This window comes from Gastrolobium bilobum, unplaced genomic scaffold (genome assembly GCF_033153095.1).
Source record: "Gastrolobium bilobum isolate Gb01-03AN ecotype WA unplaced genomic scaffold, APGP_CSIRO_Gbil_v1 utg2909, whole genome shotgun sequence".
Taxonomy (NCBI): Eukaryota; Viridiplantae; Streptophyta; class Magnoliopsida; order Fabales; family Fabaceae; genus Gastrolobium; species Gastrolobium bilobum.
In genome coordinates this window covers 263,665-326,047 of record NW_026897436.1, presented here as the reverse complement: position 1 = coordinate 326,047, position 62,383 = coordinate 263,665, and the positions used below count along the sequence as shown (strand labels likewise).

General features: G+C 36.4%; 4 protein-coding genes across 15 annotated transcripts in view; 1 reads left to right on the top strand and 3 right to left on the bottom strand.

Moving 5' to 3' along the window:
- The first annotated feature begins 9,054 nt into the window (after nt 1-9,054).
- LOC133306895 (alcohol dehydrogenase 1-like) lies at nt 9,055-14,261 on the top strand. The gene is made up of 11 exons (XM_061507277.1): nt 9,055-9,463; nt 9,676-9,726; nt 10,415-10,551; nt 11,334-11,380; nt 12,115-12,440; nt 12,537-12,619; nt 12,718-12,793; nt 12,911-12,972; nt 13,060-13,155; nt 13,589-13,750; nt 13,865-14,261. Exons 2-11 carry the CDS (start codon nt 9,690-9,692, stop codon nt 13,979-13,981), a joined length of 1,143 nt encoding a protein of 380 aa, XP_061363261.1. The 5' UTR covers nt 9,055-9,463; nt 9,676-9,689; the 3' UTR covers nt 13,982-14,261.
- Nucleotides 14,262-16,269: 2,008 nt separating this feature from the next.
- LOC133306908 (serine carboxypeptidase-like 17) lies at nt 16,270-28,762 on the bottom strand. 4 transcript variants are annotated; one of them, XM_061507301.1, is made up of 14 exons: nt 28,611-28,762; nt 27,215-27,363; nt 24,134-24,210; nt 23,779-23,898; nt 23,441-23,543; nt 22,150-22,187; nt 21,712-21,810; nt 19,060-19,140; nt 18,793-18,951; nt 18,636-18,707; nt 18,352-18,467; nt 18,096-18,209; nt 17,503-17,548; nt 16,270-16,512 (listed from the first exon to the last, which is right to left on the bottom strand). In XM_061507301.1, the coding sequence occupies exons 1-14, from the start codon at nt 28,760-28,762 to the stop codon at nt 16,429-16,431; spliced, it is 1,410 nt and encodes a 469-aa protein (XP_061363285.1). In that variant the 3' UTR covers nt 16,270-16,428. The 4 variants fall into 4 exon arrangements, 3 of the variants coding, with proteins under 3 accessions (XP_061363285.1, XP_061363286.1, XP_061363287.1); XR_009750977.1 differs by lacking the exons at nt 16,270-16,512; nt 17,503-17,548; nt 18,096-18,209; nt 18,352-18,467 and having other exon boundaries at nt 18,793-18,941; XM_061507302.1 differs by lacking the exons at nt 22,150-22,187; nt 23,441-23,543; nt 23,779-23,898; ... (1 more) ...; nt 27,215-27,363; nt 28,611-28,762 and having other exon boundaries at nt 18,793-18,941; nt 21,712-21,750.
- Nucleotides 28,763-28,795: 33 nt separating this feature from the next.
- On the bottom strand, nt 28,796-49,595 carry LOC133306906 (serine carboxypeptidase-like 11). Of its 9 annotated transcripts, none has more exons than XM_061507297.1 (16): nt 49,211-49,592; nt 49,045-49,118; nt 48,368-48,516; nt 47,917-47,993; nt 47,582-47,701; nt 47,246-47,348; nt 46,610-46,647; nt 46,155-46,253; nt 40,674-40,754; nt 40,409-40,567; nt 39,964-40,035; nt 39,679-39,794; nt 39,424-39,537; nt 38,851-38,896; nt 38,125-38,183; nt 28,796-28,909 (listed from the first exon to the last, which is right to left on the bottom strand). In XM_061507297.1, exons 3-16 carry the CDS (start codon nt 48,483-48,485, stop codon nt 28,807-28,809), a joined length of 1,305 nt encoding a protein of 434 aa, XP_061363281.1. In that variant the 5' UTR covers nt 48,486-48,516; nt 49,045-49,118; nt 49,211-49,592; the 3' UTR covers nt 28,796-28,806. The 9 variants fall into 9 exon arrangements, with proteins under 9 accessions (XP_061363281.1, XP_061363282.1, XP_061363280.1 ...); XM_061507298.1 differs by having other exon boundaries at nt 49,045-49,130; nt 49,388-49,592; XM_061507296.1 differs by having other exon boundaries at nt 49,388-49,592.
- A 7,826-nt stretch (nt 49,596-57,421) lies between these two features.
- The window catches only part of LOC133306899 (serine carboxypeptidase-like 11), an 11,364-nt gene continuing 6,402 nt past the window's right edge, over nt 57,422-62,383 (bottom strand). The window contains exons 8-14 of the mRNA XM_061507281.1: nt 59,871-59,957; nt 59,633-59,785; nt 59,475-59,546; nt 58,946-59,061; nt 58,539-58,652; nt 57,805-57,850; nt 57,422-57,673 (exon numbers count right to left, since the gene is read on the bottom strand). Of these exons, the coding sequence (XP_061363265.1) occupies nt 57,590-57,673; nt 57,805-57,850; nt 58,539-58,652; nt 58,946-59,061; nt 59,475-59,546; nt 59,633-59,785; nt 59,871-59,957 (672 nt within the window). The 3' untranslated portion in view covers nt 57,422-57,589. The remainder of the gene's footprint in view (nt 57,674-57,804; nt 57,851-58,538; nt 58,653-58,945; nt 59,062-59,474; nt 59,547-59,632; nt 59,786-59,870; nt 59,958-62,383) is intronic.

Sequence of the window (62,383 nt, the reverse complement as noted above, 5' to 3'; positions counted from 1 at the left end):
AATTTAAAATTAAAAAAAAAAGTGGGATATTTTGAAAAATAAATAAATTAAAAACAATAAAAAATAAAAATAAAAATAAAAAAAGATTAGCTTCTGTTTTTTGAGATTTTTAGTTCCTTCTATTCTTTTCTATACTAAACAATGACTATATATATCAATATATAAATGAATAAAAATACTAGTATAATAAAATATTTAATAAAAAAATAAAAAAATTACACTGTGTGGGTTGACACGCGAACCCGCGGGTTGACTCTTGACCCGACACGAAAAAAAACGGGTCACATTTACACAACCCTAACACGACTCGCCCTGACCCGCGGGTTGACACGACACGTGATTTGGCGGGTCGGGTCACGGGTCAACCCGCGGGTCAATACCTGTATTGCCACCCCTAGCCCTCAAGCAGGTCGCCGTGAGGTATCCTGGTGTCAATTTGACTGGCCTGGATCCGTCTTATGATGTAGAGGATGGCCAGATTGTAGAGCGCCTTGAAGATGGTGGGGTGAAGGTGATTGAAACGTCGCCAGAGACTGATGAAGATGAAGGAGCTCGCGGCGCGCTTCCAATGACTGATACAGACAGTGATCATACGCGAGATGACGCTGGGCGTGTAACGTCAGGCGATCCTGTTGGTATTGCTGGGCAGGATGAAACGGTTCAGGCGTCGGTGGCGATTGCCCCAGTAGTTGAAGGGGACCCGTACGTTCAGGATCGGGATGTTTAAGATGCTCTAGCGTCGGTGGTGTTTTTTTTTTTTTTTGGCGCCATTGGTATGTCAACAGCGGCCTTATGTTGTAGAGACTATTAATATCAACGAGTGGATTTCCTTTACCTTTGTCATTTTTCACGCTTTGTCTAAAGAGCCTCTTTATTTTTCTTGCCTCTTCTTCAGTGAATTAAGCTTGATTGTACGAGCGTTGGTTGGGGGCGAGGATCATCCCAGTCCAACTGCGGCGATGGTGGGAACCATCTTGCTTGCTAGGCGTTGGCTGGGGGTAAGGACCGTAATAGTCCAACTGCGGCGAGGGTGAGAACCATCTCGCTTGTTGGGCGTCGGCTAGGGTGAAGACCCTCGTAGACCAACTATGGCGGGGGTGAGAACCGTCCCGTAGTTGGGCGTTGAATGGGGGTAAGAACCATCCCAGACCAACTATGATGGGGGTGAGAACCGTCCCGTAGTTGGGCGTTGAATGAGGGTAAGAACCATCCCAGACCAACTATGATGGGGGTGAGAACCGTCCCATAGTTGGGCGTTGGAATGGGGTGAGACCATCCCGTAAGTTGGGCGTTGGCTGGGGGTGAGAACCATCCCAGACCAACTATGGCGGGGGTGAGAACCGTCCCGTAAGTTGGCGTTGGCTGGGGTGAGAACCATCCCAGACCAACTACGGCGGGGGTGAGAACCGTCCCGTAAGTTAGGCGTTGGCTGGGGGTGAGAACCATCCGAGACCAGCTATGGCAGGGCAGCTATGGCAGGGGTGAGAACCGTCCCGTAAGTTGGGCGTTGGCTGGGGGTGAGAACCATCCCAGACCAACTATGGCGGGGGTGAGAACCGTCCCGTAAGTTGGGCGTTGGCTGGGGGTGAGAACCATCCCAGACCAACTATGACGGGGGTGAGAAACGTCCCGTAGTCACATTTGATAGTGTTAAATTGAACTGGCGATCTTTATTGAAGCTCAAAACTCTGCCTCGTTAAAAACCTTTCCGAGCAAAACCCTATGGGACAAAAGCCTAGGAAAGGAAAAGAGTGCAGGAGTTGTTACATGATAACTTAACTATAATACATTTTGAGCTTATTGGCTTTCCAAGCCCTTGGCGGCGCCTTTCCTTCTAATGTTTCTAGGTAGTAGGCTCCATGACCTAATTTGTTGGTTACCCTGTAAGGTCCTTCCCATGTTGGGGCGAGCTTTCCTTCGCGGGCGTTTTTATTTCCAACGCCTGCTCTTCGAAGCACCAAATATTTTTCTTGGAAACTCCTGGGGATGACCTTCATATTGTAGTAAGTAGCTGATTTTCCTTTAGAATGGAGATCAGACTCGGCGGCAGACCTTCTGAGTTCGTCCAGCAAGTCTAATGCTTCTTTCAAATTCTGGGTGTTGTCGATCTCGGTTACGTGCTCTCGCCGCCAGGAGGGCTCACCGATTTCTACTGGGATCATGGCTTCAGCGCCGTAAGTCAGCCTAAACAGAGTTTCTTTTGTGGATGACTGGGCGGTTGTCCTGTACCCCCACAGGACGTTGTCAAGATTGTCAATCCATGCCCCTCTGTGTGCATCTAGCTTCTTTTTAATTCCTTTGCCCAACATTTTATTGGCTGATTCAACCAAACCGTTGGATTGTGGGTGTTCTACGGCAGCAAAGTGGTGTCGTATGTGCAGGCTGCTCATTAATTCGCGGAACTTGGCATCGGTAAATTGAGTGTCGTTATCCGTGATAACTTCTTCGGGGATGCCGAAACGGTACACGATGCTTCTCCAGAAGAACCGTCTTGCTTTTTGAGAGGTTATAGTCGCCAAGGGTTCTGCTTCTACCCACTTGGTAAAATAGTCGATAGCGACTATCAGCCACTGAATTCGCCCAGCTGCCATAGGGAAAGGACCCAGAATGTCGATGCCCCACTTGTAGAAAGGCCATGATGTGGTGATTGATGTTAACTCTTCTGGCGGCGCTCTATGTATGTCGGCGAACCTCTGACATTTTTCGCATTTTTTGACGTGTTCGTGAGCATCACGTTCCATAGTTGGCCAATAAAATCCAGCTCTCAACGCCTTCTTTGCTAGTGAGTGACCGCCCATGTGATGGCCGTTGATTCCTTCATGGATTTATTCTAACACGTATGGAACATCAGTGGGATTTAAACATTTCAAGAGTGGGGTTGAGAGTCCTCGCTTGTACAACCGCCCTTGTACTATGCAGAAGTGGGCGCTTCTACGAATTATCTTTCTAACATCTTTTTGGTTGGGAGGTACGGCTCCTTCAGCTAAATAATTGACAATGGGCGTGATCCAGGTTTCTTCAGTGGCTCCAGGGGCTTGCTCTGAGATACACATGACTACGCACGGGTTTGGCATACTCTGCTGAACTATAGAACGATTGTTGCCTGGGCTTTTAGTGCTTGCCAGTTTGGACAGAATGTCTGCCCGGGTATTTTCAGTACGCCGGATATGTTCCACCTCAACACTCTCAAAACTTCCGATTAGCTCTCAGAATTTTTCTATGTATTTGCACATCATTGGTCCTTTGGCCTGGTACTCGCCAGAGATTTGAAATGTCACCAGCTGGGAGTCACTAAAGATTTTGAGGCGGTTGGCCCCTATTTCCTTTGCTTGGATCAGACCAGCTATCATGGCCTCATATTCTGCTTGGTTATTTGTGGTGCTGAATTCAAACGATAAAGAATGTTCGATAGCCACGCCATCCGGATTTTCTATTATCATCCCAGCACCGGAGCCTTTGGCGTTTGATGAGCCATCTACGTATAGTTTCCACATTTCTGATAACGGTGTTCCCATGGCTTGGTTCTTGGGCGGGGAGAGCTGCGTCATTTCTGCAATGAAGTTAGTGAGTGCTTGAGCTTTGATGGCAGTTCTAGGCTCATAGGTGATCTGATACTCGGACAACTCGATCGCCCACGACATCATTCTTCCTGCCAAGTCTGGCTTGTGCAGGACTTGGCGGATTGGTTGGTTGGTCCTGACGGTGATTGGATGGCATTGGAAGTACGGTCTTAAACGCCGTGCGGCAAAGATAAGCGTCAAAGCTACCTTTTCCACCTGTTGGTATCGAAGCTCTGCTCCTTGTAGAACCTTGCTGATGAAATATACTGGCTTTTGTCCTTCCATTGATTCTTTGACAAGGGCTGCACTGATTGCCTCGGTACCTACGGCGAGATACAAATAAAGCATTTCTCCATCATCTGGTTTGGCGAGCACTGGTGGACAAGAGAGTGCCCTTTTGAATTCCTGGAAGTTTCTCACATTCTTCCGACCACCGAAAGGCGGTTCCTTTTTAGTAAGCCAAAAAGAGGGAGCGATTTGTGAGCCGAATTGGCCAGAAAAAGAGTGAGAGCTACTAACCTTCCTGTGAGTTGCTGAACTTCCTTGATTGTTTGCGGGCTTCACATTTCAATCACTGCCTTGCACTTATCAGGATTGACTTCAATGCCGCTCTCAGTGAGCATGAAGCCTAGGAATTTGCCCGCGGGAACTCTGAAGGGGCATTTGCTTGGATTCAAGCGCATGTTGAATTTTCTGAGTCTTTCAAAAACACCTTGTAGATCAACCAAATGTTGTTCCGACATTCTTGATTTGGCGATCATGTCATCGATGTATACTTCGATGCAATTGTCAATCAGGTCTCTGAATACTTCATTCATCATCCTTTGGTAAGTGGCCCCGGCATTTTTTAGACCGAAGGGCATCATTGTATAACAGTAATTGGCGTTCTGAGTGATGAACGCTGTTTTGTCTTGGTCTTCTTCAAGAAGTGGGATCTGATTATAACCAGAGTATGCGTCCATGAATGATAGCATTTTGAATCCGGACGCGTTGTCAACCAACTGATCGATGCTAGGAAAAGGGTAAGCATCCTTTGGACAGACTTTGTTTAGGTCAGTGTAGTCAACGCACATTCGCCATGCGCCGTTTGGCTTTTTAACCAATACTGGGTTGGATAACCAAGTTGTGTACTTGATTTCCCTGATGAACCCGGCGGCGTGGAGCCTTTTGACCTCTTCATCAATCACCCTCTGGCGGTCGGGACCGAATTTCCTCTTTTTCTGGGCGACTGGCTTGGCTTTGGGATCCACCGACAAACGGTGGCAGCAAACGTTTGGATTGATACCTGGCATGTCAGACGACTTCCATGCAAACAAATCTTTGTTTTCCTTGAGCAACTTGATTAACTTGCATTTCATCTCTGGTTCGATGGTGGCCCCGATGGTTGTTGTTTGATGATCCGCATCTCCTAAGACAACATGTTCCAATGCTCCATCCGGCGTGGGTCTGTCATGTTCCACACGCGGATCGTCTCTAGCATCAAATTCTACCAAAAAAAATTGGTCACGCTCTTTTGACTTCTCGCCGAGATTTCTTTCTGATGGCGACGTCGTCCCCTGCTTGAGCGCCCTTTCATCACTGAAGCTAGCTTTGGCCATTGGCCGTAAGGATATGTTGTAGCAGCTTCGGGCTATCGTCTGGTCTCCTCGCACTGTGGCGACTTTGTTGTCTCGGGCAACGAACTTCATTGCCAAGTGGGGGTGTGAAATGCTTGCCTCGAAGGCAGCAAACATCCTTTTACCAAGAATGGTGTTGTAAGCTGATGGGGTGTCGAGCACCAAAAAATGGATGTCTGCGGATCGTGAGGTGGGTGGCGTTCCAAGGGAAAGCCGCAAGGTAATCACTCCCAGTGGCTTTGTGGTGGTAGCGTTGAAACCTAAGAGTTCACCTGTAACAGGAGTTAGACTATCAACAGTGAACCCTAACGCTTTAAAGCATGGTAAAAACAAAATATCGGCTGAGCTGCCGTGGTCAATAAAAACGTGATTAACGCCGAAGTTGGCGATTATAGCTTGAATGACGAGCGGATCGTCATGTCCTGGGAGGACATCGCCTAAATCGCTGGCGTCCCAGACAATTTGAGGCCTTGTTGGACTAGGACTGTGTTTTTCTTTGCTGATCACTTTGCCAGTGACCGCCAGACACTGCTTCAAGTGTTTCTTTCTGGCGTTCGCAGTCTCTCCTCCTCCACTCAGCCCGCCTGAAATCATGTTGATCACTCCGTGCTTCACCGCGGCTGAATCTTCGTCTACTTCTTCGCGCCTTCCTCTACGGTTTGGACTTGCTTGCGCTCTGCGATTCCTGGGGGAATCTTCTCTCCTGTCACGATTGTAGGAGGGTCTGGATCCAGGTTGACGCGTTCTCCTTCTTTCAGGCGACTTGCTGCGCTCTCGATATCGCCTCCCTGCTCCCGAAGGGCGTGAGCCGTCTCCTCCTCGGCTCTGCATTCCGCTTTTGATGAGTTCATCGATTTCGTCTTTGAGGTGCCTGCACTGGTCAGTGTTATGACCGTTGCTGCGATGGAACTTGCAGTACATGATGTTTTCTTTAGGCGGGTTCTGAGACTGTTGGGTGTTCTTGGATTCTTCTTTATACTCCGTTTGTAGGACGGCGTGTGTCTGACGACCTGGTGTATCACGCCCGGAAGGGCGGTTTGAATATTTGGCTGGTTTATTTCCTTTTTTACTCTCTTCCATTTGGTTCTTTTGTTTACCAAGTGCCTTTTCTTGACCGTGGGCGTCATCGACTCGACTTCCTTTGTACTCTTCGATTCGCATGTACTCCTGGGCCAACCTCTTGACTTCTTCCAGGTCAGTGATCTCGTGGCGGGCGAGCTCGTACGCGAACGCACCTTGCCGTAAACCCGAAAGAAGTATATGTACCTGTACTTTTGGGTCCAGGCCTTGCACTTGTAGGGCCTCCTTATCAAAGCGATCTAAAAAGGACCTGAGGGACTCGCCTTGTTGTTGGCGTACTTTTTCTAGAGAGTGGACGGATTTCGGCACAGGGCGACTGGTTGCAAAGTGAGACTGAAACTTGCTCGCCAACTCATCCCACGAAGCGATACTACCAGTCGGTAGAGTAGTGTACCATGTTAAGGCTCGTCCCCCAAGTAGCGTGGGGAAGGTCCTGCACATGAGGAGATCGGTTTCACCATGGAGAGTCATGGCCGCCTCAAACTTCTGGATCCATTCAAAAGGATCGGCATCTCCGACATATGTGGTGATATTGGAGGGTCCTTTGAAACCAAGGGGTATGGGAGTTAATCGGAGGATATCAGTAAGTGGTTTGTTGCGCCCTGACGTATGAGCTGGCGTGACTCGTAGGTTGTTGTTTCGGGGGGGGGGGGCCGGTCCATTTGCGGTTGAGGAGCTTCAACGGAGTAGGAGAGGGCTGGGGCGTGATTGAAAAGTTGTTGGGCGGCATATGGTTGCTGACCCTGGTTTTGATAGGACACTTGGTGTAGTGGAACGGCCAGATTTTGGGGTTGGGCAGCGTAACCTTGGAAAGGAAAACCAGTTGGGTAAAGCTGAGGGAATGGGGCGTATGGTCCCATAGGGAACGGGGTGACCATCGGTGTTCGGTAATCGTTGTGCATGGCTACTGGTAGACTTTGGGCTGGTAGCGGACGATGGGCTCGTGGGACGGGAATGACTGGTGGGGCAAAAGTGTGAAGAGGCATACCAAAGCGAACTCCTGGTGGCGGGGGTTGGTCTTGTATCAAGTTTTCTCCTTGCATTTCACACATAGGTGCGTGATGGTTTAACTGTGCTATCCTGGGTTCGACTGCTTGCATCTGTGGACCGACGGATTGTAGTACTAGCTGGAGCATCTCGCCGGGGGGTCTCCCGGCTGGGGCTGAATGCATCGATGGCAGGGAGTTTGAATGTATTGTTTGTACATGACCGTCAGGTGTAACAGCCCTGGTTTGTTCTGCTCTTCTGGTTGTGACGACCATGTTTGTTACCAAAACGTAAAACACGTCTTATGGATCTTTGGTAGGAGAATGGGAATAGAAGTTTATAGTTCCCCACAGACGGCGCCAATGTACCGTTAGGTTCTGTGAACCCACTATGTACCCTATAGGGTAATGTTACTATATGGATTATACCACTAGGCGAGGTAATGACCAGACTAGTAGGTATAGTTCCAAGAGGCAAGCAAGCTAATAGTAATGGCAGATTAATAGCAAGAGAATGACTTGGAAGTAAATGGGCATAACAACAGTACATAAAAGATACCTCTAAGGTGTGCCCAGGAGGGCTATTTATAAGGGAAATGGAGCGGGCTGGTGAGGGAGAGGTCAACTCTCCTTGGGATTTACTCCCATGGTGCAGTGTTAGGTGTGCTGGCGCTGTCATTATGGCAGTGCTGCGCCCTCTGCACTCTGGCGGTGTCAGCACCGGGCAAAGGGGGAGTTTCCCTTTGTGGTTTCTGTCGTAGTCGCCTTCAACGACAGGCGTTCCAAGATGGGACATTTTGGTGTATGCCTTGGGTCTGCTGCTACGTTGGGGGTTGAGGGGGTCCATGTCAGCCCTAAGGGATGATGTGGGGCAAGGCTGTGGCTGGGCTTGAGTGATTGAGTCAGCTGAGGGTTGGGCCTGTGTAGTTGGGCCGCCCCAGTATTTGGGCCATCCAGAACAATATCTTTAAGTATGGGTGTCAAAACAGGTTATGACGCGTAAGCTGACTCGTGACACGATACAAAAATTCATATTCTGGTTGATAAGCAAAAAAAATTCGTGTTGTGTTCGTGTGGAAAAAAATAAATTTATAAAGTTTGTATTGTGTCGCGTGTTGTGTCAACACGAATTTGACCCATTTTTAATATTTTTTAATTTTGACCCAGTTTTTTAATTTGTTTTGATCAATTATTATTTTGACCCATAGTTTGCATGTTGTGTCGTGTTTGTGTTGAAGATTCTGATATGAATAAAAATCTGTATCATGTTCATGTTGTATGTATTCGTGTCAAATTTGTATCATGTCGTGTTGACCTATTTTGACACTTCTAGCTTGGACAGTTAAACCACAGTTAGTCCTACAGCACAGATTTTTTTAACATGCACCCGGTGCATGATTCATTGGGTGTTCCCTTTCCAAAAACAGAAAAATTCTCTTCCATTTATACCCTTGTTTTTTTAAAAATTCCTTTTAAGTCCTTTTTTTTTGCCATTTTTAGACAAGCCCCACAAAGGCCCGGGCCGCCAAAAATAAGCTCACCTACAGCACACGGAAGAAAATGTTGGAACCCATAATTGATAATTCCAACAATAAGGAGACTAAACAATGAATTTTTGTCTATAAACATATGTCTCTTCTCATTGTAAAAATTTATATATTGTTTCTCTTTATATAAAGTACGTTCTCCTCGCCAAAAAAGAGAGTACGTTCTAGTATTTCTAGGGAGAATTCTCTCCTCCCATCATTTTGAAAGAGATTATAATATCTTTCATTTAGTGAATTGTTGTGGTTTTTTAATTGAGAATTTTCCATGTTAAATGTTTCTATTTTTTTAACTCTGTTTTAATTGTTTGTTACTATTTCCATGACTCTGATAGTCAACATTATCCTTTATGTAAATGGAATAATTTTCATCCACACGTTATAAAAGCAGTGTAAAGTATGATAACTGTGTACTGTATCCATAGCCAAACCAAGTTGCTTATTGGCAGCACACAGAGGGGGACAAGCAATTATTCTTTGCGTGCTTCATTACCTAGTAACATATCAAACTATGGGCTATCATTGCAACTGGTTTTTTAATCATGGTTTGTTTGTATCTCTTGTCCTTGCAAGAGCTGGAAGTTGGTTACTTCAAATACCAACCTACGCAAAGATTCCTTGATCATCATCTCTTCCTTTCAGCTTGAATCTAGGAGCTACAACTTTTCCAAAAAGAGGTAGGCATTGAGAAAAGTTATATATATATATATATATATATATATATATATATATATATATAGATAGTACATAGTTATACCACTGCCATTACATATTTGTCAGATGTATCAATATCTTACTACACACAGTTTAAGGACTTGTCTTGCACAAAGATTTTTCTCTAACAAGTTGTACTCAAGAATAAATTGTACATCATTGCATTCATCTGCAGTTGTGACTAACAACATGTCAAGCACTGCTGGTCTCGTGATTCCATGCAAAGGTATGAAATCATAATCTCATTGCCCTTGTTCAAATTTGATAAAAGAAAGTTAGTTTCATATATCTCAACACGGCCCCTCAAGCAAGAGTCCTTTGGGCGAGAAGCGTGGAATTGACAGTTTTTTATTTTAATTCCACTTGAAAGTGAGAGGCGGTGAGGATCGAACTTGTGACCTTGTAGTCAATCAAGCTCTGATACCATGTGAAGAACCTTGGGATACACCACCCCAAAAGCTAGCTCAAAGAGTGGGAGTGCCCAAAGCCTTATAAAGGCCACATTAGTTGCCCACACAATCAATGTGAGACTATATATCTCAACAATTGCAGTCTCTCGGCCTCATTTGCTTGCAAATTTTAATAATTGCAAGTCTCAATATGCAACCGTGGGTTCAGAAAACCCACTTTCCAAACATCGATTGTAGCAGAAATTTTTGAGTTGTGGGTTTTATATGTTATTTTCTTAATTTTTTTTTTATTTAAGTCTTTTTTTATTCATGGGGTTTCTTTTCTGTGGTCCTTCCTTGGATTTTTCTTACGCAAAAGTTTTTTTTTTTTTTTTTTTTTGAAATATCATTCTGACTAAAATTGTGAGACTATATAAAAGAATGGATCCAATTATTATCTCCATTCGTTGTGGGCTTCTTTGATTTCTGAATTTTTTTTATTTTTTATAAATGGTATATTTGTAGCTGCTGTTGCATGGCAAGCAGGGAAACCTTTGGTGATAGAACGCGTGGAGGTGGCTCCCCCACAGGTCATGGAAGTGAGGATCAAGGTTAAATATACCTCACTCTGCCATACTGATCTCTACTTCTGGGAGGCCAAGGTCTGCTTTAGATATTATCAGCTTCATTATCAAGTTTTTATTTATTTTTTCTAATTCAATTTAATCCAGTTTGATGATCGTCGAGTCACTGAGTCAATAGCTTATTGATTCATTTAGTATATCAATAGTTCAACAAATTAAATTATATAATAAATATATTAAAGATCACTTTTAACAAAACAGCAGGTTAGTGCTAAGTGTTGTACTTTCTATCCAACTAACAGGGTTCGATTATGGCTGCAAAATGTAAAATATTTTACACAATTTCAAAAACCTGTTTAAGAGAAAAAATTGATGCCGTTAATATCAGTTGAACCGCGACGATGTTTGCCACCGGTTTACCAGTTTGATATTGGTTCAATTATGCAACTGGTCTGTTGCCTGGACTGGATCGGTTGATGGTTCAATTCCCGATTCAGCCCGCCGATCCGGTCTGATTTTAATAACAATGCCCTCAACACCATTTTTTCCATTCCGTTTTGGGTAACTTACCAATGTTTGTTGGTGCTTAATTATCAAGTTAGATTAGTTCACTGTTTTCATAATCCTTGATTCATTTGTTCCACATATGGAGCACCATGTTTCCATGCATATTGCCCTCCTAGATCCCATCACCAAATTCCAATTACTTATTGATACTTAGCCTTGGCCAATTTTAAATGATGCTATTTCTTCTCTTAGGGTGAAAAATCAGTAGTGGTAGATATCAACTATCCTTGAAGAATTTGAACTTGAGTTCTGACAATTTTTTTTCTTTTCTCTTTATGCTTTTGATCTTTCAGGGGCAAACTCCTCTGTTTCCCCGAATTTTCGGTCACGAGGCATCTGGGTATGTCGTTTCAATATTTATATATCAATATGGAGCTAATTTAAAAGCTTACACTTTTCTTTTTGTACTTGTTAATTAAAGAATAAGGTGCTTGAAAAGTAGTACAGGCATGTGAATTGCTTAATTTGATCAATACATTACAAATAAAAAAAAATGGTATCTATCTTGATTTAGATATTCTTTCCAAGCCTCAATTGCAATTTTGAATTGGAGGGTACATGTTAAAACTAGACAAATAGATCCCTCAAAGTAATCGTTAAGATGTCTGAAGATAATATCAGTTTGGACTTATAGAAACATTGTTACTGGCAGATTTTGTTAAGAATGATACAGGAGAGTGCAAAACCCATGGCAAAAATATCTCCACCAATGGACCAAATGACAAACTAAAATAAGTCCGTTGACACACATCTCAACCCAAAACCTTGAAGATGTAGATTTATTAGTCTTTTCACACTTATATGGTCCTCACTTGTTCATTTCTAACCGATTTGCGACTTCACTAATACTCACACTTAAATATTTCGAACAGATGTTTATTCAGCATAGTAATTCATTTTTACTAAATATTAGATGAGAAATTATAGCCATTTCCTCATAAATATATGAGTGTCACCTAAATTTAAATGTTTCAATAGAGCCATATGTGGAAGCAGAAAATCTACAAGATCTGTATCTACTTTGTGATTTTGCATAAGTCATTATTCATTGCTGAGTTTCCTTATTTCTAACAGAATTGTGGAGAGTGTTGGAGAAGGAGTCACAGACCTGCAGGTCGGGGATCATGTGCTTCCGGTATTCACTGGGGAATGTGGTGAGTGTCCACATTGCAAATCTGAGGAAAGCAACATGTGTGACCTGTTGAGGATCAATACAGACAGAGGAGTCATGCTTAGTGATGGTAAAAGCAGGTTCTCCATTAATGGTAACCCAATAAATCACTTTGTTGGCACATCCACTTTTAGTGAATACACTGTGATACATTCTGGCTGCTTAGCAAAGATCAATCCACAAGCACCTATGGATAAAGTCTGTGTCTTAAGTTGTGGCATCTCAACAGGTTTGATCCTACCCCTATATGTCAATTTAGGCATCTCTATTTGAGTTTTAGTTTCTCAGTGACAAATTTTATAGAACTATGAATTTCAAATCTCAGGATTAGGAGCAACTTTAAATGTTGCAAAACCAAAGAAGGGCTCTACTGTAGCAATCTTTGGTCTTGGAGCTGTTGGCCTTGCTGTATGTTTGAAATTTCAGCCATCTTCTTTTCTTTTCATGATCTAATTTCTTGTCTCTTCTTATGTATTTATTTTGTATATACTATTATACTCTATTAGGCTGCTGAGGGTGCAAGAATTGCTGGTGCATCTAGAATTATTGGAATTGATTTGAACCCAAAGAGGTTTGAGGAAGGTAGCATCTGGTTTTTACACTATTAAGTCATATTGATATTGCCAAGTTAATTTCAAGTAGATCATGACAAAATATAGATTCTGATTACTTTTGTTTGTTACTTTCTCTTGATGCTAGCCAAAAAATTTGGAGTAACTGAGTTTGTGAATCCCAAGGACTATGATAAGCCGGTTCAAAAGGTACATGATTCATTATCAACTCCAGTTGTTTAGTTATATGTTGTCTGCATGACCCTGACTTTCTAAAGTTAATGTTTTAAATGGCAGGTGATTGCAGATATGACTAATGGAGGAGTGGACAGAAGTATAGAGTGCACTGGAAACATCAATGCCATGATATCAGCTTTTGAATGTGTTCATGATGTAAGCAATTAGTGTTAGATGGGAGTAAATCCTCTGATGTGTTATTTAACATGATTATGTCATGTAAGAGGATCCGAACTATTCATGGGCAAATCAAATGTGATAATTTTGTCATTCCCAATCCCAAAATTTTTTCTCTCTCATCACCATTGATTTTTCCATGAATGGTTAAGATCTTCTCATATGACATCATCATATTTAATATCAAATTTGGTTGCTATAGTAGAAAGGCACATTAGGCTTTTGAATGCCCATTAGATCTTGTTTTGACAATACCAGAAAATGCTGTTATTTTGAGTTAATTGAATTAATAATCTAGATTTTTCGTCGATGCTCAAGATTTTCCTTCTTGTTTATGCATACATGAAATTTGTGACAAGTAACACTGGTGAAGATGTGATAATGTGCCTAATCATTTCTTTGTACTATGTAGGGGTGGGGTGTTGCTGTGCTTGTTGGAGTACCAACTAAGGACACAGTTTTCATGACCAAGCCTATTAATCTGCTCAACGAAAGAACACTTAGGGGGACTTTCTTTGGAAATTACAAGCCTAGGACTGACCTCCCATCTATTGTTGATATGTATATGAATAAGGTGATTATAATATCTTTATGCAATTATTTCCATAGCTCTTATATAACCTAATGAAAACATATTTGGTGAAGTTAAAGCTCCCTAACAGCCTTTCTTTTCCTTGATCGCTTGCAGAAATTGGAACTGGACAAGTTTATAACCCATAGAGTTTCTTTCTCTGATATCAACAAGGCATTTGAATTAATGTTGAAAGGAGAGGGACTAAGGTGTATCATTAACATGGAAGACTAGAAAAATGATAGGAGAACTTCACCGTTTTACTTACCCTCTTAAGACTCATTCCATATGAATGATGTTTTCACTCTGATGTAATAAATGTTTCTTTCTTACTACAAAAACTGAAAATGAGTAGACCATACCTCCAAAATCGTCTATTTTTGGAACAACTGCAACTGAAAAAAAATCTAGTAAAGTTCTCTTAACCCTTAACACATCTAAAGTCAAGACAATGTGCAAGCTTCAACGATGACTTATAGTGGTATTTTATTAGGGATTTCTTTTAAGTGTGACATGGATCGTTTTCTACCCATCAGTGTTTCAAAGCAGAAAGGAATATAACTCAAAACTTATATTTAATATCATGTTCTACTCATTAGTGTTGTCACAAAAGCAAGGGATATATCTCTTTTAACTTTTATTCAGGATCATAAGGACGTGAGTATGAGTTCAACTGACTTTTAAGGCTCTACTAAAGCTAAGGTTAAAAATGTGCACTTCATATAAACAGTGTTTAGTTCAATACAAATCAGAACAACAATAACCAAAGTATTTTCTAATTAAGTGGGGTCAGCTACATAAATTAAATGATGCTATTGTGTAATGTAATGACCTAAATAATACAATGAAGAGGGTTTCTCTTATGTTTTGAAGTTTGCCTTTACTAGATAGACATAAAACTCATCTCCAACTCGTCATCCCCCCGAAGCTACCAAAAACATAAACAAAACAAAAGCGCTGCTCAATAGTATGAAGCGCACAGTTCAATAGCGGTCCTGTTCTGTGTATGGGATTTTCAATCTTCTATGATGAAATATCATCATTAGAAAGTTTTAAGCTCTCTTAGAGTATCCTTTCCTTCAGGTTAAACCAGAAATTGTTATCAAAAAAAAAAAAAAAACCAGAAATTAGTTGCAGCTGTGTTCACAGAAATTTGAGTAAAACATTGAGAAATATATTTACTAGGATTATGACATTATCCAGATTCTAAGCCATGCAAAATGTAATTTGCAAAGTCTTCATTTATACAACAAAAGCTCACTAAACTAAGGCAAGAACACATCGCAGTATCAAGTCCAAAACAATCCGTATATAGTCCCAAATGCATAGGATGCATGCACACGCCATCCCTCAGATTACCTAGCAGCTCAGAACTGATCATCAACTCGTTTAGTCCCAATGACTATATGTCATAGACAAGCTTCCAGCTAAGCCTGTAGGTTATAAAGGCCACCTAAATGAGCCAATCAGAAAGCATATCAATTATGCTGTCACACAAAGGCGAACCATTTCAACTAAAAAACTTAATTTGTTAAGTGAAGGCTATATTAATTATTTTATATTATACTTTTTTAACACTCCTTCACATTCCATTAGGCTTAAACGGTGGATAAAACACAGGTCCATCTACCTGAACTAAAAACTTTCATAATATTTAATTATTTATTAATAGAATAGGATGGTGAGTATCGAACTTGTGATCTCTTAATAATATTGACTTTCATACCTATAAAGAATCATTTCAACTCAAAAGTTGAAGTTTTTAAACTTTGAATTAATGTTGAAAGGAGAGGGACTAAGGTGTATCATTATCACTGAACACTGAAAAAATGATAAGAGTAACTTTATCGTTTTAGTTCCCTTAAGACTCATTTTATATGCATGATATCTTAACTATGATGTAATAAATGTATCTTTATCATTCCAAAAACAGAAAATGAGTAGACCGCACCTCAAAAATCATCTATTCTTGGAACAACTACAAATGAAAAGAAAGAAATATCAAGCATGTCCTCTACACCTATTGTTATTCTTCCTGATCTCGATAAAGAGAAAGAAATAACTGTAAAGAACCAATTCAACCCAAAAGCTTAAGCTATTGGTTGAGGCTACATTAATGGTTTTATATATCTCAACATGCCCCCTCACACGAGAGCCCACTGGGCTTGAAGGGTGGACAATGCACAAGCCCACCTACCTGTGCGAACAAAAAAATTCTACTAGAAAGAAAGTGGGGGCGATGAGAATCGAACCCGGGATACGAGGCTCTGATACCATGTAAAGAACTAATTCAACCCAAAAGCTTAAGCTATTGGGTGAGACTACATTAATGGTTTTATATATCTCAACAATGACTTATGCATATTTTAGTATTTTTCTTCTCCATAGTTGGTAATGGTTTTGTCAAATCTTATGTTCTCATAAAGTAGGAATTGTTCTTCATGAGACGATTCTCTAGAAGAAGATGGAGGATATCAGATTAAGAGAAATGAAAGAAAAATAACATTTCAGAAATTGTATAGATGATTGTTTACCATTTTATTGCACATAAGTACACAGAATGTTCAAACATTGATAGTTCAAAATATATATATATATATATATATATATATATATATATATATACACACACAAGTGAGCATCTTATGGATAACCAGGTTTCTTCCATTTTAGCTGCTGAGTTACAAAGTCACATTAGATATCCACCGAGTGAACATGGCAAAACCTTCATCAGGCTTGTACTCAGAAGCTGTATGTCCCGAACCCTGCATTTAATTAAACCAAAATTGAATTTGTACAATCCCCCAAAAGAAACTTAAATCTTTCATCACACTTTCTATTTTTCTTTAAAAAATAAAAGAGTAAATTACATTCTCCTTTCTTGAGAAATGCTTAAGTACACTGCCTTCCTCTATTTTGAAAAATTATACTCCTCTCTCTTCAGAGATGAAATGTGCTGCACTTCAGTCTATTTTAATATAAATAACCCTCTTAATGACAGGGAAAAACTATAAACAAGCCTTCTAGGGACATCTTTCCTCTCTCTACAACCCTCAATATCACCAACAACTAATTTTAAACACTTTATTTGCCTTTGCTAGTTAAGATTTAATGGGAAGTGACTTTACTATTTACTTTGAAACTTAGAAGATGAAATGAAGTTTTAAATGTCCCTACTTGTCACCTAAACTCTTCATTTCATATTCTAAAGCCCCAAAGTGGATTGTAGGGATCTAACACTAGCCACAACCACCAGTCACGGAGAGAGAAAAAATGCTTCTAAAAGACTTTGTAAAGAATCAATTCAACCCAAAAGCTTAAGCAGATGGGTGAGGGCTTTTTTAATGGTTTAAACTATTCTCTAACACACCCCTCACATGAGAGCCCACTGGACTTGAAGGGTGGATAATGCACAGGCCCACCTACCTGTGCTAAGTAAATTCACAAGAGAAAATGAGGGGCGGTGAGGATCGAACTCGGGACACGAGGTTCTGATACCATGTAAAGAACCACTTCAACCCAAAACCTTAAGGTGTTAGATGAAGGCCTTTTTTAATGGTTTATATTTTTTCTCTAACAGACTTGTTCACATTAAAATGGACCAAGTGTAGCCCATATTAATATTTCAGGGGAGGGAATTGTAGTTTCCCAAAACAGAGGAGAGGAAAGTGTAATTTAAATATCTCAGGATGGGAACGCATTTTACTTGGGGGAAAAAAACGTAATTGTGATTTAAAAAAATTGAATGGTCTTACCTTTACAGTTGCAAATGTCATTTGATTCGAGTAAGTCCTTGTGTATCTGCTTGAAAGGCAAATTATTCATAAAGATTTGGTTACATGCTGTCTTAGAGAGTTCTTGGTAGGAAAGGAGAAATATGAAAAAGAAATAATGGTAAAATAGGATTGAAAGGTTCGGATTTCTTAATACTTCATAATGAGTGGAAAATAAGAATACGGTGTATCTCTCTCTCTAACATTATTTATTTTTTCCAGTAATATGTACATGTAAAGATCTGATGATTATAATTTCAAGGGTTACAAATAAACAGTTATGAATTTCTTCAATTTCTGCATTGATACATCGATTATCCAACTAATCCGAACCAAACTCGGTCGGACCCATATTGTGGATATGGCTCTCCCAAGATAATTTTCCCCATTTCTAAGGCTTGAATAGGAAAAAAAAAGTCTTGGGAAAGTCATACCCTTTACATGGATCCGACTTAGTTCGAATTAAATTAGTCAAATAATGATGAACCCTGAGAAATAAAAAATAAAAATAACTCTATACTTGTTAGTTATTACCCTTGAAATATAACATATCAAGGATTAAGTTCCATGCCTACCCTGCAACTTGGCCATTAACAAGCCATGGCCTCCAATCATCCACAATGGAGTAGTTCAGATCCCTTATCCACGCTTGGGTTGCCATGAAAGGAACAACTGCATCATGGTCCCCACTGTCCACAAAACATCATTTGCCACATGAAATCAGCTAGTCGTTAATGGCCCTAAGAAAGCTCGAAGAAAAACACTAAACATATGAAAACAAAACCAGTTTCCAGAGAAATAAAAAACAATTTAGAACGTGAAAATCTTGACCTGTATATTAAGGAACGGTACCCTTTTGCACTGAGATTTACATGAAACTCAAAGCTACTAGAAATTTCTTCCTTAAAATCAGTAGTGTAACAACGTTGCCATTTCCCTATAGTTCCCTGCAGTACATTGAGTTAAGTACCATTAATATGTATTATAAACATTAACTGCTAAGGCTTCTTTGGTCTATGTTTGACTCAAATTTAAAGTAGAATCACTTGTTAATGAACATAGACTTAACTACTTGTAATTGAACATAATGTTTGTATAGATTTGTTATATCAAACCTCTCGAATATGCAGTGACCTGCGAACACTTTCATCATTGGCCCATTGAGTGGCAAGGAAAAAACTATAAATCTACAATAATGAAAATGGGGAATATTAAAATTTTGGAACATTATGGACAAAAGTGTGTGAATGTATCTAATGTATGCGAAATTACTTGGCAGCTTAATTCTGGCACAGTGAGATGAGGACTAAGAGAGGCTTTCAACTTCTGAGTCAGAGATCTCCTGCACACAGCTTCTTCATGTTGCTTAAGTGCATCATCATCTATGCAATAGCTATCCAAAATGTTAAACATATTAATTCCTGAAAGACACTGAAGATAAGAAATATTATGTTACCAATATGGTGAACAAACTCAACTGAACTGAATAACAAGAGTAAAAATGATGATCATAATAAAAATGGGATGGTAAGTACTTGCCTCCTCATAAGAGCGGTAATCTATTAAACACAATTCGGAATCTATATCTTCATATTCTCCTTTACAATTTCTCTGTAGTGTCTGTCCACGGATGGTACATCATCAAGAATCATTGGCATTTCAATTTAACATTTTTTTGAAATGAAATGGAAATAAATCGTATTTATTTGCAAAGAAAAGCTGTTGCCATTTGTAAATATGCATGGGTAAGAATGTAAGACTTTGTACAAGAATTTTTCTAACCACCGCTCGATAAGTGTAATGGGGAGTGTAAAGAACCAATTCAACCCAAAAGCTTAAGCTGTTGGATGAGGCTACATTAATGATTTTATATATCTCAACACGCCCCCTCACACGAGAACCCACTGGGCTTGAAGGGTGGACATTGCACAGACCCACCTACCCGTGCGAAGAAAGAAATTCCACTAGAAATAAAGTGAGGGGCGGCGAGATTCGAATCCGGGACACGAAGCTCTGATACCATGTAAAGAACCAATTCAACCCAAAAGCTTAAGCTGTTGGGTGAGGCTACATTAATGATTTTATATATCTCAACAGGGAGTAATTACTTTATGCTTTTAATTTATGTTCATCGACAGGCGACCCAACTAGTTTGAGATAAAGATGTTATTAGTGTTGATGTTAAACTAGACATAAATTGTTGATATGACTATAAAGAAATTATTGGAACAGAATTCTATTCAAATGTAACTGATATGCTGGCATTCGAATCTGTAAATTCAACTGAGTATCTTCATAATAGGTTGTTAGGCGGCTTTTAACCAGCAGCTATGAGCTAGTGGGCTGTTAGGTGGCTGTTAGCTAGATTTTATTCCAGTAGATATATTTGCTATTTTTTGTCATTTTGTAGTTGATCTTATTGGATTGTAACAAAAACTTGTGTATAATTAGAGCAATTGATAAGGAAATAAACAACACACTGAACCATATTTCTTGTCATGGTATCAGAGCATTGATCCACTAAAATTCCACAAACAGTTTTTGAGATGGCAAAGAGCAGCAATAGCTCAAGCATGAAGGTGATAGACACAAGGTCACCTTTTTACCTTGCAACCTCTGAAAGTCTAGGCGTGATGTTGACTAACTTCTTGTTGAAGGGAGAAACGAAATATGAAACATACATGAAGTGTGCTCTTAAAGCCTAAAACAAGTTGGGGTTAGTGAATGGAGATGTTTAAAAGCCTGATGATGACTCTTTAGATGAGGGGCAGGCTTGGATTACTTGTAACTCCATGATTAAGAGTTGAATACACAGCTCGATTGATCCATAGTTGCAACATTATGTTCAGTTCTTCGATGCAGCCAAAGACCTTTGGGAGGATTTGAAGGAAAGGTACTCGGTGCCTAACATACTGAGGATTTATCAGCTCAAGGCCAGCATGATGCAAATCTAGTCCAGGGCAAGGTGTTTTTCCAAAATCTAAATGTGATCTTCAACTCTGGATTTTTTGATGCTGATTACGGTAGTTGTCCTCTTATTCGCAAATCCTTGACCGGTTACTTTATCCTTCTTGCCTCTTCCCCAATTTCCTGGAAAACCAAGAAGCAAGCCATTGTCTCAAGTTCCTCGGCCCATGGCCAGCATTACTTCAGAACTTATCTGGTTAAAATCATTTTTGGCGTCCTTGGGAGTGGAACACAGTGATCCTATGAGACTATTTTGTGACAACCAGGCCACCTTGCATATAGCTGACTATCCCGCATTTCATGAAAATACGAGCACATCGAGCTGAATTGTCATTTTATTCGTGATCATATCATTAACAAGAAAATCTCTACCTCCTTCGTCTGATCACCGATCAGCTTGTTGATGTATTTACTAAGGCCCTGGGTCACACTACGTTTCACATTGCTCTTGGCAAGTTGGGCATTAGTACCTTACATGCTGTGACTTAAGGGAGAGTATTGGAACAACATAATGCTATTCAAATGTGACTGATATGGTGGCATTCGAATCTGTAAATGCAACTGAGTATCTTATTTATAGGTTGTTAGGCGGCTATTAGCCAACAGCATTATAGGCGGCTATTAGCTAGTGGGGTATTAGGTCGCGTTAGGTGGCTGTTACCTAGATATAAAGAACTAATTCAACCAAAAAGTTTAAGCTGTTGTGTGAAGCTGCATTGATGGTTTTATACTTCTCTAACACCCCTTTACACGAAAGCCCACTGGGCTTGAAGGATGGACAATACACAAGTCCACCTACTTGTACTAAGAAAATCCACAAAGATTTAATTAAATATTAACTAAATGGGGGCGGTCAGGATCGAACCCGTGACACCGAGACTCTGATACCATGTAAAGAACTAATTCAACCCAAAAACTTAAACTGTTAGGTGAGACTACATTAATGATTTTATACTTCTTTAACACTAGATTTCATTCCAGTAGATATATTTGCTGTCTTTTGTCTTTTTGTAATTGATCTTATTCGATTTTAACAAAAACTTGTATAGCAATTGCTAATGAAATAAACAGCACATTGAACCACATTTCTTGTCAGAAATATACAATATACACAAATATTTTAATGCAAAATTGTAGTACAAACACATCATCACCCTTTACCAACTTCATAAGAAAACACAATGAAAGTAGCTTTACTAAACTGGAAAAAAATAATACAATTACCTCATAGAGTTCATCAGAAATAAGTCCCATTCCATGAGCAAATGGGATTTGATAATTTTTCTCTCTTTTAGTTGTTACGGGGTTCCCTAGTAGATATCCCTGAAAATATTAAGACTTAGGCTTCACAGTCCTTATAAGAAGAGCTATCGTTGATACTACACTTTAAAAAGGATGAAAACTTGCCAACACATGTAAAGAACCAATTAACTTATTTTGTTTAATTTTATTAGAGAACCGGAAATAGGAAATTCTGATATCATGTAATACAACCGATTCAATCAAACAATTTAAGTTTGTAAGTGTTGTCCGCATTAATAATTTATATCATATTTTCGACAACACATTTGATGGCTTTGAATATCAGATTCGGGTATTGATACCCACTTTATAAATTTTTTGTCAGGACTAAAAGCATAGTCAGAGGTATTCATTGCAAACCTGGAGATTTATCCATGGTTGGAGACCTTTTTCATTTGCTGTTAATCAAGAACATTAAAGAATAGCAGTCAGCGTTATCATAATTATGAGTATATTAAACTGTTTATATGTTAGCTACATGTAGAATGATCTAGTTTGTATGCTTGTATAAAAGAAATCCTCTAAAAACTATGTATAAATTTGTAATTTGCATTTAATTCTTTTTTTATTATATATTTAGAGGATGACAAACGAAATCAAATTTTTGCATAAAATTGTTGATCGAGTTCAACAATTAATTTAACACAACATATAGTTTAGTATGAAAAAAAATAAAAAATAAAAAATAAGAAACTCAAATTTTTAGATTGAAATATATATATATATATATATATATAGGGGTTTACATTTCTGCAGCTTTTGTACGTGTATCAATCAAATATTTGTCATATATATACACTTGAAAGCATTAAATGCGGTGAATCACAATCATACAAAGGATGAAAGCATTAAATGTGGGGAATCATAACCATACACCTGTCATTGTTGTACGTAAAGTGGCTGCAGAAATGATTTTATCATATATATATATATATATATATGGTTATGATCATTTTACACCAGTGTAAGTTACACTCTTAATCTTGTCTGTTGATTCCACTTATATCTAAGGGCTCTAATTTTTTAGTAATGTGAGTCATTGGATACAAGTGGATCAATGGTCAAGATTGAGTGTAAGACTTCTAATTCTTATACCGGTGTAAGACTTGTTAGTCTTACACCACATATCATCCGTTGATGGACGAAAATCATCGGTTGTCATTTGTAGTGTAATTAATAATTAATTAATTCATATGACTTTCTAAATTATAACTGTTAGATGCACGGAAATCAATGACTCTGATTTGCAAGCATGTGACACAATTGATCTTTTTTTATCTAACGGCTCTGAGATGAGGTGTCAAAATTAAAATTTGACACCGGTGTCAAAGGATCCTACCTCGTGTATATATATATATATATATATATATATATATATATATATATATATATATATATAGTAATTAAGGAATTGATTTGGGTCAAATGAGAGAACAAAGTTGGATAAACACAGCTAATCTTGACTTGTGATTTTTGTTTTGCTAACTTCTACAGACCAAAGGAGAATGCCAATAGTTAGTTTATTCGTGTAGGACTAATTAAAATTATTAAGAAACACCTTTGGCCTCGTTTTCATTATAAATATAAAGTCATTAGCTATAACCTGAATAACATATTCATCTTATAAATTGAGCCATTTAAAATTTCATACCATTTGAAATTTCTTGAACAATAGCGGGGGCAGGAATGCCAGAGTATGAATCAGCTCCAACGTAGAATTTATTTGAAAGAAATTCCGAGTGATCAATCAGCCACTACAAAGATTAAGAGAAAAATAATAAAATGATCAAAATAACATAGCTTGTTTTGAGCTATAACTAGGAGATTGATTCTCCAAAGTAAACTATAAACAAAGAAAAAAAGAAAAATGTTGTACGAAATATGATGACAATGACATACCACAAAATATATGGATGTGGGGAAATTGCTGGCACAAAATTGATGTGAATGATGAAATTGATGGCACGAAAAAAAGCATAGTGACAATACCTTTCTAAGAAAATGATGGGCATGGTGAACTAATTTCCAGTCACTTCGTTGAGCAGTGAGATTTTTTGCATATGAGAAACCAGTTCCAAGTGGCAAATCTACAAATATAATGCTACATACCTGGCCAAGACAAAAAAAAAAAAAAAACAGTAACATTATAAGCACTAAATCACCTTCCAATAACAAAATAATAAAAGGAATGATAGCTAGTTACTCTATTTATACAGTTATCTCAACACAGATTATACACAAATTACAACCACATGCTTAATATAAATACTAATTTCTACTACAAATTTTGGATTAACTTCAATAAACGAAATCAATGCCAAATTCTGGAGGTTGCATTCTGTACCTTTGTCCAGGATTGTGGCCTCAAGACCAAATTAGGAAGGCTCCCATTGTACTCCTCAGTTTTAAAAGCAAGTGGACCTATTACACCCAATTGATGACAAAAGTCAATCTGTGAGAGTTGTCGAGTGGATAACTTTCAGTAGGATAAATTCTAGTGAAAACCTTAATCAAACACATAAAAATAGTTAAAGCACAACATTGATTTGTACACATTTTGCCGCAAAATTATTCTGCATGAAGCAAAATCTATGACAAATGGGCTATAACGTGATTGTGATTGTATTTTGATTTGATAAAACCACTCCCTATTAAATCCTGACTAGCGAAGGTGAGGTGAGGGCAATTCATGTACGTATCATTACCTTTACATATTTGCAAATATGCTATTTCCCAAATTTGAATCCGTGACCTTTCAGTAAAGGAGCAGCTTTACCACAGCTCTAGGCTCACCCTCTTTTCAAAACCACTCCCCATGAGGGTAGAAATGAGGACAATCATTGTACCCAACCTTACCACCCTTGCATATTTGCAAAAAGACTATTTCTTAATTTGATAAATATATAATAAATTTACTTTAGAATTTAAATGCGGCCGCATCTACAAATACAAAAAGAAAAAGAATTATGCAGCCACACCTACCACCTGTGTACATTAAAAACGGATTATAATCACCAAGTACGTGGATCAACTTGCACGGGGTTGTTTGAGCTTAGCTAATGATCTCAAGTTCAAGTTTTGGATAAGTAAAAACTTTTAAAAATTGGGGCATGAAGCTTCCGTAGGAGGCGTTGGAACAACAATTGATTCTGTGGTCAGGATGTTTCCTATTACATGTCCCAATGAGAACCGGTCTACCACTTTATAGAATATTGACAAGAGCTTGTTCGAGCACGTGTCAACCCACACAAACGCTTATGAGCTTAGTACGAAGCTTGAATCCTTTATTTAAAATAAGATGTCACACAACAAAACACACCTGATGCATCAATTTGTGAAGTTAGATTACAAGGATTGAAAAAGCATGATTGAGCAAAAGTATAAAAAGATTTTCTCTAACCTTTTTTTTTCATATTTGGCCAAAATTTTCAATATCGTTGCATATACTAAATGAATTTAATTTAAACTAATTTCACTTAGTTATGTTATGCATTAATCAATAAATAGTTTCAACCTCATAATTAAGTTCCTAAAGAGGACAAGCTTGGGAGTGTCGTACCCTAACAAACTTCCAATTTACATCATATTCCATGTTGTGTGTTGGAAAGAATATTTTTATTATTTGTAAAGATCTATTTCCTTATTTCATTAGGATTTAGGTTAGGTACGGGCTAAGCCCATTAGTGTTTCTTTATATATTGTACTCTCCTGAATCAATTCAATATATAGATTTATTTAAATGTTCCTCTTGTCTCTTGTTATTTTACATGGTATCTGCAGCCTAACGAGAGGAATCCTTGTTCTTCTTTCCTTACATATTTTTGTAATTTTAATATGGTAGTAAAGAGATATCACCCACCACGAGGGATTAACTTTCCCAACTTTTCCCTTTTTCTTTTTCTCTCCGCTTCACTTAGTTTATTCTTCTTGTTTTTGCCTTCATCGCTGCAAGTGTAGTGCTCCGTCACCGTTGACAACCCAACTGCCGTTAAGCCCTCTGTCCGCTTACGTCGCCATCAGCGTCGCTGTTGCCATCTGCGCCCACCGCGCCAGTGTTCGCACGTCGTCTCCCTCCTGGTTGCGCGCCGTTCCAGTCGGACCTCCATAGATCTGTTCGTGCTTCATCTCTGTTTTCCTAGATATATTCACCGGACCTCCATCTCCCCTGCGTTGAAAATTCTAAGAAAGCCATCTCTGTCCACCTTGTCTCTGACGCCATCGACTGTTGCCGCAGTCGGAGGAGCCGCCGCAGCCGAGTTGCGCACGGTGGGGGTCCACCATCGGATTCCCTCTGCTATCCACAATCTGACTCGCCTTCACCGATCTGTGTTCATCGTATTTGTTCTTGTTTTCTGGCGAAGCTCATGTCGTCTCTCTCTCTCTACATCAACCAAATCAAGTCATTGTTCTGGCTGCGTCTCTTTCCTCCGGCCGCATCATCTTTTCTTCTCCGGCTGAATCTTGTTTCTTCCGGCTATGTTTTCTTCTTCTTTGTTGATTTATTATTTTTACTTTGATTTTCTTTTGTAGCTTGTATTTGGCCAATTTTATTTTATTCCCACATATGTTTGTGGTGTTATTCAAGTCTGATTTGACTTGTATTTGATTTATGATCATTGTTTGGCTTTATTTTGGCCTCCGATTCAGGGGGAGCATTTATCTCCGTTGTTGCCTGGTCCGCGGATTTTTCCAATTAAAGTGGCTCTGTCGGCTTGTATCCCAGTTGCAACAATGTCTTTCCCAGCTCTTTTGGCTGATATCTTTCTTAGTGGTTGCCTGGTCTTGGATTTTTCCAATTAAAGTGGCTTCGTCAACTTGTATCCCAGTTGCAGCAATGTCTTTCCCAGCCCTTTAGGCTGATGTCTTTTCCAGCTCTTCAGACTGATGTTCATTCCAATTGATTTGCTGTCGATTTCTCTGACTTATATTCCATGAAGCTTCGTTTTAGTTTTCTTTCTTCCTAAGATGAAGTGTCCCTCCATCTTGAGGGGGAATATTCGAGATATAGATAATATTTTATTTTAATTTATTATGTTTGTTATTTTTCTTTAGGGTGAGTTGTAAAATTGTTTCAACCCCCACTCATTTATTTTGATGTTATGTTTCTTAATCTTTCTTGTTCAAGCTTGTTGCTTATAATCTATACGCTCCAACTTGAGGGGGAGTGTTGGAAAGAAAATCTTTATTATTTGTAAAGATCTATTTCCTTATTTCATTAGGATTTAGGTTAAGTATGGGTTAAGTCCATTAGTGTTTCTTTATATATTGTACTCTTCTGAATCAATTCAATATACAGATTTATTTCAATGTTCCTATCGTCTCTTGTTATTTTACATTGTGATACTCATATGAGTCATATCCAGATATCCATTAACAAACTTGCAAAAAAAGTTTCACGAATAAAAAGTTGAAACTTGAAAATTACCTATTTGAAAGGCAAGAGCCGAAAATGAAGAGCAGCCATGGCCACCAGTTAGCCAAAGCATAAGAGGGTCTTTCTCAGGGTTGTTCTCTGACTTAATAAAGTAGTAGAACACTTGCATGTCATCATCTCTTTCCCCTAATCCCACATACCTGTAAAATGCACACAAACGTGATAAAACTATATATTTGCTAGAGAACACGAAAAAAAAAAACGTAGCTTCAATTACATGGTACACACTACCATTGCTCTCTTCTTTTTTTGGTAGTTACCATTGATCTTTTTTATGTCCTGCTTGCACGGTTTCACTTAAGAAAACAAGAAATATGGTGGGTTTTGGACTTTTTTTTTTCTTTTTTCAGGAGCTCTTTAAAAAGAAATTGCATGTGCGTTGAATGCCAACTTAAAAAAATAAACTAAATGTATCTGGATTCAATTTAAAAAATAAAAATAAGAAGAAAAAAAACTAATGTAAATTTTTTAGATGATTTTTAACTTAAAAAAATCAAAATACTAATTTCTAGTTAATTTTTTTTAATATTGATTCAAACATAAAATAATTCTAATTTCTTTAAAAAATAAAAAACCTTTAAAAAAAAGTTATATTTAGAATCTTTTTTCGTTTATAACCTCTTACAATCAAATCTTAACCATTGATTTTCGTCAATTTGAAGATTATAATTTATTGAAAATTAATAATTAATTAATAAGTATGACTGGATAAATTATAAATGTTATATTGGCGAAAATCAACAGTTAAGATTTAGTTATAAAATGTTGTAAGCAAAAATAGATTGTAAATATAGTCTCTCTCTTAAAAAAAATAAGAGAAATTTTCTTACATATCCTTCGATTTTCGTGCTGACATAGGCCACACATAACTTTTTATAATATATGGGTTCCACATATGACTTTTTCTAACGTATGGGTCCCATATACTTTTTGTTTCTACGGCATAAAAAGACTCATCTCATATAATATAAAAAGTATAAAACCCTTAAACAAAACACACACACTGTCAGAGAATAATATAAATAATTAAAAAGCTCTCACGCAACACCTTAAGTTTTGAGTTAAAATGATTCTTTACATAGTAGGTTATGAGTTCGATCTTCGTCTCTTCCCACTTTCTTGTAGAATTAAATAAGTATAAAGTTGTTATCAAAAAAAAAAAAAAAAAAATATAAAGTAAAAAAAAATTGTGCTTATACAGTATCCACACTTTTAAGTCTAAAAAACTCTTGCGAGAAGAAATGAATATAAATCATTAAAAAATCGTCATCTAACACATCAAGGTTAAAATAATTCTTTACCCACACAATTAAGTTGACCAATTAAAAACTCAAAATCTTGAAACAAAAAAGCAGGCCAAGAAATGGAATAGAGTGGTATTACTGACCCAGTTTCGAGTTCAAAGGGAAGAGGTCCTTGAAAGCCAGGAAGCAGTTCCACCTTTGACCGAGAGGCTTCAAGCTGAGATGATATCTGTAAGAAAATTGCAAAAGCAAGTAGAATCTGACAATAGCGATAACAATTTGAAATTATATTCATCCTGCAATCTTCACTTTCTTGTGTTCTGTTTCTCTGAATTTATATCAACATATCATGTTGTTGTGGTTGTTGTTGACTTTGTTGGGAAGGTCGCTGGTTTTATCGCGCGCGAGAGCGGAACACGAATGCACGAGGATCGACTTGAACCTGTCACTTTGTCAGTGTCGACTACAATAATGGAATACTGGAATATATATATTATATGCATATAATAGCATATACTAAAATACGATAAGAGTCTGTATTAAAAAAAAAATACGATAAGAGTGATACGTGTACTTTACAATTTTATAATTCTACACGTGTTATTGTTGGGGAATATGCTATTTTTGTTGCAAGAGATAAATTTCACATGTAACATTCAAAAAAGTGGATGAAAATCACGAAAAAAGGAGAGAGAAAAAAAAGTGATTTTTTTTTTCTTTTAATGTATGAGACTTATCATGTTTCTCATTATTATTATTAATATTATTATTATTATTATTATGGCTTCATAGCTGGTGGCTATATTTAATAGACAATTGTTATGATTAGGAAAAGAAAGAATTCTTGAAATAATATTTCCAAAAAAAAAAAAGAATTCTTGAAATAAAATGGAATTATAAATAATCATTATCATTTATATTATTTAAGTTAAACTGAAATAAAATAAAGTTTCATAACATTTATTTTATTTTGTTGAACATTCTTATTTTTTCAAATAATAAAATAAAAACTTTTTATCGAAAAATTAAATAATTATAATTATATTATTTATCCCATCTCTTTATATTTTCTTAATTTTCCTCATCATTGAAATTTTTAAATATAAAATGTAAATTGCATCCACTAAAATAGTAATCAGGATTATAATTGGTGAATTATTTGTAAATTGTCAAAAAGCACTAATTGATCACGTCACTTTTATCTACAATTTTTTTTATCCAAAAAATATATTCGATGACGGAAAGTTATGATTGAAACTATCGGATAATAATCAATGTTTTAAAAATTAATTGAATTTCGAATTATGGTTTTAAAAGTTATTTACATCGACATATATCCATTTCAATTCCAAAATTGAAATATATAAATATAAAAATTGTTAAAAGGCTAGGGAAGCCAAAATAAGGGAAATTATCATTTAGATATATATATAAGCAATTATCATTCAGATATTAATTGGCTAAACAATAAGCCGATAATAAAAGAGTCTAACATCACATCTTAACTCACAATAAATGGGCTAAAAGCAACTCCACCTCCAGTGACAATTTTTTCAATATTCATAGGGTTATCAACCAAGAGTGGACAAGTCTTGGTTCCACAACTTGGTTTGGACAGAGCCAACAAACCCGAATATCAATCACTATTTTTAAATACTTTGCCAAGTTGATTACCTGGTAAACATATGACAATTAACCATTGACTTTAATATTTGGGCAAAGGTTAATCACAGCCTCTCTTGTAGCAAGGAAAGGTCTACCAAGAATTATAGGAACTTTCTGGTTAACTTCAAAGTTGAATATGATGAAATCAACTTGGAGTATGAACTTATCCACTTGGACAAGAATATCCTCTATCTTCCCTTCGGGTCGGGTAATAGAACGATCAGCAAGTTGTAAGGTCATTGTTGTTGTTCTCGCATCACCAATCTTAAGCTTCTTAAAAACAAATGCTGGCATCAAGTTCACACTTGAGCCTAGATCATAGAGTGCTCTCCTATGTTAATTCTTCCCAAAAGTGCAGGGAATTGTGTAGCTCCCTGAGTCCTTCAATTTTGATGGGATTTTAGTCAAGTATTTACAAGATTCTTCAGTCAATGCTACAGTTTCAAATTCTTCAATTCTCCTTTTCTTGGACAGAATGTCTTTCATGAATTTTACATGAGAGAGCATATGCTCCAAGGCTTCAACAAGAGGTATATTAATGTGGAGTTGCTTCAACAAGTCTAAGAACTTCCTAAACTGTTTGTCCTCATGTTTCTTCTTCAACCTTTGTGGAAAAATGTGGTTGAACAGGTTCATTCTTTCTTTTGCTTGGTGGAAATAGGATGGTGCAGAATCTGGTTAGTTGGTATCTTTGACTCCTGGTGTGGTGTCAAGAACTGAAGTAGGAGAAGTTGCTCCTGCTTCTGCTTCTTTTTAAGCTTCAAGATGGTCTTGTTGGGGAGCAACGTCTGGCTTCTCACATGTTTTCTTTTCATCACTCCTTATGAGTACATCAGGTATTTCTGGTGTTGCTTTCAGTTCTTGTAATTGCTCTCCAACAAATTCAATGTTAGAACTTCCATCAACAATCTCCTAAGATGGTTTTTCTGCTCTGCGCTTGTGAGGTCGAACCACTGGTTCAAGCTGTGGGACCACTCTGTCGCCAGGCAGATTTATAGCATTACATTGCTCATTCCTATCTCAAAAAGGTTTCTGAATGTCACTAGGTAAAGCTCCTTGAGGTCTTTGACTTGGAGCATTGGTTATCTATCCTACTTGTGTCTTAATATTCCTCATGGCCGCATTATTTTGATTCATGTATTCTTTCAACAGATTCTCCAAAGATTGAAATCTAACATCATTTCTATCTTGGTTCTAATTCTGTTTTGTGGGTAGTGAGGTCTATTCTGATAGTTTCCATAGCTGCTCCAATATTGTTTTGGCTCCTCCATCCGTGGTTGTTGTAACTCTAATTTTGGTTGTTGCTTCAATTGTTGTTGTAATTACTTGTATAGCAAACAAGAGCAAGGTCAGTGTTGCATTCACCAAACTCATGAGGTCCATTACAAACAGAACAAGATTACATAGATTGAGCATAATAAAGTGTAGTTGAGGGTTTAGATTCTTTATTTGGCTCCCATTTTTGATGTTGGCAAGTACTACTATATGTGCTGTTATGGCAGTGGATGCATCTAGGTCTAATACTCCAAATTTCTTAGGTGCACTTTGGTGCTCTAAAGGCCACTGAATGTACTTCTTGGCCAATTTCTCCAGCAAATGAACAATCTCATCATAAGTACAATTCAACAAATCTCCACTAGTAGCTGATCAACGGTTGCTTTGAGCAGTGGTATTAGTCCATGATAAAAGGTGTGAATGACTCCCTGATCAGATACTCAATGGTTGGGACATCTACTCAACAGATCCTTATAAAGCTCCCAAACTTCATACAAGTTTTTTCCATCATACCCCCGAAAGGATGCAATGTCTGATCTCACTTGGGCTTGCTTTGCACCAGGAAAGAAACGTGCTACAAATTGCTCTGTGAGTTGCTCCCAACTCGTGATTGAATTTGGAGGCAAAGTAATCAACCATTCTTTAGCTTTATCTGCTAAGGAAAAAAGGACATAATGTCTTTCGCATATTCGCTTCAATAATCTCTTGGACTCTAAAATTATCAATCATTTCAGTAAAATTTTCCAAATAGTTATGAGGGTCTTCCAAAGGTAGTCCATGAAATTGTCCAGTATTCATGATCATTTGAAACATCACAGGTTTAATTTCAAAATTGGGTATATTTATTGGTGGTGGAATGAATCCTCTATTAGGACCATTTCTAAAAGGTGCTGACATATTATTGGTCCTCTATTTCCATTATGTCCTCCATCATTTTCATTATTTTCAAAGTTGTTATTATTATTGTTCCTATTATTCCCGTTATCTCCATTGTTCAGAACTTCAACCATTCTGTTCCTTCTATGTCTTTGCACTTTTCTCCTATTCCTAAATGTTCTTTCTGGTTCTAGATCAAACAATATTAGTTCAAGAGCAGGTTCATCAATTTCAGTGTTCATAAACAATGGTCATAAATTAGGGGCAATAGAACAAAACAGTACACATAAACAAGAATAAAATAAAAATGTAAACTTTACAAAGAGGTTAAAGGAAAACACTTCTTGGAATACCCCTTTTGCCAATTTATCCCCGGCAACGGCGCCAATTACTTGTTGGTCCAAGATCTGCTCGGAGTTAATTATAAGAGAAAAAGTCTGAGGCGCAAGTATTATGTCAGAGGAGAAAGTAATCATACAAAGAGAAAATCTACCCAAACTGTGCAAACGTACACATCAAGTAATACAGGATTTGTTATGAGATCCATATTATCGTCCTCAAGGAAAAGTTGCGTCAAAAGAAATGTAAATAAGAAAAGAATTAACCGAGAGCAAACAGAAAGTAAAAAGCACCTCACTTCAAGGAACCAATTCATTTTAAGACTTAAGGTTAGCCAAAAAGTTCTTGTCACCAGCTCGATTGAACAGTGTTAATGAATCTGAAATGACTAAGAACTGAGTTTATCCCTTAAACTTAATTGAACTTTTCCTTGAATGAAATTGGAAGATATGGGAATTGAGAGCAATGAATGGCGAGTAGAGAGAGATTAAGAGCAACAGTTGGGAATCGGTAATGTTGAAAATAGTACTAGAAACATAGAGCATAAGTGAGAAATATTGTCTTTGGAAATTCCTATAATCATTAAACAAGTAACAAAAGAAGAATAAAATAACATTTATTCAAGTTAAAAAGATATAGGCTCAGGTTGGTATTTTCAACCTCTTGGTTGTTCCTAAAACTCCATCTACTCCTAAAAACGAAATAAGCTCCTAGCAACCTTAACTATGAGGATAGATTCCTCTATCTCCAAGTTTTAACAACCAAGGCAATCTGATGTGTTTTGTCTTGAAGACAGAGATGTCTAACCCAAAAGGCTAATGATTTTATCTTTGATCTAGGTGCTCTCTCTAAGGTATCTATGAGTTAGATACCTTTGAGTTTAGCGGATCACTGTGCACAAAAGAATAAAGAACAACTTTCGCCAAAGGGGTGGTGTGTGTGCACAGAGACAGCATAAATGTAAGAGAAAGAGAATAATGATACATGTAGGCTTTACCTCTTATTTATAGAGTTTACCTGTGGGTATTAGAATTCTGGACCTTTTGTTCCTTCTCAAGAAGCCCAAGCCCAAGCCTGATGTTGTCGTATTAGGATTGATATCTTTGATGGATATCCTCCTTTGATTATACCAAATTTCATTTGGATTACCCTTTATTGGGCTATATGATGAATGAGCCTCATATATGAGTCCATAATATGACTTAACAGGCCTCTTTATACCAAGCTACCTTAGAAGTCCTATTAATTAAGACTCAAAGGAGATTGTGCTACCATTTCTTCTATGAAGTTAGCTGCAGAACATGCTATTTCCATAGCAGTCTACACATTATAGTGTTCCCTAGTTTTGAGTATTCCTCCCTCCCGATAGCGACGTACCCCAAGATTTTCTTTTTTCCCTTGATTACCACCACCAAGAACAATAAAAGCAGGAAACATTACAAATTTAATTAATGAAAACACATTTACATGATAAGTTCAACCTAAGACTAAAAGGGATACTTCTACTTCCCCTTGCCTACAAAGTGTATGTTTGGATAGGCTTTTGCTTTTACAAAAGCTATTTTTTTTTGAAAAAAAAGTGCGTTTGATTTTTTTTTACTGTTTGGATGTTGGCTTTTGAAAAAAGCAAAAGCCAAAAAAAAACTAAAATGTGACTTTTTTCAAAAGTTAAAATTTGTGACTTCTGGGAGAAGTAGAAGCCAAAAGAAACATTGCTGACCATCGTGGACACATCTTATCCTCAGTGCCTTCAACCTCACCTCTGAGTGCAGGGACAAGGGACACCTCACCCAATCATGTTCCGTTTCTAGTTACCACCACCACCATTCTTAGATTGATTTTGCTGACTCAAACAAACCCTTTTTTTCCAAAAGAAAAAAAAATCCTAACACTCTCTTATATGTTTGGTTTCAAGAATCTAACCACAATTAGTTTTTGATCATCTTTCTTTATCTTCCCTGCCTCTCTTTCTCTCGTGGGAGAGTCTGCAATTGTTGAATCCTATCCACTTGAATCTAAAATTTTCATCTTTTATTTCCAGGGGGCATCGTCCTTTGAGACCCAGAAAAAGAAAAAATCTTTCAAATCGCTTTGACCTTCCACCACCAGAATAGAATTGAAATTGAATTTTTGATTTCTTGAAATGGCATCATCATCTCTTATCTCAAACCCAGTAACGAGCACGGACATGTGACTTGGTTGAAGGTGAGGGCTTCGAACTCATAAATGACGATGGTGACTTGGGAGAAGAACAGGGATTTTGGAGAGTTTCAAGTGGAGGTAGTAGTGAAGCTCGCAAGGAAGGTAGTCTCTAACAAGGGAGCAGAGAAGCATGGCAATGGCAGCTACAGAGGGAGTGATGGAAACCACTATTTGAAGAATCATGGTTCGGTGATCAGAATTGAAATGTGGGGAGTGAGAAAAAAAAGTGGTCTCCAAAAATCAAAGACAGAAGGCACAACAATCATTTTATATTTAAAAAGTATTTTTTTATTTTAACATTCAAATGATATTTTTATTTAAAAGCACTTTTTAAATATTATATCCAAACACAAAATAACTTTGGCTTTAAAAAAAGTAACTCATAAAAAGTCTTTTTTTCAAAACCTCATCCAAACGGGCCCTGAAAAGATTTAGCTTATACTAAGAGCATAATGAAAATCTAGTTACAAAAGGAAAATAAAAACAGAAAAACAAAGAACAAAGTGAAGAACACTAAGGAGGACGATGAGTCCTTTCTTGATGTTGCCAAAAAGCTTCTGAAGGTCATGTCTCCTTCAATATTTATAGATGATGTGTTCTCCTCAAGTTGATCTCATCCCTTGATTGATTAATGGTCCAGATTATGTTTATGCTCTCCAATCAGGGATGTGTTCTTTGACAGCTCAACCCTAAAACATTCTTCTAAGCTTTTTTTCTTGTTTTTTTTGAAATTTTTGCATTGCACTGCCACAAAATGTCGTGCCACCTTCTGCCTGACATGTCTCTCAGATGCAAGTTACCTTTTCAGTTGCAGGTTGCCTTTTCAAAAGAGAACGCTAGTACAGTTGCTTTTTTGCTTCTTATTTTGCCTTTTGTCCTTTTTGTCTTTTTCTGCTTTCTTTTCTCCCAACCTTTGCCTCTTTCCTGAATTGAGATTTCTTTAGATGGTCACTTGGTTTCTTGAAAATGTAAAATAGTCCATTAAGCCCAAAAGTAACAAAAATAAACCATTTTACATCCTGTTACTCCCCACTTTCCAGAAACATAAGTTGCTCCGGCCCAATTTGCAATTAAGTGCTTCTGACTGCAAACTTGGTTCTAAACATAAAATTTAATAACAAAAAAGGGAATTTAACAATAAGATACATAAGATAGCTCTACACTCTTGGGAGCTATCAAATTTCAAAATATTTAATTATTTATTAATAGAATAAGTTGATGAGAATCAAACTCGTGAATATTTGATCACATTAACTTTGATACCATATAAAAAATCATTTCAACCCAAAAGTTTAAACTTTTTAGACTTTGAATTAATGTAGAAAGGAGAAGGACTAAGGTGCATCATTAGCATGGAAGACTAGAAAAATGATAAGAGTAACTTTATCATTTTAGTTCCCTTAACACTCATTTTATATGCATGATATCTTAACTATGATGTAGTAAATGCTATTTTCTCATTCCAGAAACTGAAAATGAGTAGACCGCACCTCCAAAATCATCTATTCTTGGAACAACTGGAACTGAAGAAAGAGAAATATCAACCATACTGATGGGCTAGGATTAGTGGGCCCAAGTTTAGCAATGCAAAATTAGTTAGTTAGCTAATTTGTTAGGGAAATTATTCTAGAATATTCCTAAATAATAGGATATAAGGAGGGGGTGTGGGAGTGTGAGGTATTTATGTATTCAGAATTGGTTAGTGGGAATTTGAGAGACCTGTAGGGAACTCTTGAGCCTAGGTATTTGGTTGGAGGGGGAGTTGAGGCATTCTCTGGGTTTATTTTCTGCAATTTATCCTTGTAAGGAGCTTGTCTCCATTTATATTTCTGCAATTTCTTATGAATAATATTAGGTTCCATCAATTTGGTATCAGAGCACTTCCGATCTAGGGGTGCTTTCTGGTCCAGATTCAAAAAAAAAAATCAAAATAAAAAAATCAAAATCGAGCAACAGATCCAGATCTGGTACAATGGTTCCAGAATTTTACGAAGACGAAGATGGAATGAAAGCTTGGGGATGGTTGCTCGGGCTTGAACAACATTTTCAAGCAAACCAAATTCCAGAAGCTGATATGTTGAAAGAGGCAGTGAAGGGGTTGAGAGGTGCTCTCAGCTGGTACAAACGTTGGAGTGTGCTCAGTCCCAATATAAATTGGCAGAGCTTTGATAGAGCGTTTATAGGAAGGTATATACCTGAGATTTTCATAATAGATGAAGTTGAAGTATCGAAAAATTCAGAAAAAAAGAAGAAGAAAAAGAAACAGCAAACGAAATCAAAGTTGGAAAAAAAAGATACGAAACAGAAAAAAAAATTGGAGAAGAAAAAGAAGATCAAGAAAAGAAAGCAGAAAAAAAAAAGAAGAAAAATGGGCCAGAATTAGTGGATCAGTTCAAATGGATACAATATGTGTGGGATTTTTCTTTATGGCTGAAACACACTAAAGTTAATGGAGCCTCCAAAAGACTTTGTTCTATGGGCAGAAATGCAATTAAAAATAGAACACTATGCTTCAAGCAATGGGACCCAGGTGGATGTTCAATTACATCCCCTGTCATCTTCCTCACCTTGAGGACAAGGTGAATTTTGAAGGGGGAGTATTGATGGGCTAGGATTAGTGGGCCCAAGTTTAGCAATGCAAAATTAGTTAGTTAGCTAGTTTGTTAGGGAAATTATTCTAGAATATTCCTAAATAATAGGATATAAGGAGGGGGTGTGGGAGTGTGAGGTATTCATGTATTCAGAATTGGTTAGTGGGAATTTGAGAGACATCTAGGGAACTCTTCAGCCTAGGTATTTGGTTGGAGGGAGAGTTGAGGCATTCTCTGGGTTTATTTTCTGCAATTTATCCTTGTAAGGAGCTTGTCTCCATTTATATTTCTGCAATTTCTTATGAATAATATTAGGTTCCATCACATACCCTCTACATCTATTGCTATTCCTGATCTCGATAAAGAGGGAAAGAAATAACTTCTGCATATTTTAGTATTTTTCTTCTCCATAGTTGGTAATGGTTTTGTCCAATCTTATCTCCAGCAAATATTCCCAGTTCTCAGAAATTAGGGATTGTTCTTCAAGAGACGATTCTCTGGAAGAATATGGAGGATATCAGATTAAGAGAAATGAAAGAAAAATAACATTTCAGACATTGTATCGATGTCAAACATTTTTCCATATATATATATATATATATATATATATATATATATATCATAGAATCATAGACAAGTGAGCATCTCATGGATAACCATGTTTCTGCCATTTTAGCTGCTGAGTTACAAAGTCACATTAGATATCCACCTAGTGAACATGGCAAAACCTTCATCAGGCTTGTACTCAGGAGCTGTATGTCCTGAACCCTGCATATAAGTACACAAAAATTGAATTTGCACAATCCCCCAAAAGAAACTTAAATCTTTCACCACACTTTGTATTTTTCTTTAAAAAAAAAAAAAAAAAAGAGAGTAAATTACATTCTCCTCTCTTGAGAAATGCTTAAGTACACTGCCTTCCTCTATATTTTGAAAAATTATACTCCCCTCTCTTTAGAGATGAAATGTGCTACTGGAGAGCAACTAAAAATAAGCCTTCTAGGGATTTTTCCTCTCTCTACAACCCTCATATCACCGACAACTAATTTTGAACACTATATACCCTTGCTAGTTAGGAATATTAATAGGGAGTGATTTTACTATTTACTTCGCAACTTAGAAGATGAAATAAAGCTTTAAATACCCCTACTTGTCACCTGAAATTTTCATTTCATAATCTAAAGCCCCAATGTGAATTGTAGGGACTTAACACTAGCCACGACCACGAGTCACGGAGAGAGAAAAATGCCTCTAAGAGGTTTGTTCACATTAAAATGGACTAAAGTGTAGAACATATTAATATTTCAGGGGAGGGAGTTGTAGTTTCACAAAACAGAGGAGATGGAAGTGTAATTTAAATATCTCAGGGGTGGGAATGCATTTTACTTGAGTAAAAAAAAACGCATTTGTGATTTAAAAAATTGAATGGTCTAACCTTCACAGTTGCAAATGTCATTTGATTCGAGTAAGTCCTTGTATATCTGCTTGAAAGGCAAATTATTCATAAAGATTTGGTTACATGCTGTCTTAGAGAGTTCTTGGTAGGAAATGAGAAGTATAAAAAAGAAATAATGGTAAATTAGGATTAAAGATTTGAATTTCTTAATACTTCATAGTGAGTGGAAAATAAGAATACGGTGCATCTCTTTCTCTAACAATTTTTATTTTTTCCCAGTAATATGTACAGGTAAAGATCTGATTATTCTAATTTCAAGGGTAACAACTAACAAGTAAACAGTTACGAATTTTTTTTAATTTCTCTATTGATACATCAATTACCCAACACCCATATAGTGGATATGGCTCTCCCAAGGTAATTTTCTCCATTTCTAAGGCTTTAATTGGAGAAAATAGTCTTGGGAGAGTCATGCCCTCTACATGAATCGATCCTTATTCGAATTGAATTAGTCCAATAATGATAACCTGTTGAGAAATAAAAAATAAATAAATAACTGTATACTTGTTACCCTTGAAATATAACATATCAAGGATTAAGTTCTATGCCTACCCTGCAACTTGGCCATTAACAAGCCATGGCCTCCAATCATCCACAATGGAGTAGTTTAGATCCCTTATCCACGCTTGGGTTGCAATGAACGGAACAACTACATCATGATCCCCACTGTAAACAAAAAATCATTTGCCATATGAAATCAGCTAGTCGTTAATGGCCCTGAGAAAGCTAAAAGAAAAACACTTACAAATGAGCACAAAACCATATTCGAGAGAAATAAAAAATAATTTAGAATGTGAAAATCTTGACCTGTATATCAAGGAGCGGTACCCTTTTGCACTGAGATTTACATGAAACTCAAAGCTACTAGAAATGTCATGATCAAAATCAGTAGTGTAACAACGTTGCCATTTCCCTATAGTTCCCTGCAGTACATTTGAGTTAAGTACCATTAATATGTATCATAACCATTAACTGCTAAGGCTTCTTTGGTCTATGTTTGACTCAAATTTAAAGTAGAATCACTTGTTATTGAACATAGACTTAACTACATGTAGTTGAACATGATGTTTGTATAGATTTGTTATATCAAACCTCTTGAATATGCAGTGACCTGCGAACACTTTCATCATTGGCCCATTGAGTGGCAAGGAAAAAACCATAAATCTACAATAATGAAATTGGGAAATATTAAAATTTTGAACATTATGGACAAAAGTGTGATGTTGTTAGAGATATATAAAAACCATTAATGTAGCCTCACCCCACGAGCTTAAGTTTTTGGGTTGAATTGGTTCTTTACATAGTATCAGAACCTCGGTGTCACGGGTTCGATCCTCACCGCCCCTACTTTCTCTTGTGGAATTTCTTAGCACAGGTAGGTGGACCTGTGTATTATCTACCCTTTAAGCCTAGTGAGATCTCGTATTAGGGGATGTGTTAGAGATATATAAAAACTATTATTATAGCTTCACCCCACCAGCTTAAGCTTTTGGTTGAATTAGTTCTTTACAAATATATATAATATATGCAAAATTACTTGGCAGCTTAATTCTGGCACAGTGAGATGAGGACTAAGAGAGGCCTTCAACTTCTTAGTCAGAGATCTCCTCCACAGAGCTTCTTCATGATCCTTAAGTGCATCATCATCTATGCAATAGCTATCCAAAATGTTAAACATATTAATTCCTGAAAGGCACTGAAGATAAGAAATATTATTTTACCAATATGGTGAACAAACTCAACTGAACTGAATAACGAGTAAAAATGATGATCATAATAAAAATGGGATGGTAAGTACTTGCCTCCTCAAAAGAGCGGTAATCTATTAAACACAATTCGGAATCTATATCTTCATATTCTCCTTTACAATTTCTCTGCAGTGACTGTCAATGGATGGTACACGATCAAGAATCATTGGCATTTCAATTAAAAATTATTTTTAAAATGAAATGGAAATAAATTGTATTTATTTGCTTAATTTTTTTGCAAAGAAAAACAATCTCAAATATACAAGGTACCCTCCCTTAGCCGACCCAATTAGTTTGAGATAAACATAATATTAGTGTTGATGTTAAACTAGACATAAATTGTTGATATCACTATAAAGAAATATACAGCATATTGAAAAATGTAAAATAAAGAATTTTTTGAATTGATACAATTGATTTAAACAGATAGGAGGTATTTATACAAGTATAAATGAAGGAAAAGATAAATAAGAATGACTCGGCAATGAGTCGTTAGTCCTATCCTATCATGACTCAGCAAATTCAAAATTTTAAATTAAGAAAAAAATAATCACTAATTTCCTACACTCCCCCTCAAGTTGGGAGGTAAAAGTTGATCATTCCCAACTTGCCAATCAGGTCTTCAAAGGCTGGCCGATAAAGGCCCTTGGTGAGGATATTTGTTGTCTATTCTTTGGTAGGAATATACACCATACACACACTTCTATCATCTAGTTTTTCTTTGATAAATTGGCGATCAACTTCCACGTGCTTTGTTCGATCATGGTGAACTGGATTTTGAGCGATGCTAACAGTTGCCTTGTCACAATATAGCTTTATTGGTCGGGAATATAAGATCTTCAACTCTTCAAGGAGTCTTCTCAACCAGATTCCCTCACAAACTCCATGAACTAAATCTCAAAATTCTGCTTCAACACTACTTGCGACAACCGTTTGTTTTTTGCTTCTCCAAGTTACAAGATTTCCCCACACATAGGTGCAATAGCCTGAGGTTGATCTCCTATCCACTAATTAACCTACCCAATTTGCATTGTACATTTCAATTGTCCTATTATACCCCTTTCTAAAGAATAATCCTTCGCCTGAAGGGTTCTTGAGGTATCTAAGCACCCCATAGACTGCACATAAATGTTTCTCCTCGGATAAGTGCATGAATTGACTAATCATACTCACCGCAAAGGCAACGTCAGGTCGCGTGTGGGATAAGTAAATTAGTTTACCGATCAATCTCTGACATTGCTCTTTATCCACTTTGTTCCCATCTTTAATACCTAACTTGGTATTAGGTTCCACAGGTGCCTCAGCAGGCTTACATCCTAACATTCATGTTTCCAACAAAAGATCTAAAACATACTTCTTTTGTGTGAGAGTGATGCCTGTTTTTCTCCTAGCAACTTTCATACCAAGGAAATATTTGAGAGTTCTAAGGTCCTTCAGTTCGAACTGAGTGGCTAGATACTTCTTCAAGGAGTTCAATTCCTCACTATCGTCACTTGTAAGAACTATATCATCCATGTACACAATAATAATAGCAATCTTACCATCCTTAGAGTGTTTATGGAAGAGAGTATGATCAGTCTGTGCTTGAATGAAGCCTCTTCCTTTGACAGCTTGTGTGAATTTGTCAAACCATTCTCTAGGAGACTTTTTTTGTTTACACACTGATCCATCTCCCTTTTTAAAGCCAGGTGGAGGATCCATATAGACCTCTTCATGTAAATCACCATTTAGGAACGCATTTTTCACATCTAACTATTGCAGAGGCCAATCTAGGTTGGCAACAAGTGATAAGAGAACTCGGATGGTATTGACCTTAGCAACTGGAGCAAAAGTCTTATGATAATATATCCCATGAGTCTGGGTGAACCTCTTCGCAACCAATCTTGCCTTGCCTTGTATCTGTTGATGCTATTATCTACATTGAATTTTATTGTAAACACCTATTTGCATCCTACTGCCTGTTTTCCCTTTGGTAGGGTCACTGTCTCCCAAGTTCCATTTCTTTATAGAGCATTCATTTCTTCAAAGACAACATCCCTCCATTTTGGATCATTGAGAGCCTCATGTATATTTCTCGATATCATTGTACTGTCCAACATAGTATTGAAAGCACGGAACCCTAAGGACAACTTTTCATATGAAATATGATTAGAAATAGGATGAGTAGTACAAGATCGAGTACCTTTTCTGATAGCAATGGGCAAGTGTAGATCATTTTTGTCATGGCACTCAAGTGTCAGGGTACTGGAACTAGAACTTGGTTCAGAATCCTGGCAGTGCAGAGGCTTTGAGTTATTCACACTTTGAGGAGGCTTTCGCTTGCTATAAACTTGTCCCCACTTTGAGGAGGCTCCTGATGGTGAGGATTCTATAGCTCCCCATGTTTCCAATAGCTGAGGTAATATTGTGGCATCAGTGGATTTCCATGACTGATCTTCATCTGCTCCTATAAACTCCGCCTGAAGAGAAGTCAGGGGAAAAAAAGGTTGAGTATCAGAAAAGCTGACATTCATAGAGACAAAGACCTTACGAAGAGAGGGTGAATAACATTTATAGCCACATTGAGTAGCCAATGAAGACACACCGGAGAGACTTAGGCTCAAGCTTGAACCATTGATGAGAGGGAATATGGACAAATACAACACAACCAAATAGTTTGGGAGATAGGGAGGAGATGCCTCAGAAGGAAGGGAAGGTGCGGAAAAGGCTAGAAAGAGGAGACGGAAAGTTGAGAGTGCAAGATGGCATTCGATTGATAAGGTACGAGGCAATGAGAACAGCTTCCCCCAAAAGGTATTTAGGGACACTCATAGTGAAATAAGAGCCCGAGCACCTTCAAGGAGATGTCGATTTTTTCTCTCAGCAACTCCATTTTGTTGGGGTGTGTCATGGCACGAGCTTTGGTGAAGGATGCCATATTGGGAGAGATGTTCTCCAATAATAAAGTTAAAATACTCTTTGCCATTATCTGTAAATAGAATTTGTATAGCAACTTGGAATTAGGTTTGAACCAATGGCATGGAAATTTTTAAAAATGAATACAGCATCTGACTTGTCCTTTATAAGGTATACCCAACAAACTCGGGAGTGGTCGTCAATGAAGGTAATGAACCATCGAGCACTTGAAATATCCTTTACACGGGCTAGACCCTATATGTCACTGTGAATTAAAGAAAATGGGGAAGAGTCATAGCGAGCTTTAGAAGGATAATAAACACGAGTGTGCTTGGCAAGTTGACAAATATCACAAGAAAACAAACTAGGACTTTTATTAATAAATAAGTTTAGTAACAACTTCTGAAGATAAGTAAAATTGGGATGGCCTAGCTTACGGTGCCACAACATAACATCATTACATGAATCAAAAGGAAACGTAGTCATTTTTCCACAAAAAAAAGCTTCATGAGTCACATCCTCCTCAAAGTAGTAAAGTTCGCCATCCTCTCTAGCACTGCCAATCATCCTCTCTGAGTTCTGTTCCTGAAAAACACAACCATGGGGAAAGAATTTAGCAAAACAACATAACTCAGAAGTCAGCTTGCTAATGGAAATGAGATTGCAAGCCAAAGAAGGAATATGAAGAACTAATGTTAAATTAATCTGCTCGGAGAGTTTAATGGTTCTGTGTCCTGCAATCTGGGAGAAACTGTCATCGGCGATCTTGACTTGAGAAGGTTGAGAGCATGGAGTGTAAGAGCAAAACAAGGTCGTATTACTTGTCATATGGTCAGAGGCTCCAGAATCAAGGATCCAACGAGTTTGACTATACATGGAAGACTGTACTTGCTGGGCCACATTGCTAGTGGCCTTAGTAGGTTGAGTCAGAAGCCTCTGAAGTTGCTCGAATTGAGTTTTGCTGAGAAACACACCATCAGACTCAGCAGAGGCACGAGGCTTATTACCCTGTCAATAGTAGAGACCTTATACGCACGACCTTTATTCTGCCCTTTTGGCTTCAAATTTGCATGTTTTTCGTGGATTTCCCAACACCTCTCACGGGTATGACCAACTTTATTACAACGGGTGCACCACGGATGACCATCCCGTTTTGATTCTCCAGAGGAATGATCAATAGTATGTTTAGCAACCAATCCAGACATATCAACAGACTTATCAATTGATTCTTTTTCTCCCAGCATAACTCTCTATTTACTAGCTTCTCTTCGAACCTCAGCAAAGGCATCAGCAATTGAGGGCAACGGTCGCTGACCCAATATTCGACCACGAACCTCATCAAGATGCAGTTAAGGCCAGCAAGAAATTTCATAAAGTCATTCCTTCGCTAAGTGTGTTTAAAACTAGGCATTAGCTTCCAATCCTTTGAGATCGGATGCATAATGAAGATCCAGTTCCTGCCACAAATTTGTTAATGCAGTGAAATATTCAATAATGGTCATATCTCCTTGACACAGGTCCTTCAATTTATTTTTTAGTTCAAAAACTTGAGAGATATTCTCCAAATCAGAATAATTTTGCTGAACAACATCCCAAATCTCCTTGGCGGTATCGAGAAACAAATAGGTTCGGCTGATCTGGGGTTCCATGGAATTGGTCAGCCATGCCAATACCAAGGAGTTATTAATCTTGCAATTTTCATAAACAGAGCATCCTCAACATGTTTTTTTATCTTCTCGTCGAGATAACCTATCTTACCATTTGCCCGGATGACCAACTTAACATATTGGAACCATTACAGGAAATTCTTACCGTTCAATCGGTGACTAGTAATCTGCATGGCTAAGTTGTCTCCAGAGGACTGAGAATTTGGGGCAGATAAGGAAGCGGAAGAACGATCCAAGGAAGCCATGAATAAAGAGAGAAGGTTTGACCGTGGACGCGAAAATCAAGTTGCTTCGTTTTTAGATCTGACCACTGGAATAGGTAGAGGAGGAGCCGACGAGATGATCTAAGCAAGTCGCGGCGAAAAAAAATTTCGGGAAGGTGGTGCGTGGGCTACATGCGTCAGAGAGTGGCCGATCATATGGTTGCGCGTGGAGGAGCGTGGGAAGTCCGACGGCGATGGGTCTGGCGGTGTTCGACTCGTCGGAACATTCTGAGTTGAATGGTCACTCCACCTTCTCGATTGGAAGTCTATAGGTATGGTTTCTAGGTTTGGACAGAGGTTGGTTTGTGTTTGGATTTTTTTTTATGGTGTTTGGACTGGTTTCAGCCTTGAGGATGGCTGATCTAGGGTAGGAACGAACCCGCTCCTGATACCATATTGAAAAATGTGAAATAAAGAATTTTTGAATTGATGAAATTGATTTACACAAATAGGATGTATTAATACAAGTATAAATGAACGAAAAGATAGCTAAGAATGACTCAGCAATGAGTCGTTAGTCCTATCCTATCATGACTCAGCAAATTCAAAATTTCAAATTGAGAAAAAAAATCAATTCTAATTTCCTACACAATAGACCCAACTATTTTCATGCAAAATTCTAGTACCAACACATCATCACCCTTTACCAACTTTATAAGAAAATACAATGAAAGTAGCTTTACTAAACAGGAAAAAAATAATACTATTACCTCATAGAGTTCATCAGAAATAAGTCCCATTCCATGGGCAAATGGGATTTGATAATTTTTCTCTCTTAGTGTTGTTATGGGGTTCCCTAGTAGATATCCCTGAAAATATTAAGACTTCGGCTTCATAGTCCTTATAAGAAGAGCTATTGTTGGCCCTACAACTTTAAAAAGGATAAAAACTTGCTACTACAAGTAAAGAACCAAATAACTTGCTAATACATGTAAAGAACCAATTAACTTATTTTTTTTAATTTTATTAGAGAACGGGAAACAGGAAATGTAATACATCCAATTCAACCAAACAACTTAAGTTTGTAAGTGATGTCCGTGAATTTATATTAATATTTTTGGCAATACACTTGATGGCTCTGAATATTGGATTCAGGTATTGAAACCCACTTTATACATTTTTTTCGTCCGGACTAAAAGCATAGTTAGAGGTATTCATTGCAAACCTGGAGATTTATCCATGGCCGGAGACCTTTTTCATTTGCTGTTGATCAAGGAAATTGAAGAATAACAAGCGTTATCATAATTATGTATATGTTAAACTGTTTATATGTTAGCTACAAGTAGAATGATCTAGTTTGTATGCTTCTATAAAAGAAATCTTGTGAAAGCTATGTATAAATTTGTAAATTGTATTTAATGCTTTTTTTTTATATATTTAGAGGACGCCAAACGAAATCAAATTTTTAAACAAGTTCAACAATTAATTTAACACAACATATAGTTCAGTATGAAGAAAATAAAAATAAGAATATGAAAATTTTAGATTACTTTACTATATATATATATATATATATATATATATATATATAGATATATAGTAAAGTAATTAAGGAAATGATTTGGGTCTAATGAGAGAACTAAGTTGGATAAACACATCTAATCGTAATCTTGACTTGTTAATTTGTGTTGCTAACTTCTACAGCCCAAAGGAGAAAGCAAATAAATAGTGTATTAGTGTAGGACTGATTAAAATGATTAAGAAACCCCTATGGCCTCATTTTCATTATAAATATAAAGCCATTAGCTATTACCTGAATAACATATTCATCTTATAAATTGAGCCATTTAAAATTTCATACCATTTGAAATTTCTTGAACAATAGCGGGGGCAGGAATGCCAGAGTATGAATCAGCTCCAACGTAGAATTTATTTGAAAGAAATTCCGAGTGATCAATCAGCCACTAAAAAGATTAAGAGATAAATAATAAAATAATCAAAATTACATAGCTTGTTTTCAGGTATAACTAGGAGATTGATTCTCCAAAGTAAACTACAAACAAAAAGAAAAAGAAAGATGGTGTGCGAAATATGATGACAGTGACAGCACAAAATAGATGGATATGGCAAAATTGCTGGCACAAAATTGATGGGTATATGATGAAATTGATGGCACGAAAAAGCATAGTGACGATACCTTCCTAAGAAATTGATGTGTATGGTGAACTGATTTCCAGTCACTTCGATGAGCAGTGATATTTTTGGCATAAGAGAATCCAGTTCCAAGTGGCAAATCTACAAAAATAATGCTACATACCTGGGCAAAAAAACATTAGCATTATAAGCACTGAATTGCCTTCCAATAACAAAATAATAAAAAGATTGATAGTTACTATTTATACAGTCATCTAAACACAGATTATACACAAATTACAACCACTTGCTTAATATAAGTAGTAATTTCTACTACAAATTTTGGATTAACTTCAATAAACGAAATCAATGTCAAATTCTTGAGGTTGCATTCTGTACCTTTGTCCAGGACTGTGGTCTCAAGACCAAATTAGGAAGGCTACCTTTGTACTCCTCAGTTTTAAATGCAAGTGGACCTATTACACCCAATTCAAGACAAAAGTCATTCTGTGAGAGTTGTTGAGTGGATCACTTTCAGTAGGACAAATTCTAGTGAAACCTCAACCAAAACATTAAAATAGTGAAAGAACAATATTGGTTTGTCCACATTTTGCTGCAAATGATTCTCATAATGCAAAATCATATGCCAAATGGGCTATAATATGATTGTCCTTGAAGAGGACAAGCTTGGGAGTGTCTTACCCTAACAACAGGATTCATGCACTTGAAATTATACTTCCAGTTTACATGATCATATTCCTTGTTGTGATATATATATTCACATCCAGATATCCATTAACAAACTTGCAAAAAGAGATTCATGAATAGAAAGTTGAAATTTGAAAATTACCTATTTGAAAGGCAAGACCAGAAAATGAAGAGCAGCCAGGGCCACCAGTTAGCCAAAGCATAAGAGGGTCTTTCTCAGGGTTGTTCTCTGACTTAATAAAGTAGTAGAACACTTGCATGTCGTCATCTCTTTCCCCTAATCCCACATACCTGTGAAATGCTCACAAACATGATAAAACTAAATATGCTCAAGAACACGGAAAAAAAAAAAAGTAGCTTAAATTACATAGTACACACTACCATTTCTCTTTCTTATGTCCTACTTGCATAGTTTCACTTATAAAAGTAGGAAATATGGTGTGTTTTGGATTTTATTTTTTTCTTTTCAGGAGCTGCTTTAAAAAGAAATTGCTTGTGTTTTGAGTGTCAATTTAAAAAAATAAAATAAAGTAAAACTAAAATTCATTTTTAGATAATTTTTAATTTTGAAAAAAATCAAATACTATTGTTTTATTTAAATTTGTTTTTTAATATTGATTCAAACGAAAAATAATTCTAATTTTTTTATAAAAAAAAAGTGTTTTTTTTTCCTTCAAAAACCTAGATCATAACGAGCTTAAGATGAATGGAAACAATCATTACAAAAAAAACACACACACAATTAAGTTGACCAATTAAAAACTCAATATCTTGAAACAAAAAAGCAGCTAGAAATGGGAATAGAGTGGTATTACTAACCCAGTTTCGAGTTCAAAGGGAAGAGGTCCTTGAAAGCCAGGAAGCAGTTCCACCTTTGAGCGAGAGGCTTCAAGCTGAGAAAATATCTGTAAGAAAATTGCAAAAGCAAGTAGAATCTGACAATAGCGATAACAATTTGAAATTATATCCATCCTGCAATATTCACTTTCTTGTGTTCTGTATCTCTGAATTTATATCAACATATCATGTTGTTGTGGTTGTTGTTAACGAAAAAATTTTCGGTTGAGCACGAGCACATTCTCCTTTACCAAAAAAAGATAAAAAGTGAAGACTGAAAGGGAAATAAGAAAAATAATTGGATCGAAATGAAATAAATTTTTACTTATGTAGAAAAGGAGACCACCCAGGTGTACAGTGCCGGAACACTTAAAAAGAATCCGTTATTAGACTTGTTGGGAAGGTCGCTGGTTTTATCGCGCGCGAGAGTTGAACACGAATGCACGAGGATCGAGTTGAACCTGTCACTTTGTCAGTGTCGACTACAATAATGGCATATACTAAAACACGATAAGAGAGCGATTATATTTCTACACGTATTATCGTTGGAGAATATGTTATTCTTATTATATGGGATAAAAGGTCCAAATATATATATATATATATATATATATATATATATATATATATATATTTTATTAATCTCATGTTAAAAGAGATAAGTTATCTCATGTCATAGAGACAAATTTGTAGGCTCTACCATCTGGAAAAAAAAATGACACAGTTATCGAAGGATGTGTAGGAGAGAAAGTTATCACATGTAACATAAGAGTAGTTTTTTCCTATATATATATAAGGAGAGAAAGTTATCACATGTAACATAATAGTATTTTTTTTCTATATATATATATATATATATATATATATATATATATATATATATATAGGAAAAAAATACTCTTATGTTACATGTGATAACTTTCTCTCTTACACATCTTTCGATAACTGTGTCATTTTTTTTCTTTTTCTTTTTCAGATGGTGGAGCTCACAAATTTATCTCTATAACATGAGATAACTTATCTCCTTTAACATGAGATTAATAAAATCCATATATATATTATTTTTTATTAATGTATTTATAAATGTATAAGGTGTGACCTCATGGAGAGATACACGGGGCGTGTTTTAGGGAGATAATGGCGTGTTTTAGGGAGAGACATGCCTCACATGAGGTATATTTTACCAGATGCTAACATGTGGCACAAAATTTTGGAGGTTTATAATTTTTGATTCGGGTGTCCGAATTAGGTAAAATAAAAATTGATTCTACATAACTTTTCAAGATCTATACAATGACACCTCATTTGACATATTTTATCACTCACAAAAAAGTTCAAATTTACAACAATGATACTATAAGAATGTTTAAACCCAGATTAATTAAGAGAAAATCACTGTCGTGATTAGAAACATTCCTTATTAAAGATCCTTATGATTATGGTACTGATGCACTTACAGTTAGCCCATTTTACATGGTCCAACCATTGATTCAAGAAGCTCGTAGTCAATTAGAGTTGTGGCCCAATAAGTATGACCCAATTGTTGAAAGAGACAATGATTTGAAATATAACAAATTACAATCGAATCCAAGTCCCAGTAAAGCAGTAGATGTGATTGTGATTTGTTTGGAAAGAAAAGGAAAGCAACATATTTGGCGTGATTTTAGATTAAAGATTTGAGATGTATTTTGAATTATTTATTTGTAATTTTTTATTTATTTTTAGATGTTAATTACTATTATATTTATTTTAAGAAGTTTTATTATTTTTAGAATTTTAGATTTTGAATTTTGAATTAATTTGTAATTAGTCTATAAAAGGGTGCTTATGACCCTTATTATAGGAGTTGAATTTTGTTATTTGATAATTAAAATTGAGAACCGGAGGGTTACTCTTTTATCGTATCTCAACTTTTTGTTTAGCCAGTTTTCTATGTGCTTTCGGTATCATTTGGTATAATAATGCTGAAGCAGTAACCACTTGGCTAAACAAAAAATAAGCACGAACATAAGGAGTGTGAGAAGATACTATTCCTCTTTTTTAATTTTATTTAACCAAAAATAACTTAATAAAAATAGAGCTCTCCAAGCCTTAAATAGGCAAAAATAAAATAACAAATTTACAAAAAAAAATAAAAAATAAAAAATAAAATAACAAACAAAGTAAATAACTATAATCATGCGCAATCAAAGGAGATAACGCACAATCAACGCACACTAAAACATAATCTAAAATAACAAAAAGGAAATAACTTGCAATTATTAAAATTCCCTAAATAAAGAAATAAATAATGGAAAAGTCCAATCCAAGCGAGTCAGCTCGGGTGCATCATTCTCTCCCACTTGAAAAAGATTCGCCCTCGAATCTGCTTCGTCTTCATTAATATGAACTTCTTCACGTGGTAACCCAGGTGACAACTTTTCTGGTACAATATCACGAAATTTCCTAATTAAGATTAGGACTTGGAAATGCAATTCTTTGATATGCTTGGTATATTCATTTGTAGTTTGGATCAATGATCGCATCTGTGATCTGTCATAGGAAAATTTCGTCTGATGTAACAGCAATTCCCATTGCCCCTGACAATCTCAAATTAAACTTTTACCAAAAGTTAAATCTTTATCTCCATGGAGCATGAGGTTGTTATGCTCGTTGTCCCCAAGTTCGTAATACTGGGGTAGAATTTCATCTTTGTCAGAGATATTAGAATTTCTAATAACTGACTTTCCACCGAAATCACTATAAGAGATTTCTTCCACCTCTGGATTCTCATTGCCTTTCTCCCAATCATACTTATCATAGATAGGGAACTCGTCATAAACTGGAACATCCATAATAGGATTTTCATCATCTTGCTCTTCATCATATTCATCATAGATCAGGACCTTCTGGTCTTTTGTCAAGTCTTTGATGTCAAAGACCCTTTTGACAGTGTGTGACCCGTCGATAAACTCATCTGTATGAGTGGTGCCCTCGAATTCTGGGATCTCAATTTTCACCCCCAATATTAGCAAAAAAGGATTGATTTCAAGGTTGACTTCGTCCTCGTCGCTCCTGGTTCCAGTTTCAGAATGGGTTTTCGCTCATTTCCTCCTCATGAGATGATCTTTCAGATTCCCGTCCTTCATCTGACTTGTCCAACTGTGTTTGGGCAAACAGTTGTTCGAGCTCCTGAATTCGCCTACCATGTTCTGCCACTGTAGCAGCCATTACTAAAATTATGGTGTGTCGCACGTCAATGTGTGGTTGTTCGCCGTTTCCATAAAGGGTGTTACCACGCCCTCTACAGTTGCCGTCGCCTCGACCTCGACCTCAACCGCCATTGTACTGTTCAGCCATTTAAGTGACAAACAGAGCTCTGATTACCAAATAATGCTGAAGCAGTAACCAATTGGCTAAACAGAAATAAGCACGAACATAAGGAGTGTGAGAAAATACTATTCCTCTTTTTTTAATTTTATTTAACCAAAATAACCTAATAACAATAGGGTTCTCCAAGCCTTAAATAGGAAAAAATAAAATAACAAAAAAGTAAATAACTATAATCATGCGCAATCAAAGGAGATAACGCACAATCGACGCACACTCAAACATAATCTAAAATAACAAAAAGGAAATAACTAGCAATTATTAAAATTCCCTAAATAAAGAAATAAATAATGAAAAAGCACAATCCAAGCGAGTCAGCTCGGCTGCATCAGGTACCATTGTTGCAAATTGAAATTATATTTATTGGAGACAAAATTGGTGGGTATATGAGCATGAAACTTCGTAAATTGTCCAGGTACTAAATGTAATTGGGAATCCCCCCAAATACTCAAAATGCAGCCATGTGCTGTCCATTTTGTTTCTAACCAATGTGGTAGGTGATTATCATGCTTGGGTAGTTAATTACCATCACTTATATGGCTTGTAAAGTCTCAAGTGTTAAAGATGTGATAACTCTCCCAAATGAGAGCTAATTTGGTATTTTTATGATGAATTTGCTGTATAAATTCCATATAAGTTGTCTTGTTTGCATGATAATTGAGCTAATTGTTGCATATTTATGATTAAGTGCTTTGAGATGACTAAGTAAGGAAAATAAGACAATATTCCTTGATTTTGTATAAGAAAAGATGACTTGTTGAATGTTTGTCTTTACAGGAAAAATTGACGTTTGAATGTTGTAGTAGAGAAGCTAGTGAAGTAATGATATAGCAATCGATACAGCATGACAGCGTGGACAAGGGAACAACTGAATTTTCAAAATTTAAAAGTTAGTTATTCCCCAATAAGTTGATAAAACACAAGCAAGCAAGGATCATGGACGCTCTTGAAGATTGATTCTTATCCCAAAATCCCAAAGAACAAGAACAACAAACTCATATTCAGTCAACAATATTGGCACAAGAAATTCAAGAAGATCAAGATCTTATCCAATCAAGTGCCAACAGGCCAAGAAAATAGGGATAAGATAAGGCTGCAGCAACACGATTCATGGAATCTCACTCCCAAAACCTAAGGGCGAATTATCCAACCATTTTTCCTATAAAAAGAGGAGTCCCCCACAGATTCAAGAGGTTGGAAAAAAAGCAAGAAAGAAGTCAAGAAGTCAGAGGAAGCGAAGTCAAGTCAGAATGGTCGTATTAGACAGAGAAAGTGAGATTCTTGGAGAAGGAAGAGCTGCTGGAGCAAGACTGTGACAGAGTTTTACAACAGCATTCGTTTTCGTCTTCTTTTCTGTTTTCTAATGAGTTTTTTTTCCTTTTCTCAGTTTTATTTAATTCCATTATGAGCTAATTTGCTCTATAGGTTAGGTGATAAAGTACATATGTTGTAACACTGAGATATATGCCTAAACTTTGTTTTTATTAATGTTTAATTAGTTTTTCAACGAGTTTGCTTATTCTTATTCATGTATGTATGTCGAGAGATACATATATGATATTGAGGAGGTTGGGGCCGAGAGGTTTCCGAATCCAGACCCTTGTTGAATTGTGTGGATTAATTAGGTTAAGAATAACTTGATTAAGTTGTGGGTAGAGAGATCATTCACACCACATAACCTTTGAACTTGAACTTTAACAATTAAGTAATTAGTTTGGCCATAGAATGTGCGAATTAGTTATTGGGTATATATGTCAGGTTGGCCAAAAGCCCCAGCATACCTTAGTGTTCGGTTACTAATTAAACATTGATAGATCATTGTTATAGCATCGTTTCAGTATTGCTGTATCAGAAAAATTGAACCTGACCTATATCTCATCCATCACCTTAATACCTTTAAATTTAGTTTATTGTTTTCTTAATTTTAATTGTTTTTTATTTTATAAATCCAATCATCAAAATCAATCTTTTTCCTAATTTCTTTACTTAAATAGTTCACGCTTTATACTTATCTCCGTGGGAACGATACTTGGACTCACACATCCCTTTATTACTTGTCACACGAGCACTTGCGTATTTGTGTGGTAAATTTAATTGATTACAAATTGCACAACATGATGTGAGGTATAAGAATGTATAATATAGTGTAAGTAAATATGAAATAAATGGTGTGTATGGCAATATCTAAGAATTAGTTCACATAATTAAATAAGAGTAATTATGATACTTATATATGTAATTTTTGCTTTATTAATTAATTAATTATATTGTGCTTAATATCATTTATAATGATAATACACCGGTTGCAAATAGGGTGTTACATATTATGTTATCAAAACACTTTCTAGAAAAATTCCTTGATGTATTGCTAGATGTAGGATGCTTTATGAGTTATTTTTGGGATTTATTATGATAATGCATGTGTGATCACTAAGTGTAGGCCTGATCAACTCATTCCTTTGGATGTGGATTTGTTATCCATGCAATGTTAGTCACCAAAGGGGTTGGTTCAAGTGGTACATGCTTGATTCCGCTTAAGCAAAGTCTTGTATTCTTTGGGAGAGCTAACTATACCATAATATGGATGTTCCCAATTCAAAGAAAATTGTCTCATGTAAAGGATATTTGTGGTTTATAAAAAAATAAAAAAGGTTGTATTAGCCACAGATGTAGACCCCAAATTCGGCTGTGTTTTGTAATTTACTTGAGTAACTCACTCGATAAAAAAATTCTTCTTAATCGTGTAAGATGTGACTGAGTGGACTGGAAAATGCTGTCTTTCATGGTTAATATAAAGTAAGGAAAAATGTGTATCATTTTAAAGGATGTAAAGTTGTGTCATTTTAAGTAAGAGAAATAGATAAAAAAGAGAGGAGAAAGAATGGTCAAAAAAATATAAGGTGTGGGTCCCACCTCTTTGTGAGAGTGAAAGGATATAAGTTGTGTAATTTAAAAGAATAAACACTTTTATCATAAAATAATTGTGTAATAAACCTATAAATAATGATAATTGGCAGAAACCAAAGGATTGAACTTTCATTCAAATGTATTATTGTCCAAATAACACTCATTGTAGAAGTGTCGGAAACCAATCCTTAGGGGGCGTTTGGTTGAGGAGAAATTTTTTGAATACTAGAGAAATGTAATTGATAGGGAAATGGTTGGAAAGTGAGTTTGGTAGAAAAATGTAAAAAAAGTTGTTTGGTTGGAAAAAAATTTACCGGGAAATTTTGGTAAATATTATAAAGTCTATGATTGGTTTGAGTTAAAATATTGATGGAAAAATGAGTTGCAATTACCAAAATACCCCTTATTTTTAATTTTTTGAATCTCATCATGTGGTGTCTATGTTTGATTGTGTGAACAGTACTCTCATTCAGTGTCATAAATCTATCAGAAATTGCCACATCATTTTAGACTATTCAAACCTCTAGAAATTGCCTCTGTGTTCATCGCACTCTGCTTCCAGTTATGGTAAAGGATGAAGGTAGCTTTATAAGAGGGTAATTGTGGTAGCTATGGTGCAAATTTTTTTTCATTTACCTAGCTTTTGTGAAATACCAGCCTGGAAGTGGAATTTGAGTACCATGCATTTTATCAGATTTTGCAAACAATTATCAATGGCTAGGCAAATCACTTTGCTAGGAAAAATTTTTAATACCATGTACCAAACATGGACAATCCCAAATGTCAATCTCATATACCTAGGTAAATTTCAAGAAAGCTGCTACCAAACACAACCTTAGGCCTTTACAAAACAATCAAGATCGGAAATTAGTAATTGTATCACCTCCATGGTATGCGTACACTTTGGCTATAACGATGTAACCAACCTAGTCGATACGAGGCAATACATTTTGGTTAACATTAAATTTAATTATTTTTATTTTTATTTATTATTTAAATGAAGAAAAGGTGTCGAGCATAAAAACATTACAGACAAAATGAGATACAACTTTATTTTTTCAAAAATTGGATGGGTTAATTGCCACAATAAAGAGCAAAGAGCAAATATAAGGTTTCTCTTATTTGTAAGAATAGGGGTGAAGGTTGATTATACATGACTTTTTCTTTTTCTTTTTTTGTTTACAAAAAAATTTCTTTCCAAATTTGAACTTATGACCTTTGGAGTCACAAGGAGGTCAATTGCAACAATAATCTATAAAATTGTGTGAATCTGTTCTGTCTGAAAGACAAAGATGTCCAACCAGTGGCTGGTATATTTTATGTAGGATCTAGGTGCCCTCTCTCAAGTATCTATGAATGAGATACCCTTGAGGGTAGGCCGATCACTGTGCACAATAATAATCGACATAGTCAAGGCGTGAGGTGTATGCACAGTGACAAGCTAAAAGAGAGGGTTTAGAGAGTGTGTGTACTTTATTGGTTTAACCCTGTATTTATAGATTGGTTACCTGAAAGAGTGTACTTCTGGGCCTCTTAGAAATATTGGGGGCCCAAGTCCAACTGCTTAGCTGTCTGGATAGGATTGTCATCAATAGGAGATTTCCTTCCTTTTGTGTTGTCCTTTATTGGTCTTTCTAGAATACGCGCTTTTGTCAGGTCCATAACATAATCATTTGCAGAGAAAGGACAGATTTACTAATAAAACACTCCCAAGTGTTCAGGCATTTTGCTTGCAAGTTACAGATTGATATTAGCTACCTACATAATTAACGATTTGCAAGATTGGCTAATTTATTTGAATCTTCCTTTGTATTTCCTTCCATATTTTAGACCAAGAATTACCAGCCTTAACAATATTCTAGAACGAAAAATAGATAAAGAAATAAAAGAAATCTAAGCATGTCTTCCTATACTCTTCTTCCACACTTTTCTACTATAGTTATTCCTGAACTCTGGAAAATTCCTCTGCATATTTGAGTATTGTCTTCTCTATATACTGTTGGGTTTCCTTCTTTTGAGAAAAGGAATTGTTCTTCCTTGAGACAATTCTTAAGTGAATATCGTGGATTTCAGATTAAGAGGAATGAAAAGGGAATAACATTTCAAACACAGTGGTGCTGTTTTCTTGATTTCTTGTTTTCTTGCCAATGTCATTTGGTCACATATTACACAAAATGTTTAGACTCAAAAGAAATCATAGACAAATGAGCATGCCAAGGACAACTAGGTTGTTGCCATCTTAGGGGCTGTGTTACAAAGGCACATTAGATATCCATCTAACGAACATGGCAAAACATTCCTCAGACTTGAGCTCAGAAGTTACATGCCCCGCACCCTGCAATTAAATACAAAAAAAATTGAATTTGGATAATTCCCCTCAAAAGATGCCACAATCTTTCCTGTACTACTTTTCTTTGTATAGCTTATAAACAAGCAATGGTAGAAGTAAAAGTTGCGTGTTCTTACCTTCACAGTTGCTAATGTCATTTGATTTGAGTATGTCCTTGTGTATCTGCATGAAAGACAAATTATTTGTAAAGATATGGATAATGCTATCTTTTTCTTTTGGGTACATAACCTCGATGTATCCCAAATCAACCTCCTCTGGGCTGTCTTGTCCTCGGAGTACGATCCTAAGGTAAGTTCCTCGTTGAAACAGAGAGTGCATTGGACCACTGTCACTGGTGGAATAATGAGACTAATCACCTTCAAGGGAGAGGCGGTTTTCCTCTGGCTCCTAAAGAATTTCAAGAGTTTGCTTTGGTCAAGGTTTGAACTCTGACCAAAGCAAAATCTTGGGCGCTCAGCTTGCCAACTGAGCTACTCTTGGGGATTGGTTAATGCTATCTTAAGGTGTGCTTGGTAGGATGTTAAGGACTCTTGGGATTAGGGTGCACAATACTTGTACACAGTCTTACTCTTGTGTATATACAAATAGGTTATTTCCAAGATTCAAACCATGATCTGTCTTACCATTGGTCGAAACTTGCCCTCTTGGTAGGATGATTATAAAAGAAGAAGGAATAATGGTAAAATAGGATGGAAAGGTTGTGATTCTTGCAACATCATAGTCAATGGTGAAAATAACATTATGTCAATTTTTCTTGTACTGTGTACAAGATCTTATAAATATTCTGCTATTTGGTTTCATGTATAACAAGTAAACACCAAAACTATCAAGTTAAAAATTTCATGCTTACCCTGCGACTTGGCCATTTACATGCCATGGCCTCCAATCATGGACAATGGAGTAGTTTAGAGCCCTTATCCATGCTTGTGTCGACATGAAAGGAACAGTATAATCATGATCCCCACTGTAAAAGAAACATCATTTCCCATAAGAAGTCAACTAGTGGCTAATGGCCAGAGAAAGCTAAAAGAAAAATAATAAATATATGGTAACAACACCAGTTTAAAATTCATTTTTATTTTTTATTTTATTTTTATAATTATATACATTGTTGTTGCAATTTCGACTCAAGTGTGGTAAAAGTCAAAGATCTTCCCAAGAGTGTTTCTCCAATAATCGAATTTTCTATCTTTTAATCATTGCGGCCGGCATTCATTGGGTAAAAAAAAAACTGATTTAAATTGTTGAAGTCTTGACCTGTATATCAAGGAACGGTAGCCTTTTGAACTGAGATTTACATGAAACTCAAAGCTGCTAGAGATATCTTCCTCGTAATCGGTCCCGTTACAACGTTCCCATTGTCCTGCAGTTCCCTGCAGAACATTGGACTAAGTACATTAGTGTTTATGATATATCCATTAACTGCTGAGGCTTCTTGATCTGTTTGACTAAAAAAAAATTTATGGGAACAAAAAGTTTATGAATTAAAGTGGAATTACATGTTATCTATAAACAGAAGATTTTTATATTCTAACCCAAATGATGCAACTATGAGTAATCAGTTATCAAGATAAGTAATTTGTTCCCTTTAACTAGAGATCTCGAATTCAAAACACGAGCCACCTCTTAATGGATATGAGAGTGCTCGAACCATAGTAACTCTGATTGGCTCAAGTTTAAGTGGAACCATTCGTAAATGAACATAGAGTTAAGTATTCATTGCTAATTGTGACACAACATTATCCATCCACTATAAATATTAAGTGTAAGGTTTATTATATCAAACCTCTTGAGTATGCAGTGCCCTGGGAACACTTTTATCATTCATCCATAGTTTGCAGAGAAAGTAACCAAAAGTCTGCAATAATGGAAATAAAGAAAATAAAAAAATGAAACATTATGGAGAAAACTCTGTGTGAATCTATACAATGTATGTAAAAATACATCGCAGCTTAAGTTTGTCACTGTGAGATGGGAACTAAAAGTGGCCTTCAACTTCTGAGTCATAGATCTTCTCAAAAGAGCTTTGTGGTACTTAAGCGAATAATCTTGGCAATCGACACCCAAAATGTTGAAGCGATTAATTCCTGAAAGGCACTGAAGAACATGGCACAAACTCAACTAGCCAGATAATAAAAGTAGAAGCTATGATCATAATAAATTTGGGATGGTGATTACTTACCTCATCGAAGTAGTGGAGATCTCTTGAACACAACTCATTTCTAGAATCTATATCTACATACTCTCCTTTACAATTTTTCTGCAATGACTGTCCGTGGATAGAAAACGATTAAAATGACTAACAATTATTTTTCTCCTAATGAAACGTACATTACACATAAATGGCTGATATGACTAATGAAATATATATATATATATATATATATATATATATATATATATGTTATCAAGATATTTTCATGCAAAATTCAAATTTGTTGCGGACATGTGGTTTGGGTACTTTACGTGGTCACTCCCACTTTATTTCAAAGGGCCCGTTTGGATGAGTTTATAAAAAAAAGAATTTCAATGTCTTACTTATTTTAAGTGTTTTTTTATAAAAGCTAAAGATATAAAAAAAATTTAAAAATATATATATATTTGGCTTTTGACTTCAACTTTTTTTTAGAAGCTAAAATTTTAGTTTCCAAACAACGAATCCTTAGATTGGACATGTTGATCCCCCTGGGATTCAATAGTTTGTAAGTCAACCAAGGATTGAAAATTGGGTGGTTTATAGTGGTTTTCAAGCAGCCATTGAAGCTTGAAAACAATGTGGAAGAAAATCTTAAGTTGTTGCAAATGGATTGGATGTAGGTATAAAGCTAGAGGCTAAATCAGGATAATTCATCGTTTTCACTTTTCTTGCTCTAATGTTTTATATTTTAGCAGCTATATTGAAATGTTTCATTGTTTAATTGGCTGTTTTGACTTATGTGTTAGGTTATATCATTTGATTTAAAGATTTCATGAATAAATTGGTTTCTAGTATATAAGGGATCTTGTAATCGATTTTCAATGCTAAAAGAGCATTTTGCTTTTGTTTTGTGGTTGAATCAAGTAGTACGTTCCACCTCTCCATTATATATATTTGATTTTCACATAACTTCCATATTGTACATCATTACATTCCAAAAAAGGAATTGTTTTATGGAAAAGATTTTAAAACTCAATTCAGCCCCTGTTGTGTTTATTGAAGCTACTTGTCTAATAACCATATGTTGACTTGTATATTTTTTTATAGTTGGAAAGATTTAATTTCTAATTTGATTGACCAATTTATGTAGCAATTAAAGGGAATCCGTTACATGGAGAGATTGTAGGAATTATGTGGAGAGATTTTTGAATTTTTTAATTTCCTGATTATTTAGAATTTTCTTCCTTGATTTATGGCTGATTTGTAGCCTGATTTATGACTGATTTGTAACTCTAAAATTTTGTATATAATGACCTCTATTAAGGTCGAAGAAATACAAATGAATTATTATTCTATACAGTTCCTTGATTTGTAACATGGTACCAGAGCCTTCTAATCCAGCAAAGGGACTGCGAAATGAGTCTCACATGTATCCATACTTGAAGTGTAATTCTGAAATCATCTTCACCTTTCTTTCATTATTCTATTCTCCCTAGCAAAGAAATGGCCACTATCTCTGATGAAAGTCCCTAGCAACCCACTACCAGTGCTGCTTACTCGAGTACTGTTGGTAAAACTCTTTTTTTCCCTGCATGTTCTAGAGATGATATTTGGATAATTGACACTGGAGCTTCTGATCATATGATAAAGGATGCTAGTAAGTTGCATTGTTTGTTCCCCTTTTTTCAATCATTCATTTCTATTGCTGATGGTAGTACCTCTTCTATCACTGGTAAAGGATCTCTTATCCTTTCTGAACATCTTCATTTGACTTCTGTTTTGGTTGTCCCTTCCCTTGAATATAACTTACTTTCTGTAGCACAACTTACTAGTACCTTGAACTGTACTATCACCTTTTGGCCCTCATTTTGTGTGTTCTGGGACATTTTCACCGAAAGACTCTTGGCTATGGTGTTAAGTGAGACAAACTTTATTATCTGGATGTTACCGGAAAGAGACAGAATAAATTGGGAGAGGTCAATCATGCCAGTACTGAAGATAAGGCTCGGGAAACAATTTGGCTTTGGTATAAAAGACTAGGATATCTCTCTTTTGGCTATTTGAAAAAATTACATCCACGATTGTTTTCTAGTTTGAATATTGATGATTTCCATTGTAACACATGTGAACTAGCAAAAAGCCATCGTATTTCCTATTCTCTTAGTAGTAATAAAAGTTTAATTCCTTTTGAAGTTGTTCACTCGGACGTTTGGGGACCAGCTGGTGTCCCTTCCCTATCTAAAGCTCAATACTCTGTGACATTTATAGATGAAAGTACTCGAATGACATGGCTCATGTTGTTACATAAGAAAACTGATGTATTTACAGCCTTCCAAAATTTTCACCAAATGGTAACCATTCAATTTCAATGCCAGATTCAAATTTTACAGTCAGATAACGAGACCGAATATATAGATAAATCTTTAGCGTAGTTCTTAAATCACCAAGGGATTAAAGATCAGACCTTTTGTACTTGTACACCACAGCAAAATGGTTTGGCCGAAAGGAAGAATAAACAACTTATGGAGGTTTTTCGTGCCTCTCTCTTTGGCATGAAT

Excerpts from the sequence above, each read along its gene's own strand:
- LOC133306895 (XM_061507277.1), top strand. The coding sequence starts at position 9,690 with ATGTCAAGCACTGCTGGTCTCGTGATTCCATGCAAAG. Across the intron at positions 9,727-10,414 it reads TCTCGTGATTCCATGCAAAG|CTGCTGTTGCATGGCAAGCA; the intron begins GTATGAAATCAT and ends GTATATTTGTAG. Across the intron at positions 13,156-13,588 it reads CTTTTGAATGTGTTCATGAT|GGGTGGGGTGTTGCTGTGCT; the intron begins GTAAGCAATTAG and ends TGTACTATGTAG.
- LOC133306906 (XM_061507292.1), bottom strand. The coding sequence starts at position 49,196 with ATGGATATAATTTCAAATTGTTATCGCTATTGTCAGATTCTACTTGCT. Across the intron at positions 48,517-49,044 it reads CCCTTTGAACTCGAAACTGG|GTATGTGGGATTAGGGGAAA; the intron begins GTTAGTAATACC and ends AGCATTTCACAG. Across the intron at positions 40,568-40,673 it reads ATTACCGCTCTTTTGAGGAG|TGCCTTTCAGGAATTAATAT; the intron begins GCAAGTACTTAC and ends TCTTATCTTCAG.
- LOC133306908 (XM_061507301.1), bottom strand. The coding sequence starts at position 28,762 with ATGAATATAATTTCAAATTGTTATCGCTATTGTCAGATTCTACTTGCT. Across the intron at positions 18,708-18,792 it reads TGCCAGAATTAAGCTGCCAA|ATTTATAGTTTTTTCCTTGC; the intron begins GTAATTTCGCAT and ends TCATTATTGTAG. Across the intron at positions 18,468-18,635 it reads GGTCACTGCATATTCGAGAG|GGAACTATAGGGAAATGGCA; the intron begins GTTTGATATAAC and ends AATGTACTGCAG.